Source organism: Atractosteus spatula, chromosome 19 (assembly GCF_055471065.1).
Source record: "Atractosteus spatula isolate fAtrSpa1 chromosome 19, fAtrSpa1.hap1, whole genome shotgun sequence".
Taxonomy (NCBI): domain Eukaryota; kingdom Metazoa; phylum Chordata; class Actinopteri; order Semionotiformes; family Lepisosteidae; genus Atractosteus; species Atractosteus spatula.
Window position 1 is genome coordinate 11,100,258 of NC_142724.1, and position 52,515 is coordinate 11,152,772.

The 52,515-nt window shown below is 36.7% G+C and overlaps 1 protein-coding gene across 5 annotated transcripts; it reads left to right on the forward strand.

The window, feature by feature from the left end:
* Positions 1-9,472: 9,472 nt before the first annotated feature.
* Positions 9,473-35,308, forward strand: bcas1 (brain enriched myelin associated protein 1). 5 transcript variants are annotated; one of them, XM_088937283.1, is made up of 14 exons: positions 9,473-9,704; positions 10,655-10,736; positions 11,181-11,265; positions 16,256-16,788; positions 18,252-18,443; positions 20,192-20,251; positions 21,999-22,220; positions 22,978-23,013; positions 23,699-23,920; positions 25,864-25,899; positions 27,123-27,242; positions 27,662-27,727; positions 29,996-30,250; positions 33,418-35,308. In XM_088937283.1, the coding sequence occupies exons 2-14, from the start codon at positions 10,680-10,682 to the stop codon at positions 33,493-33,495; spliced, it is 1,962 nt and encodes a 653-aa protein (XP_088793409.1). In that variant the 5' UTR covers positions 9,473-9,704; positions 10,655-10,679; the 3' UTR covers positions 33,496-35,308. The 5 variants fall into 5 exon arrangements, with proteins under 5 accessions (XP_088793409.1, XP_088793410.1, XP_088793412.1 ...); XM_088937284.1 differs by having other exon boundaries at positions 16,259-16,788; XM_088937286.1 differs by lacking the exon at positions 27,662-27,727.
* Positions 35,309-52,515: the final 17,207 nt, after the last annotated feature.

Genomic DNA, 52,515 nt, shown 5'->3' on the forward strand with positions numbered 1-52,515 from the left:
GTGGTGGAATTGTACTGTAGATGTTGTTTTTAACTCTAGACCAGTCCTGATGTCCTAAACCAGTGCCCCATTATGGTGACCTGCAACACTACTATGGAAAGCGTTGTCCTTCATATGAGATGTTAAACTGAGCTCCTGGTTACAACCATACTTCCATTAATGCTGCTTCTGTAAGCAATGATTCACAATGCAGCACCCTTTGTCCTGACTATTATTTTAATTACCCCAAAAACAATGGTGAAAAAGCAGAATGTTTGTCTGGCAGGGATGAGCATACAGGCCAGTCCTGCTGAAAACACCTAGAGCACACTCGCTGCAGTCGTGCAGCCTGCAAATATTTGTGGTAAAGGCAAAAGTCAATGAAAGATGATGCTCAAGCACCTAGCCAATAAAAGTGTGATCTGAGACGTTTGTTTACAGTTGGCCAGTGCCATTTAAACTTGTGGATGGAAATGAAGATCCAAAACATGCTTAAACAAAAAAAGTCTCCAACCCTCCAGGATTAGCCATAGCCTGGCTCCTCCTGCCATATGTAGCTCCTTCCCATCTCCCACTGATGGGCAGCAGCCTCCTCCTTCTGCCAAGCGAAGGCAGACTGTGGTTAATATGCACAGGCACTGACAGAATGTATTGGTGTGTAGCCAAGCTCTATGTATTTCGTCTGTAACTATATTTTCAAAATGAACTCCTTTCTCTATTAAATGGAATTTTAATTAAATTCTGTGGTACAAATATCAGTAATGACATTGCCAATAGCTGTAATTGGGAGCTGTTTGGGTGTCCCAGACAAATCCCAAAGGCTATGTTCATAATAGTAGGGGTGTTAACTATGGGGTCCTGGATAAATTCCACTCTGGGATGTTACCATCTGACTTATCTAAATGGTACCCCTTAATTCAATTGGTGAAACAATTTCTCACTTCTGCTATGTAGTAAGGCTTTTGCTGCATTAGAGACCAACATCACCTACAGTAGGTGAGCATAGCACTTTAATAGTAGATGAAGTGGGTCCCTTTCTATATTTAAAGTGTGTGGATTTATTTATAATAATAATAAAACTGCAATGAACTGGTGCCTCGTCTTGGGTGTATCCTTCCTTGCACCTGTTGCTTCAGCATCTGACTTTAAGCTACACAATAAAATTAGTAACATAAGAACATTTACAAAAGGAGGCTATTCTGCCCAGAACAAGATAGCCATTTTAATTGTTACCTCACATTGACTAGAAAATATAACTGATATATCATAACATATAAACAACATAAACACAACATAACACAACATAAAAACCTAAGGCTTTTTTCATAGGTCGGTTCTTAAACCTCAGTGTTTCCCATTTTGTAGATAATTAAACATCATGTGCAAGGTGTTTGTCCATAATTTTATATGAATCTTATTAAATTTTATTTACTGCTACAATACTGTTTACCAGTTCTCTTTTTGGCAATGTCTGCAAATTTGACTTGTTTACTAACCATAGCAGACTTGAGATATAATTTTATCATGGGAATTTAATAGGGAATTTTTTCAGCAACTGACACCCCTATTCATGAAAACTCTTGCTTTGAGAAAAGGTTATGATTGTTTTGTCACCTATTTCAGAAAGCTAAGCATAAATGTTTTGTCACAGTACTGTACCACCAACAGATCAAGTGACATGAACATTTTTAATTATTTGTTGGTTATTTCTTGCTTTTGTCTGAGAATAGTTACCATACCATTATCACAAGCATCGTGCTAGCATGTTTCATTTCATCAGGTGTACAGATGTTACATAATTTACTCATGTCTAGAAGCAAAGTAACAGTTACATAGTAACAAAGTAAGGTTTGTTTGCATAGTCCTCTGCTGGTTCTCTTAGAGGGGCTGCATTAAAATCAATTGCATTCATCTTACGAGAGCAGTTGTGCTCTCCAAAACTGTGCTGCAGCTTGTCACGAAAATAGTATTCCAAACGCAAAAAGGGGGTGATCAGAAAACGTGGCCTTGAGAAAAATCCGGCATCATTTCATGTATGAACGTAGTTATTTCTGACTTTGAAGAAGAATGCAAAGATGGAGCTGGCAGAACAGGCAGATAGCAAGCAGACATTTACCTTGGTATTTCCATATACTTTTGCTACGCAAACAGATTAATCAACAGCATTGCAGTGAACGACCGGATATTGGACTCCAGGTAAAGTCTTGCGTGTCCTTACACTGTGACACGAATGAAACTGAGAAAGGAGACAGGCAGAGTGGCAGCGTGGCTCTCCTCTTGTGGTATAAGGTGGAACTTCCACAAAAAATACCTTTATCTGACCAGGGAAGACGGCCTGTTTAAGCTTATAGCAAAGCTCTCATGCAGGAATCTGTCAGGCCCTTAGAAAGGTGGTTTTATTTATTTGTCGTCATTTACGTGTCAGGACGACTCAACACCACCCATTAGTATACTGTATATTTAAGGAGCATTCACAAACAATGCAAGACATACCTTTTGACTTCAACATTTTTTACAGTTTTAATGACATTGTAGGAAGCTATTTCCCTGTATGGAAATCGTCACAATTTCCTTGTTGAATAACAATTCAGTCCATTTTTGTTTAATTGTCTTTTTTAAATGTAAAACTTTGTATTTAAAAAAATCAGCAGAAACATAAATGCTCTTTATATTATGTGAGCTCTCCACTCATACATGCACAATTTTATTTTCTGACAACAGAGTACTTGAAGTACTCTGCATCTGTTATAGGGTAAAGTAGAAGGCTCCACAGCTTGAAAATGTGATTTAACTCAGACTACTGTGCAAAAGGGGGTATTTGTGACTGTTATCTCAAACAGAAGTACAGTAGGAATCTATCTTTGGTCTCACAGAGTAACACCGAAGGATTACAAATGAGAAGAGGCCATTCAGCCCATATAGCCAAATCATTTTAAAGCTAACTTTAAAGGATTTAAAGTGCACTTCTTTCCATCAAACCAAGAAGGGGTTCAGATTTGTGAATACTAATATGATTTATCAGGAAACATAGACAGCCATCTCATTCATACAGCTTTTTTAAGTTTGAGGAGGGAAAATCTGGTTGCCACCACACATACAGCATCCTCATCTATAATACACAAGAATTGTTAAACAGGAGACAGCTGTTCTAGGATACAAAGACACCATTAATCCAGGGATCAAAGTGAAGAAGAGCCATCAATGTGGTCCCCAGTCTTTGGGGCAATTCAAAAACATTACTGTGTTCAAAGAAATAAACACAATTGCAAGTACATCATCATGTTACAAGGAGAACACAGGGATTACCATGAAACAAATCACCTTCATCTTCTGTAAAGGAAGAGTCCATTATCTCTCCAGGCATGTAAAGAAGGCATTAGTGAATCTATATATTACAGTGTAAAGGAATAAGCCCCAAACTCACAATTTCTAAAACAAAAAAAAGCCCATTATTCAGTAACTTAAGTAGCTTTTATATAAGTGATTTGATCATTTCTTGCTTTAATCTCAGAGTGTTTTATGTGAAGTGATAACACATAGCTGAAGTGGTGGCAGCAGTGCCACTATACTGCGGACCAGGTGGAGAAGTGAACATTTCCAAGATGTGCTGGTAGGTTAATTGGCTTCTTGGGAAAACGGACTGTAGTGTGAGTGTGTATCTGTGTGCCCTTCCCTGTGCCTATTACTTACTGGGATAGGCTGCAGCTCCCCAGCTACCGTGAAGAATTCGTAAGAAAATGGAGGTGTGCTTGGATTATGTTGCTTTATTTTAGGATGTTTATCAAATTACACTTCAAAACATTTATTCTGTTGTCTTTAACCTTAGAGCTAGTAGATGAAACTAGGGCGCCATCTAATGAGCAGTAACATTAAAACCATTAACCATTAAAAATTCAGTGTCTTTTACTTTGACACCAGAAGTTGGGAGGCTTATACTGATCTCCAGAGGCAATATTCAATTCATTCAATATTTCTAACAGAAACTTACAAACTGTATGTAAACACTTATTAGATAAGCAATCTTTGAAATGATTTTAAAAACTATTTTTAGCTAACTGAAATTGCCTGGACCTTATATTGGAAATGTATTTAACTCACTGTTTATTGGGTGCACTTCAGGATACTGTAATACAGCTAGGGCAGCAAAATGTTTTATCACAACTTTAACCCATTACAACAAGATTGTCCAGTTTTGGACATTTGGCGATTTTTATCGTTCTGTCTAAATTATCAGCACCTCAGGAACTATCCATTTAGTCCAGTAACTAGTTGAACTGGGCAGGTAAGAGCTGAATCTGAGTGAAAAACTGCAGAATGTTATTTGTATGTGCCCACCATTCAATAGTTTGAAGGGCTTGGCATTTCAGCATCTCTCATCTATAAAGAGTTTCAGCCATTCTGCTCCTCAGAATCCTCTAAATTGCTTTAATGTGAGAAATTTGTAAATTATTACGTGACCATTCCAGAAAAGGTGCCCAAAAATTAGATATGGTTAACATTGAATTTACTCATATGACTTCTCAGTACACACAAATGCAGAATGCTAATAGGATTCTTTTGAATGTTTGTTAGCAAACAAACTTTTGAAATAAGGTCATATTAGGCTATCTGAACTCACTCCATTACTCTGAATCCTTATGGAAAGGCAACAAAATTCTTTGGATAAGCATCTTTAAACCAGGTATACAGTATATGTTTCTGTTTGTGTGCCCTCTTCATGTTGCATTAAAGCAAGTAAAAAATAACCTCCAGAACCTATGAAGGTTTTTGATGTGCTCAGCTAAGACCATAATCCTGAAAGAGTGAAATGTATTACTGCATCTTCTTCAACATCAGCATGATCTAATCCAAGTCCTTCAGGCTGGAAATTAGATTATTTACTATTCTTTGGAGCAAATCATAGCCATCTTCATTTTTTATACAGCGCTGCCCTCAGCAAGATACAGTGTTCTGGGATTTAAAATGACCATTGCATAATTTCCTAACAGTCATCTTAAATTTGCTTTCTGCATCTTAATCACAACCCCAGGACATCCAAGTTTTTTCATAAAGCCAAAACTGACATAAAATAATTTAAGACTTTTTCCTACTGGCCACTGTCCGGGTTTGTGTGCTACACATTTTAGAAAATATGTATTCCATACAGGTCATGTTTTCCCTTGTTTTTCTGAAATTTAAAATAATTTGCATCTGCTTGCTCTTTGTCTACAATTTTCATATTCTTGGAGAAATGAGCAAGTTAAATGCTTTTCACAAATTACCCTGATCCAACTCTTGCATTCTTATATAACCCTTATTATGTGTTGTTTAGTGTGTGTTTATCTGTCAGCATTTCTAAATGTTATGATTCGATAAGATCTGGCCTTAAATACAAAGTACTAGTATTAAGCCTTCTTCATGTTAAATACTCTGTATAGGACATCTTGCTGTTTAAGTATCTATTTGAAGAAACAATGTGAATTCCTCAGAATTAAACTGAATCAAATTAAAATCACATTAATTCACATTCAACTCATTCCAAGCAAAGTGTTTTAAGAAAATTATTGTTTTTTCTGCTTTTATAGCCACAAGGGGGAGCTCCAGTTATGAAAGATCATTATTTAAACGCCACGAAAACAAAACCTAGGATAGTCCTCGTAAGAGTAGCGTTATAGCTGTCTGCGCAAAACAACATCATTTTATAAATTGGTTGTAAGTTGATATAGCATGCTCAGGATCTAGGGCACAACAGAAGTACAAAAATTTTAAATTGCTATGAAAGCTGGTATAAGGTTTTTACCTTTAAAAAGCCTTAAAAATTAAGGGATTTATCATTACCTTCACACTGGAATTAGTACTGTGTGAAGTGCATTTCGAAAATAAATCTTATGCAACCCAATAGCATTCTCAAATTAAATGAGAAATTTAACTTCTGTACAAGTGTGAATGTAATCCCATTCCATTTACCATAACTGATAATTTTTAATTAAATCTAATATGCATGTGCCTATATTGTGTGGATAACCAGCTTTACATATACACAAGCAAACTCATACATATACAATGCTACATTTATTGAGTAGACACTTGCATCTACATTGGTCTATGTATACATATGGTGTAATCTGGTATTTTTACATAAGCTTTGTATTTCATTTAATAAAGTCCTCTGCAATTCAATGAGCTAGAATTCTTCTTCTGCCCACATGATTGTGTACGTTCACAATGTGATTCTGTATTGGCAGAGACTCTATGACATAAGAAATTCCATTCAGATGCACTGTTTTCCCCCTGCAGACATTCCTGTTCACAGAATATAGAGGCACATCCTGTCACTATCCTTAACTTCTGGTTCATACACCTCCAATAGTTTATTACTATTATTTATTGGTTTATTTTTTTATTTTAATGCACCTGTTACATATTTGGAGCCTCTCCACATTAGATACTCAGTTCTGCCTTCCATGATGTAAAACAAATGCGGTTTTCAATCAGATCACTACATTTGCTTATTTTAAGGGACATTTAGTTTTTAATATGTCACTAAAAGCAGTTACAGAGAATTTTAAGTGATTGTGGATATTGTTTCATTGTATATATCACTTGGGATCAAAAGAAAAGAAAATATGCAACAAAAGAAATAATAATAATATTTATTTGGCGAATTAGTCCTGTGTGAACCATCATCTCGTTTTCATGTCCCTGGTAGCAAGAATAGATGGATTTGATTCCAGTGGTGGAGGAAATGGCCTCTCATGCATAATCTGGATACCTGCAGTACATTTTGCAAGTCAGTCAAGGATCAGTACTGAGGCACTTGCTAGAGATGTTTGTTTCTCAGTACTCATTGCATCAGGCTCTGATGTTGAAAGTCTGTGGGTCGCTAGCCTGAAGTCATGTTCCTCTGATTTAAGTCATGGCAAGTTGCTGAGGGCTTAATGAATTTTGATGTTCATATAAATTCTTGCCATTATGTGGGCTGTATGTGGGTTTCTGCAGACCTGAGAAAATGGAAAGTCACCCAGGACCCTATAAACACCCTATATCTAATAGTAGCTATAGACGCACACATACATACATATAAACATGCATATCAGACATATCTTGAAAAGCCTAGAAAACAGGTCACTTCATAATGGTTCCCTTTAAAATATTTCAAATTTAAAATTGGTTTCATCACAAAATAACTGCTTTGGTAAATATTTCTTTACCCAACACAAGCAAAACAATGAGTAGGCTTTGAATGCATCTAGTGAATGTGTAAAGCACTCCGTGAATTGAACAAGGTTAAAAGTGCTCACAGCGACATGAATACCCGGGCTATTGTAGCTGGTGTGGGCAGAGGAGTCACAAGGGATGCCATGGAATTGCATTATAGGAATAATTACTGCATTGTTACTGCTATTAGCAGATGTTGAAAGAAATTATAAGACTTTACACATGTGCAGTCTTGTCAAGCACTACTTTCATAGTAATATATGAAACATGCTGTCAATTAAAAAGCTAAAAATATAATTAACCTGTTGATTTTTTGTCATCATTATTTTTATTGTAAATCACTGTGGAATTATATATTTTAAGAATTTACTAAAACATGAACTGTTTCGCGTTGTAAGGATGAACGGGAATTTTATATTTTTAAATTGGAATTAGTAAGACATCATGATACATGCACGATGTCTTAAACGGCTTTGGCCTTTGTTTGAAACTTTTTTTTTCAATTTGCAGATATTAATGAAAGTGCATGAATGCAAAAAGCTCTCTCTCTCTCAGTGCAATGTTACTGTTACCCAATACCTTATTTAGAATCAGAATATTTTCAAGTCAAAATGTTACTCTTGCTGTAATTATACCACTACAATACACTGCAAAATAGTAGGGTCTAAAAAACAAGTGATGTTGACACTTTACATGGATTCATAACTCAAACAACCTGAGAATTATGTTGAAGAGTTATTGTTTAATTATAATGGAATGTATTGGTTTAGTGGATTGTACAGTAGGAATGGTTACAAAGAATTTTAGTAGTCTTCACACCACAGACAAATGTTTTGTTGTATTTCCAAGGAGTCAAAACCATATCCTTGGGGCTGATAGGTTTATTGCTTTTAAGTAATACAGCTAAAATGATTTCTTAAAAATGAATAATGGACTCCTCTTTTAGAGTTTGGCCTTTCTCACGAAATTGAAAAGCTTATACAGTACCTGTCTGGTGTTTACCGAAGGTTGATAAGTTATTCTTTTCACTAGTATTTGCTCATGAGAAAAGAATTTGCATTGCTGTAACAGTAAGAATGAGATATATATATATAACAATAAACTATAGTCATCATGTGCTATTAAATTTGCAACACTTTTTGTATCAATATGGTAAGATATTGAAACATTCTTTAGAAACTACAAATGACAATTTGGCTTACAGCCAAGACTTCCGTAAGCCTTGCTATTTGTGTTGCTGAAGTTATTTTTTACGTTTTCAATGTTTTACAATGTTAGCAAAATTGTGAAGTCAACAGTTTCTGTCAAAGAGCACAGAAATTCTGTGTATCTTGTTTCAAGGTTCCAGCAGAAGAACAAAGTGATTATGTAAAGAATCTGAGTTAGAGGCCAGAGAGTGGTTTGAATCAGGGGTCTGTGCTACAGCGATGTGCAGGATTTGTTTCTCCAAAAAGAATGCCTTTAACTGTCAAAGATGAATTCATAAGATGAACAGGAAGACGATTATCACACAATCAAAACTACACAGGAATTGGAGCTTTGAAAATGCATCAAAGATAAAGTGATGTCCAGGAAAACCATGTGCTTTATCTATTCAAATACATTTCAGAATAAACTGATAAAAGTAGCACTTCTTAAAAATATTTTTCTGGATGCAAATAAATTGGATTATTTTGTGCAAGCTGAAAACACTCACTGAATTCTTCTTTAAATATCACTTGTCAACCTTCCTGTGCTTGATAGCATTTACCTGTCAGTTGGCTACTGAAACACATGAGCATCACCACTGTGTCAAAGGGCACATCACGATGCCATGATGGTAACAGACACAAAGCTGGGTTCTAATTCTTATCTCTTGTCACATGTAAAGTTTGCATCGGCCAAAATGCCCAAAACCACAGGGGCTGCAGAAAGTCGATCATCTGCGTATTCAACATTTTTCTTCTCAAATGTATGTCATTGATTCCCACCATTTTTTCCTCAGTCAGACATAATTCCCAAAAGTAGTTTTCAATTTCAAAGACAGACAAACAATTCTTTTCTAAATGTTTTCTCAGACTAAATTTGCACATATAAATGTCCACAGCTTCTTTCAGAAAATCAGGAGTGGATTTGCTTATGGAGGAAGATCTATGGGAAATGACATATATTTTTCCACGACAGCATGAGAACATCTTAGCTTTTCCCTCGTACAAGAAAACAAGCCACCATGTACACAAACAAGCAAACAATTGTCAATGACAGCTGTTGGACCACTGTGAAAGTGATAGTTCCTAGATCAATAACAGGGAGCTCCACCCCTGCAGTCAAACAAGGGAAGGAATGTTCTGTGTCCTGGACAGGTTACTCATATTGTGACTCACAGAGGGACTGGAGCTAATATAACAGCCAACAGCAAGTGAACATCCACATGAGGATAAAGGTGACCTGTAATCTCATCTCCTCTTCTGACAGTTGTTCCTACCAGAAAAATACAAAAGCCAGAGCCTGTGAGATGTAAGAGATACTCCCAGAGGAAGTGATACAAGGTAAAAAAAATCAGTCTCTTAACTCAAGACAACTATTTGTGTGTTTGTGTGCTTTAGTCATTTTATGTTCAAAAAATGCTTCAAGTTCAATCTTAAGCATTTATTTAGTTGGTTATTTTAGTTCCTAGGTGGTATTATTATGCATTTTTTTTCATGTTTTTTTTTCTAGTGATTGCACATGGAATTTTTGTATGGATTTCTCCATAAGCGAAAGAGAATTTCAAGTTCTGATTTTTTTTTTCACTTTGTAAAATACAAGAGTAAAGCAACACTTTCCAGGAGATGTTCATTTTTCTTTTTCTTTTTTGCATGAAAGGCAAAACATAAATATTATTGCGTTTCTTAAAGTACCTGCAATGGAATATATATCAGATCACAACAAATCAATCACTACAGGTTAATTGTTACAAAAGCAGGAGGTATTATGTTCCACTTCCTGCTTCAGAAGGAGCTTGAGGGAGCCCTGTTATAATAAGGGCGCAGCATGCTTACACACAACTGTAAATAACAAAATCTGATAAGAATTAGCATACTGTATTTTTTCTCATCAGCTGACAGACCTGCAGCATAGTAATACTTCTATTCCTTGTATTTGGCCAACAAAATTCTCTCATCAAAATTTTATATTCAAAAGTGTAGTATAAAAATCCTGTCGCAGTAAAACAAACTGCCTGCACACTACTACACATGCTCCACGAAACCAAGCACAAACTGGAGGAGACACAAACACAGCAGGAACCCTGGTTGTGCACAAGGCAGAACCTAAGGCAGCTAACCATGCAAAAATCCCTTTTTCCACCACATGATAAAGTTAAAAAAGAATTAAGGTGACAAGTGTATCTTCTTTAAGATTGTCTCCGATGTGTCTTATTGATAGAACGTATTGCTCTTAATAAGAACCTTATTAACTGGACTGGTGCTGAATTACTGTTTTCTCTGCGGCTCCACAGGTTTTTCTTGAACAAACATACAAAGATGGGTAATGAATCGTCCAGTCCTGAAACTGCAGTAGAAAATGGAACGGACTCACAGGTATTAATGGAACTTCTTCCTTTTCCACTTCCTCTTAATGTGGCGGCAACACAAGCTGTCATTTTGTTTGAAACTGCTAGTCAGAGCTGCAGTCAGCCGTAAAACCTCTCTTGATCACACAAATCAGACAGAGCAGAACAAATGCCTTGGAGAAGACATTTTTAGGAGGCACACATGGTGTGAAAAGGTAATGACAACTGCCACTGTTTTCTGATAAATGCCCAAGTAAAGGGAAATAGGCATAAAAGAAGATGGTATTCTAATCAAGCCTGGAGAAAAAAACATGTTTTTTGTTTCTCTACAGAAAAGCAAAAGTAGGCTCATCTTACATGACTCTACCCATGTTACAGGCATTTATTTTGTGATCGTTTATTTTTCATGCAGCACTGCAAATCAGAAGTAAATGAGCTGGGATCCTGAGACTTATGAATATGTTTGTCTTAGGCAGAGCCCATTCCTCAGAAGCTTCAGAATGGAGGCATCGTTGGCCAACCTTTAACAATTTCCCTCAATGGAACTGGTGATGTGGGTATGTATGCTAAAGAATAGTCGCTCCTCACTGCATTAGTTAACACGCCAGTGCAGTACTGCTTCATGGCAGTGCTGCAAATGGTGGCACAAGCATAAGATGAAATGAGAAACTGCTTGCTCACGCTCAGGATAAGACCTTGCAAGACAAGCCCAAGCATGGCAATGATTTACACACAAATATCAGAAGCATCAAAGACAAATTGCTTATTTTTGATCATTTTTAACTTTGGTAGTGTTCAAATCTAAGTATGTGTTACCTTTCTAAGTACTGCTATGGATAACAGAAGTTTTTCACTAGTTTATTATTAAATGTGTTCAATTGTATTTACTGTATTTGTCAATGGATCAATGCTGACGTATGCTCTAATGTTGACCTAAACAATTACCTGTCTCAGTAAGATACACCCTACTCACCATCACATTTCCAGGGACAGACCTTATTTTACTGAGGGCACCAAACATTTCTATCAACATGATGCAAATGAAGAGAACTTCAGATTGCTATTCAAATTAGTCAGGCATAATAATTCAAAAACAAGCTCCTATGCAGTTTACACAGCTAGATGTCTCAAAGTGTGGTTTCCATTCACAGAAATGCTTGCATACATGAATCTTAGCTTCAGAGCTATAAGGGTCAGGTGACCTCGAGTCTGGCGTCTGCTTTTTTAAAGGACCATGTTTAGCCGATACAAAAAAAAACCCTGAAGTTAAAGTGTCCTGTGCCTGGCTGTTCAATTTTGTTTTAGTGATGTTACTGCTACTGGATTTACAGAGTCATGGGAGGCAGACACATTACTATTGAGAAATATTTTTGGGTAAAACATGTTACATTATTAACTTAAATAAAAACAAATAATGAAACTGGCTACATCACATATTTCCTGTCACTGGGAATAAAAGCCTGCAGAGATGTCGAATTTTGTAACGTTCTGGTCCAGACAATATCCATGTGCTCACCCAAGCCTGTCCAGGCTTAAAAATATAGCCTTAGAAATATTTATATATATTCAAAAGTCTGTTGACAATAAAGAGCATTCCCCCAAGCTTATCTTCCAGTCATATTGTCTCTTCAAGAGAAAAGGACTGCACAAGCAACAGACCCAGACCAGGTGGTGCCTTATCAAAGTTGCATGTTCATTCATCCTTACAAGTGGTAATTAATATGTTATAACTAAATAATAAGTAATTTAGGCAGTAATTTAGGGTTCCAATTTGTAAGTACAACTTGGAGATAAGTTTCTTGAGTTTACTTTCAATAGGGAAATTCTGTCTTATCTGAATCAGAAGTGCATTGCATATTCTTTGTTTGCACACACAATTTAAACAAAGAAACTCCTTGCAATTCTGAATGAGACAGAACTTGGCACTTCTATAGAACTTCTCTATAATACAGAAACTCAAGGCAAACAGTAACAGTAATCTTCCAGAGATTATATTATCTTGTCTTCATCATTTCTAAAGGATTCCTCAATTGGAAACGTGTGGTGAGGTTATTTAGGTGGAGTGAATTTGTTTCTTTAAGCAATCTTTAATTACTGTAACCTTCGAGAGCTACTAAGAATGTTCTGTGTAAAATCTGGGTGTTAGCACTGACTTGGTAAAGCTCCTGTTTGCGTTGGCCTTATGTAAATATTTTCAATTGGATTTTAAAAAAGCAGAGATACCATTACCAGTAACTATTTGTTGATAAAAGCAGCATATACTGAACATTTGGTAATCTCTGAAAGGGCCTTTACCTACTACTTTACTATTAGCTTATAGCTACTGCAGTTTTCTCAGAACACATTTACAAGTCATCAGCTACAGCAGAAGAGCTCTGGCAGATAACCTGTTTTTGTCATACTTCAGTTTACGGATTGAAAAATGACATATTTGAAATTGATATCACAGTGGCGCAGTGGTTAGCTCTGCTGCCTCACAGTGCTGGGGTTCTGGGTTCAATATTGGACTTGGGCTGCTATCTGTGGGGAGTTTGTACTGTATGTTCCTCACCCAGAGTGTTCTTTGCATTGCTCCTGTTGCTTGCCGGGTTAGCTACAGGCTACTCTGCATTGGTAGAAACAGTTAGAATATTGACAGATGGATGGATAAATTGATAATAAGTGGACTGTTAATACCTTTGCAAAGGATGATAAATGTAATTAATTAAATTCTGCAAATATCCCTAGTTATATCACTCTATTAATACTTTATAAATACATTACATCTCCAAAACATTTGTTGATGAAACTTTTTACCTAAAAAAAATAATTTGACCTTTATTGGCAGTACCAAAGCAATGGTTCCTGAAAAGCTGAGTCTCTTTGAAACCCTGTTTTACTCTTTCTATGCCCATTGTTTCAGTCCCATGAACAAACAACTTAAATCTACCAGAGATAAGATTATTGTGATCCAACCTGCACCATATTGTATCCCAAACAGAAAAATCTGAAGCTTTGTAGACCAGTGAATAATATCAATAAGATGAGTTTTTAAATCAAATAGATAAAACTGCATTTCTTATAATGTTAAAATAATATTCCTTTATGTTATCTGAGATAGGTGTGCCATAATAAATCTCCTAATGATCACGATCACTGAATCTTATTATAGTGTCTTTGTTTTTCTTTCACCCAAGATATTCTCTGACAGGTGTGCAATAGAATTAGCTGCACCAAAGGCCCATGAGCTTTGCCAAGCCAAGCTGGAAACTCCTTTAGTAAAGATTGATTAAATATACAAGCTGAAGTTGCTTTTAAGGGAGCAGTGTTTTATTTTCAACACTACACTAGATAAAAATATTAATATCCAGTTTTCTTCAGCATTTCCAGAAGTGCTCACATTTTTTACAGATACATCAGGCCTACAGTTTGTCCCACAATAAAAGGTGATCATTTCAAAATCCTTCCCAACAAAAGCGGTGAGGATTAATTACCTGTCCTCTTGGGACAATTCCTTGAAATTCAAGAGACTCCTTCCTCATTTGTAGTTTTTTCAAACAATGTCACATTTTCACTGTGTTTTAATATTTGTTTATCAGGGCTCTGTTATGATATTTTTTAGTAGCTTGCATGTCACCAAAAATGTTGGACACAATATGCATTGTAATAATACAACATTACAAAACAATCTATTATCAATACATTTTATATTGCTACTACTGTCAATACTGCATATATAACTATGTATACAAATAAAAAAGCTTTAAGCCTTGCACTGCAAATGAAACACGTTTCAGATGTAATGCTAATTTTATTAAATGATGAAGTAGACCACTGTAGTGTGTGCACACTGAAAGCATTTAATTTTTCACTACTGTGTGCCTTTCTGTAATACCATAGACAATAGCAGCATTCACTTCTTATTCTTTGCTCAGTATTAATGATGTTAAGCCTTTAGCCTGTGTAGTTCATTGATCAATGAGCCAGGAAGCAGGCAGTGCTCTTTTTTTTAAAGTTTGCCACCCCCTAATTCTTGCTAAAGCAAAATAGAATTGTTTGTGTACACCAGCTGTCTACACTGCTAATATGGTATAATTTAGACTAATATTCTGAACAATGCAGTGAAGATTTTTACTTTTACTTTTAAAGTCATGTGTCAAATTTTGCTATAATGCCCTATGTAGTGACACAAAAGCTTTAATTAAATGTAGTAAATAGTGTATTTGAGTTATACATCCTTACAGAATAGAAAAACAGTGGGGTTAATAAGACAATATTTGCATGGTTTATTGAGACAATGGGGTTTGATGTTTCTGACTCATTAAAAGAACAAAATAATACTGCGGGCTGCAAAAACATCATTTGAAACATTAAAGAGGCACCACCCCCTAAGTAAATACGGAGAACTTTTCCACTGCACATTATAAGTGCACTGTAAATCGCTCTGTAAATAATGTCGCAGAAAGGAAAGGACAGTAAATTAGAAGTGATTTTGAGAGAGCAGTGAAGCTATATTATAGTGTTGCAGATTTAATATACCAAGTACCGTGCATTTTTTGTGCATAATGTATATTTGTATAATGCAAGTATTATACAAAAGTACTTTGAAAAACTACTTTTTTCAGTCATGATAACTAATGTTTAAGCAAAAGCAATTTGAAGTCTATCGTAAACGCAAAAAAATATTGAAAAAATATGTATACATTATAGAAACACTGTTGAACGAGAATAATTGAAATACACTTTAGTTGTGTTGAAAATACAACCAGAACATTTTAAAGGTTTTGGGTAAATATTTATCACTTACAAAATTAAAACAGAAAATATCGAACATAACCATAAGTTACACTGATAACATGTCACTGTTCATGGCATTCATGTAAAACTTCTTTACTTCTTTTCTCCACAAATCTTATAAACATCTTTCTTGTATTTTCTGTGGGAACTATATAGATATGTAATATTCAGATTTTGTCGTACAACAGGAACATATTATTTTTAAAAGAAGTACTTGAACCCAAAGAAATATGTTTTCGTTGAATGCTGGCCATTTTCACTTTAAACCACCATAGCAATTCTCAGCCACTAATATTAGCAATTAAACCATTAAGATGGCACTTAGTAGGGACTTTGGTTTATACTATGTTACTATGTTTTACTAGGTAACATATTCGTGCACACTCTTCCAGTTTCCAGATCCAAGGACACAATGGCATGCTTGTGCAAAGTTTACCCAGCATGTTGTGTTGTATGCACAGATTCATGCTCCTTTATGATTTTTCTGGGCTGTACTACACTTTCGAGCACAGATACCATAGTATACAACAATATCGTTCTATCACGTGTATTACAGAGATAGCCTTCAGATTCATCCAATATCCTGTAAGTTCAGCACACTAATATTGATTCTAAGATGATTTTAGAGTATGTATCTCTGGTTGCGTTATTGAATCATTTCTAACTCTTCTGTGAGCTTCTAGATTAATGCCGGCATTGTGCAATGTCTTAAATCTTAAATGTTTTCCATCGAATCAGATAATCCGATAATTGACCTCCTCTCTATTGTAGTAGACTGTGAAGCAGCTGTGCAGCAGAACAGTGCACTCCCCTCATCGCTGGATACAAAGGAGAGGAGCTCCAGGTCAGGAAAAGAGGGGGACAAGACCAGGAAAGATGCCAAGATAATGCTGCCAGCTGCCAAATCCAGTTTCTCACTGTCATTCTCCCAGCCGGTACCAGTCTGTGCTGAAGCCACGGGTGCTACTGATTCATCGCCCCAGCCCCCCAGTGGCACGGTGCCCGCTGCGCACCAGACCGTTTCTCTGAAGCCCACCCCACCGCAGCAGAGCGCAGCCCAGGCAGAAGATCGGAAGCCTGGCCAAGATCTGCCGCCCAGAGATCCGCCACCCAGAGAGGCAGCAGGGCAGGAGAACGTGGACAGCAAGACCGGCTTCTTCGATAAACTTTTCAAGCAGAGTGACAAAGAGAAGGCCAAAGTGAACGAAAAGCCTCAGCAGCCGCTTGCTGCCTCAGAGAGTAAAAGTGCCTCGGCACCCCAGAGCTCCCCCAAAGAAGTTCAGCTGACCAATGGCCTTAAGACTGTAAGTGCACTGCTGTTAAAATTTAATATTAATATTAATCACTCCCTAGGCTCATCGCTTTTCTCCACTGTAACTGATAATTAAAGATTATGCAACTCATAGGTGAGTCATAGGGGTTAAATAAGCCACGTAGTGAATTGCTCAGCAGATCATTATAAAGGAAGGAAGTCCTTGGTGGTAAAAAGCTGCACATGACTGCAAAAACGCAGTGCAAGACAGAGTGGTCCAGAGGTGCAGGAATATCACAATGCAGAGAAGAGATCAATTTAAATGCCTTTAAAAAGCTATTCATCTTGTCTATTGTCAGCTGGCAATACAAATGCAATGAAAAGACTTGCAGACGCAAAACCGGAATTAATTATTACTTATATCAGGGATTTTCCCAATTTGGTCTTCTTGTGGAGGCTTATGAAACAACAACAATGATAATAAACCTAAATTTTAACTGTAATCAAAAGCAAAGATTGTGTTTCCCCAGTTGTATGACTACAAGCAGTCAACAGCCCTGCCAAATTCAGAAGAAACATTTCAGCAACTGATATTTTAAAGAAATGAAACCATCTCTTTTGAATTTGTGTTGGTGGGCTGTGCCATCAGAGACCTCTTGCCTGCAGCCCAATCTGTTTATTTGAATACCATAATGTATCCAAATTGCAAAATGGAGAAAACAGAAGTGTTGGCAAATGAGTCGGACCCCTGTGCCTGTGTGTTTGCATTAAAGATTAGGGAGGATCACTCTAATAATGATGTGCTTATTGAATGGCAGGGAGACTATGCAGACTGTAAGAACGCTTGTCCAAAGAAATAAACAGCGATTTTAAAAAAGTCCATCGAAAATGTCTATTCAGTGAAAATTAAAACCTGAATATAAAAAGAAATCTTTCTCTCCCTTTGCTGCTGTTTACAGCTGACAATGAAGTATTGTTGCAAACAACTCCATTGTAATAACAAGCTCAGTGCGGAATGATACAAATTTTCATTTTTATGGTTTATTACAGACATTTTTAATAGTCGCATGCTATTGTGAATGGCCAACAAAATACATTCTGTTTCAAGCAGCAAATCCTTTTCGATAAAACACTATAAATCTATGCTCTGCTCTTAGTGTGCACAGGATTGGATTTACACATGCCTGTATTTGTGTTCTTACTATGCATTCTTAACTATGTGTTAAAAAACTCTACTGAGGCCACTTGATTTTTAAAGCTAAACTTTTGGGGAAAATGCCCTTGCATTCCTCATTGCCTAGAGCACGTGCAGCTAACCAGCTGCAACATTTCTGAATAGTAATAGAAAGCTGAGACACTGCAGATTAATAAAAGAGCAATTGTTGGGTGTTTGTGTGGGCTGTGGCCTGGGATGAAAAATGTGTGCTCTCGTTTCAATGCCATGATTTACAAAGCGAATAGATTGTAATCTTCCCTGTTGCTCCAGAGTACACTAATTCTTTGCTTGAGCAACAGGAGCCGGGAAACGTAAAGAAGACAGAGACAGCACTTCAAGATCCAGAAGGTAAATCCGTGAATACTCCCATCTCTACAAACGTGACAGTTGACAGCACCCTGAAAGACGAGACCACTGCAGTGGAGAGTACAAAGGAGGGGACAGCCACAGAAGATCAGCCACAGAAGATTATGAATTTTTTCAAAACTTTTGTAAGTCATGCTCTTTTGGTATTTCTTCTTGTTGGGTCCTCTGGCTTCATTTAGCTGATTATTTTAATAACTTTCTCCAAAATAAAGAAAAATGCTGTTCCATAGCTCCATCATTAGTACTGTACTAGTCAGAAACTGTGGTCCAAACATTAGCTGGTTCAAAGGGCATCAGAGAAGAAAAAAAACGGCTTAAGAAGTGTCTTAAGAAAAATGCTTTTTTAATCAAAACTGCCAGGTTTTCTTCTGGAGGAATACCTGTTTTGGTTTTTAGGTCCTAGAGCTTATTTTTCATCTATACAAAAGAGGTTAAATGTAAAAACAAATACTCCCATCAAACAAGGGAGCTTATTTGATTATCGTATAGTTTCATAGTTAACTACAAATGGAGTTTCCATCTTCTCTTGTAATTTGGTGTCATTAGTGCTTATAAAGTGCAACACCATATCCAATTTTCAGCGGTAGCATTATCCTGGAGTAATGACAGAAGCTGGTAAATCCACGACACTGATCTTCAGGTGATGTCAGCATGTACAGTGCTGTAAATGATTAAAGTCATTGCTTTTGTTAGCTTGCTTTGTTTTGGTTAGGGTAGCTCTAATTTGTGTCTCCTCCAAGTATTTTGAGAAAGAAAATTCTTAATGTACAATAGGAAAGCTTCTGAAGCTTAAACCATCTACACTTTATAAAAAGAATTGTGTTGGTTCCCAAAGTGAGCGGACTGCCATTGGACTCCCTTTACAGAGTTGGTCTAGCATAGTGCTAGAATAATGCAAACCTATGTGTGTAAGAAACCAGATTCAGATAGTGCAATAACCTTTTGTTACCTCTGAAGTGTCAGAGTGCATGGAGAGCCTGTGAGAGGAGTTTGAAATCAGTAGGAACAAAAGAACAAGTCTTGATGCCTTGTCAGGAGTGCTATACCAGAGACAACAGAGAATACATGTGTGGTATTCATTCAGGGGCATAGAGGCTAGCTGGATGTGTGTTGGGGGTGGGGAGGGAGATGGATGGGAGATGAACATGCTTTAAATTCCTTCAGTTCTTTATTAGCATGAGAACACATACTTATTATTTTCTTAGCTCTCTAAGGATTCTACAATCCCACATTTTTACATAAAATGTAGGAAACATGAAGGTCTTTGTACATACTTGTTAACTTCAGTGCAATAATATATAATTTTAATAGTTATAATATACAGTACATAATATATGTTTTTCTTAGTTAATTTCATTTATCTGAAATGTGAACCCTAGATGCACCCCACTTTTCAATATACTTAGCATGGCAGATTTTAACTTCACTTCTCAAAGCTCCTTTGAGAGAGTTAGCACTTTCAAATAAAAATTGATCAATTGTTGAAAATAAAAATATTTCCTTTGTTAGCTCAATAACACATGAATAGCTGAATATTTCCACTCAACAATGTGGTCAATAAAAAAATTAAAGGTACACATTTCATTGTGTAAAGCTTGTTTCAGCTAAAAAACCATTGAGGTCTCTTCTCTGAGTTTTTTAACACTTGCTGTTTCTTTTAATGTTGTTATTTGGTTGTTTGGAAAACATCAATAATTTCTTTCACATTTTACATTTCTTTACATCCCATTTTTAGGTCTGAGAAGGTGTAGAAAAGCATTGTGTGTGATGTGTGCTGTCTTGTCCCTGTCCTGTACTGCTGACCTATGTATAACACACATTGCACTATATGTATAATAGAGTTTTTGTTGGCATTTCTTTCTTCTGACACCAGGTGACACCAAGTAAAACTCCCAAAGCAGAGCCTGAGTCTCCGGATGTCTCAAAGGAGAAGGTAAACTGTACAGTTTTTAAAATCAGTTTTTATACACTGACTCATTTAGGAGAAATCCATCAGATATCAAAATCAGAATGATAGGCTTTTTGAGATTTCACACCCAGCACTTACATAAGACATGTCACATTCCTCTGCTTGTGGCAAGATTTCAGGTTCAGGTTACATTAAAGATTCAAGGCACTCATCAAAACGTTTGTAATAAACTTCATTGTTTGAGCATTTTAAAATAACCGCATGCACTAAAGCAATGAAAGGATTACCAAAGAGGCCGCTCAAATACATAGCGAAAAGTTGATTTAAATATGATGGAGACCTGAAGAAAAACCGACTGAATTTTCAGTAAGATTCTTAGTTTGCATATTGTGTTTTGATTTGGATATTTAATTCCCAAAAATATAAACCTCAGATGCCCTGGAAAAAAAAATGTGTAAGGACTGTTACACGAGAGATGAGGTGATTTGGCCCTTCTAGCTCATTTGATAAATAGCAGCTAATTAATCCAAGGATCTCATCCAGCCATTTCTTAACAGGAGCCAGGCTGACAGCATGGCTGGGTAATTTCCTCCATTCTCCCTTATCCCTTAGGGTAAAGAAATGCCTCCCATTCTTGGCTTTAAATGCATTAAGATTACAGAGAATATCAGTCAGGTTGAGTTCAGGGCTTCAAGGTTTGAAGGTTTGAAGAGTGCAGAGCTTAATATATGCACATTGCTCAACAACAGCACCTAACTTAACAACCAGCCGGACTTGACACAATGACTGGAAACCAGATTCCAGCCCACGCAAACCATGGACATAGACATATTGAATGTCATTATAGAGAAAAGGAGCCATTTACTTGTACACAAGCCTATGGGTGCATGAACAACAGTATGAAACCTGATTCTACATATGGATGGAATAGAAAACTCAACCAAAGTCATTGATCAACCTACTACTATCCAGTTTTCATCTCCTTGCTCTCAATTTCTCAAATTAAGCCTTTCAATAACTGAAGGAGAATGATTGTCCAGGAGTATGGATCACTATTACAAGCAGGCATATTAAGAGTACTGGAGAAAAAGAATGTATTCCTTTACTTTGTGCTTTAGCTCACACCTTTACTGAAAGCAATTTATGAAGGGTTGCAATTAGAAAACTACCATACCAAGGAACAAACAAATAAACAACAGGAATAAGTATCATACAGCTAACAAACCACAGAAGTATCTTTAAGTATTATAATTTTCACAAAGTTTTATTTGCAGGATGTGAGACTTTTACATTACATTACAACACCCAAAAAATTAATGAGAATCTCCACCCTTTCATTCATGTGTCTTGTCATTCACACCCTGCTAGGCTTTAGCCAAGTGATAGTCTTTCTGTGACGGCTCTGTGCCTGGGGGAGGGGCTAATAGGGGGCTCAGTGGGCATTGGAAAATTGGATAAGAAGTCATAGTCCTTTCATAGAAAACTAGAATAAAAAGAGCATAAGCACATTCCGTATTGTTTAAGAAATGCTCAGGCTGTGAATTTGCATATCCTTCTTGCACATGGTGCTGTCCTGTTTGCTTTTCCATGTGTGTCTGTCTGCAGGTCTGTATTTGACCAGAACAAAGCACACGATCATAAACACCTCACAGAAAAGCAATCCCTCCCTGTTTGCGGACTGAGCACCTGATCTCACTGTCAATGTGGTTGGGACTCCAGGTACAATAGGTAGAAATCCAACCACTCTCCTCTTCCATCTTCGTATGTGCAGAAGAAAGCCTTTGAGGTGCCAGAAGGAAAGACCAACACTGAGAAGGAGCAGAAGATGCTGAAAATGGAGAAGACCTCAGGTGTCCAGTCAACACCCCCAACAACAGCAAAAACTGAGGCGCAGGGCGATACATCCAAATCCAAAGAGCAGGATTCTTCCACTAAACAGAAAACGGAAAAAGACTCTTCGCCTAGTCCCTTCAGCATGCTCTTCAGGCAAAAGGTACTGTTAAGAGATTTTTCTTATGTTCTTGTTTGTTAGCCCACAACATAAGCCAATGGTGTGGTTAACCATTTCTACGAAGTGATCGTAAAATCACAGCCATGTGTTTTTCCAACACTGGAATAATACGTTTGAATTGAAGTCCTGGAAATTTCAGCTAGGGTTTGCTTCGACTGTATATAAGCATATCTAGTTGTTCATCTGGAAAGCCCTGAACCAAAAATAATTTTCTGGAGGCGTGTTTGCAGTGTTCACACCATCAAAAAGGCAGTGACAGCACAATGTTTCAGTGTCTGTGATGGTCCATCTGCAAACCTAAAGTAAAAACAAAGTAGCACAATCTAACTGTGACTTGATTGTTTCACAAAACTAAACATGGATTTTGAGCAGCTGCAACTGCAGTGATTTCTAGGGTCTTGTTATAGGAATAGAAGATAGGTATGCAGTACAGAGATGACAGAGTATTATAAAAAATTGCATTGTCATGGGACTTGTTTGCTGCTACTTCAAAACACAAATAAAGAAACCATGCATCCCGCACAGAATGTACTTAAGGGAGCATATGGAAGCTACTGTCAGAAAAAAAGCAAACTAAGATGAATAACAGAATATAAACATAAACTTACCACAAATAAGCTTCTATAACAATAGCCAAAGTAGCATAATTCATTGCAGTATAATAGTATTTCTTGACATAGTAGTATTATTTTTATATATTGCTTTATGTTTAATAATATTTTCTTTTTATGCTCAACAGTCTTCAGTGAAAGAAATCCCACAAACAAAACCAAATGTAAGTATTTACAACCATGAACTGAAAACACTGAAAAGTTAAGATTACTTTTTCTGACCATATAATACATTGCATGCATCAAAAATGTTATATAGACACACACTGGATATCAAGGTTTTGCCTAATTTACTAAGAGAAAAACCACAACAAATTCTCAAAGAGTTCCATCTTGACACGGCTATATAACTATTGTCTATTACTGTTTGCTAACAAGCAAAATTAATTATGCATAATATCAATATGTTATTAAGCATGATATACAAAACTGTTAGTACACTAGTGGCAAGTTTCTACATTCTAAATTATGTGTTCACATGAAAATTAGCAGCAAATGTTAAGTCAAAAGTTTTCAGAGTGCTGTAAGTGATTTGGATTGTGAGATTGTGTATTTCTAGTGACTGATTTGAGTCCCAGAGAGAGAAAAGGAATTCTAAAAGGAATAAACAAGACAGGCTGGTATTCTACATACTGTATATCACTTGATGTTTTATTGCACTTAAAGACAGCAAAAGTCAATAAGTTGCACAGAGCTTCCCTAGCCAAACTCAGAACCGGTATATCTCCTTTTTTATTTTTCAACATGACACCGAAGAGGAAAATATTTACTGTATTTTCTTCCTGGGTTGGTCATGGGTTGCCATGGTGAGGAGCACAGGATACTCTATAATGTCTGTTCCCTGATCAGGGCGTACAGGAAGTGGATGCTGCATCGCCTGTCAAAGCTGCCAAGGCAACCACACCAGCAGAAGCCCCTAAAGTGGACAGCAAAGGTGATTCGGCCACCAAAGGTCAGAAAGCTGCCCAGAAAGAAGGTCCCAAGGAGCCAACTGCAGAGCCTGTGGCTGCAGAGAAGCAGAAACCGGTCAAGGAAACATCAAGCCCCTTCAGCAAACTCTTCCGCCCAAAGGTAACCTACAGCTCCACAAAGGTTTTATCAGTAAACCTACCTGTTGTTTATAAATTGAAATAATACAGAAAATACAAAAAAACAAGCTTCTCATTTGGCCCTACCAGAAGCATTTGTGAGAAATCAAGGTTATTTTAACAAAATCATATGCACACATTGTCCGATGTTAAAATATGCACGCATCTGGACTTATCTATTTTAAGGAACTCTGCAAACTTAGCTACACAATTCTAAATCACATTCCACTACCAACATTGTACATCCATAAATGTCCTTTCATAGCAACCAACATACTTGCTGGCATATATTCACACAATGAAAATAACGATTTTCTACATACAATTGTTGTGCATTACCACACTAAAATAATTATCCCCACTTTTACATCCTGTGTAAGGAAGGGATGAGTTAAAGCAAGATTAAAAAGTAAAAGCACCTGCAGCTCTCCAGATCCAGAAAGGATCCAGACAGGAGAATGCAACCTCACGGTCCAACTGCTCCAATTCCAGCAATTATTTCTTCATCTATTGTCTAACCACTTTATACAGTACAGGGGCATGGGAGGGCTGGAGACACACAGACACAGACACGCACACACTCACATCACGATCAGTTTTCCCAGAAGCCAATTAACCTACCTAAGTATGTCTTTGGACTGTGGAAGGAAACCAGAGCGCCTGGAGGAAACCCATGCAAACATGGGGAGAACATACAAGCTTCATGCAGATATACTATACATTTTATTTAAAATTATTGGAATCTGACTCATACGTGTTTAGAAGAGAACTAAGAAATGAATGCCACAAGGAGACTGGATATAAAGAAAAAATGCTGTTGATCAGGTGCAACAAACCGAAAGGGTTTTGCATTCAATGTACTGCAATTACTTCTCCAGTTCCAGCAATAATCTCATAAAGGTGGAGAAATACGAGTACGCACAGATTCTTCACCCAATATTTCTGAATGACCTTTGTGAATACATCCCACCATATACAAATAGTAAACTGTACGTTTCACAACAGGATGCAAATCTTTTTTTTTCTCCTTTGTCAAGTTTGAAAAATTATCTCAGCCAAAACTTAATCAACAGAACCTGCTTTGTATCTGTCTTAAAAATAAGACTATATATGCTGAAATTGTAGAATGCCATAGTTTAACCATATTGGGAATATTGTATGCACATTACTCAGAGGTCATGGAAGACTCTTAGAAATCCAAAAAAGAGTATCTGGAGGAGCTGAAGAATTGAAGGAAGGATGAAGAATCATTGCAGTCTTATTAAAAGTTGAAACGTTGATCATCCAAACACTATCAGCAAGCCACTTATCCTGGTGAGGGTCATAGCAAGCTGGCCCAGAAATACAAGCACAAGACATGACTTAGAGCACGCAAGCTGTCTTCTGTTGGATGTGGTGCCAGTCTACGAGGCCTCAGAAAAAGGAACAATTAGGAACAGTAATTAAACCAAGCCAGTTTTGGGGAGGTGAGAAGAACCCAGAGCACGTGTGGAAACCCTACACAAACACCAGGAGAACATGCACGCCCCATGGGCACAGCTGCCTTAGACTGGAATCAAACCCATGATCCTGGAGCTGGGAACCAGTAGCGTTAACTGCCAGATGTTATCAAAGTTTTAAAGGGAATAAATAAAGCTGACCCAAGCAGATATTTCAAATTAAGATAAGCAAACTGCCTATGTGGGCTTTTTAATATCCATTGCGCACCGATACTAGAAAACGTTGTTTTTTTTCCACAGCACGTTTTTTACACAGCAAACTATCAGTGCGTGGAATGATTTTGTTCCAGTAACACGTCTTGTAATTTCTAATTTAATCACTATTACATTCTGTGGCATTGTATAATTAAGACATTCACTGCAACACCCCAGAGAGTTGAGTATTGTTTCAAGGTTAAAATACCTCTTCAATTTACCATCCCTACAGACGATAGAAGAAGAATCACCAGCAGGAGATCAGAAGGTAACCGAGGAAGAATAACTCCTCCAGCATGCCATGTGTTTTCTTTGTCTTTCTGAATTTGCTATTTTTCTTACTTTTGGCCATGTGTGGGAAGAGGTTCTCTCGAATCGCTAATCTTTTCCAAAGCATTTTGCATGAGATGTGATTACAGTATCATGTGCAAATGTGCTAGAATGCCTCATTGTTTCTATAGTTTGGATTCCTTGTGCATTTTAAGTCATATTAGTCAAATTTTATTACATTCGTGTGCTAATTCATTCTAAAAGTTAAGAAATAAAACAGCTCATATCTAAACTTGGTCAAATGCATTGTTCAGTTGCTGTTACTGGTAAATTCACAGAAGATTGATGAATCTGAACAAGTACTGTAGTAATTTGCACCAAACAGTTTATATTCCATAAAGTAAGAAGCAGATTCAGAATTTTACATGTCAAACTGATTTTTACCCCATATCCCTTCCAAAATACACCAAACTAGGTTTTCAGTTTGGGATTAATTTGGATTTCACACAAATTAGTGATATTAAAAATTAAAAAATAAAAGTTAAGATAAAAGTGAATAAATAGTTATTGCATTTGTATTGTACATTTCATCCCAAAAAATCCAAAATTGCTTTACACCTAATTGTTTAAGTTAATGAACCATTTCCGCAGGAACAATGAACTCTGAGGCACTTTAATTTGCACACAGGCCCACCAGATTCAAACAAGCAGCCGTGTAAACATTAACACAACTCCATTAACACAGGAGGCACAAAAGAAGACAAGCAGAGAAACCCTGATGTGTGTCAGATATCTGACCTTGTCCAGTCTACAAGGTCTCAAGCGGGATATCACGTAGACGATTTAGAATTTTGCATGGACATCACTGAGCTGTGGGAATGTTGGACACATCTTATCAAGGGGCAACCTTTAATTCACCTCTACAAATTTGCCAAACTATTCACTATGCAGAAACAAAAAAACAGCTTCACAGCTGGAATGGTTTTTATTTCAGCTTTAGACTTTGGATGACTTTTGCTACCTCCCAAAGAACTCCAGCTAATTTCAAATCAATACTCGGACACGTATCCCTTTTACTGTTTTAATTCACGGATTTGATTTTTATCCTTAAATCTTTAGATTTATGTGCAGAAAATGGGAAGGGAACTCTACTGCAAAATAAAAAGGACCGAAAGAATCCATGAACTGTTTTTTTTTAAATAATTATTATTTCATTTTCAGAAGGTTGAAGTTGATATTTCCAAAACCCCAGAAACTCCCACCCAGCCCGAGTTGTCCGCAAACGAAGAAGCTGAGAAAAAGCCTTCAAAATCTAATTTCATCTCGTTTTTTAAACAAAAGGTAAGGATACAAAGGGACTATAATTTAACCTCTTTGTTAACCAATTATAAGTACAAAAGTGTTTTTTTTTTTAGCAAAATGGAGAAACGGACTTGGAAGTAACAAAATAAGGCAGATACCTTCGTAATTGTTGGTTTACCTCCGCTGTACACGTTCTCACCACTAGGTGTCTCCGAAGAACTATGAGGCGACCCCACTGCCAGCTCTTGTACTGTTAATTCTTCGGGACCAAACAACTTACATCAATGCAATACGAAGGACCATTCGCATAAAACACAAAAATAAATCAAGTATTTGTTTAGAAACTAGCTGCAACTATTTTTTAATCAAGTACTCGAATAAAAGCATTAAAGCACATGCTCTCCTTTGGCTCGTTCATATTGCGCCTTTTATCTCACAATTCACTTTTGTGATTTTAGTCCCCCAAAGAGGAGGAAAGTGAAACAGATTCTGCGGAAGTTAATGACAAAGTTTCTGATCCAACAGTAAGTGAACAGTTTTGCCTGGAGGTCCCTGGTGGTGGTCTTTGTTATTATCTTATTCTTCTTACTTTTTGTTTTCTTTTTTCGTTCAAGCTAATGGGCTTATTGCATGTTTTTGTAGTTTACAAGTGAAAACTGTACCAGTCAAACCGAGTACAAAACGTTCATGCTGAATAGGCGGTAGCCTGAGGGATAGATTCCGCATGTTTTCTTCTGTCTGAGCTAAGTCAAATAATGAGTTCAGAGTGGCTTAATAAACTTCAAATATTTGTTGATCCTGTGAAGTGATTCTATTGGCTCCTGAACGCTCTTACACATGACAGGCGCTGGTCTGAACCCTCACGGTCTCATTCTCATGTGAATTTTCCACGCTGTATCGCCGTTGTCAGTTTTTAACTATAGGGGCTTCTTCTGAAAACCACATTGAATGAGCTGCACCCGCATAATGTGAGCTTCCCGTTGACCCCTTCTCGTGATTTGATCCGTGCATTTGTGCACAAGGAATGGACTTGTCTTAAAACCTAAAAACAAATTATAATAATAAAAAGCACACAAAAGATGAGATTCTGAATGTAATATTTGTTTCTAATAATATTCAGTCAGCTTAGAAAGCTACATGTATTTATAAACAGACATACTTTTTTTGCAGAAACTGCACTGCAGATTAACTTATAATAGCAAGTCTTATAAAATAAAAGTAAATGACTAAGTGTTCCCTTTTAACCTTAACTGTGACTTTAAAAAATCCAGTTACATTTAGGAAACTTCTGTGATGCCTTAAAACACCAAGCAGATATTTAAAACTCACTCCACACCATGCTGTAATTATTTTCTAATAATGTTATTATATCCAAGAGTTCATATTAAAAAAAAATCTTCTTTGATTCTGCTTCATGGGACCCAAAGGAGTTTATTTTGTGTCTGTCACCTTTCTAGCAGCTAAAAGTAATAATTCTGCATCTTTAGTTGAGCATGCTGTTGGTGGTATACAGTATTTGAGAGTATGCACTAGTTAAAACAACAAACTTCACATTTTACCAAAATAACTTAAGTGGGATAATAATAATAATATGAACTTTGAAATATTTTTCCAAACACCTACCAAAGCAATATATGGCACAGATTCACTCAGGATGAGTATTATTCATTCTTGAAATCCAGCATTTAATGGGATTTCTCACAGTTTAGGTCAGGTAGCCACCTGTAGCCATGGCTGCATTATGAAACTGTTTGCCTGCTTTTAAGTAACAGCTTGCCTGATGACACAACTGCACTGAAACAAAGGCTGCTATTATGAACAACCAGAATTTTTCAAGGAAAGATCTCACACTTCCTGGAAAAGATGACAAGGCATGCTCACGTGCATCTTTTAATACGTGTGCAGATAACAATCACTCTCATTGAATGTTCACATGTGAAAGTGTGTCCCAAAGAAGACTGAAGTGCCTTGATTCACAAGAATGTGAAAGACCCTCCTGAGGCAATAAGAAGCTACATTCTATGCAAGATAGATTTGCAAGACATGAACAAGATATGCAGAGTATGATGAGCGTAGCTTGTGTGGCTGAGGGAATTAGTATCTTTGCAAGTATTACGAGGATTGAGAGTGGGTTGCAGGGGTGTAGATGGCAGGAGGAGGATGAGAGATATGCGCTACAGTAGGCCCACAGTGCAAGACTCATGTCCGTAACCCTCCGTCACGATTTCTGTTCCATAAACAGAGCTTGATATTTCTTTAGAAAGGTCATACAAATTCACAAACTTTTTCTCTACACTCTTTTTTATTCTCATTTCAGCTGAACTCCACTGTCCTTTTCTGTTCGTTTGCTTCTAAGACCAGCCCAGGGATTTATGGCAAATCCAAAATGTGCAGCGTCTTCCAGATCATTTGCGGAGACCTTTCTCTTAAAGAATAGGGATCCTTCACTAGCTGTTCTATCCTTTGGTTTCTTTTTTTCTTGGATGGCTGTCCTGCCACATGTGGGAAAAAAAAATCTGTAACCCAGGGCTACTTAAATTGCACCCATTCCAATCTGCACAAAAAGACTATTACACTATTCAGGTCGGGTCTATTCAATTATTTGATTGTTATTATTATGCTGATTATAATGCAGTGGATTGGAGTGGAAGATCCATACAGTATGTTGAGTAGCCCTGGTGTAATAAATCTACTGTTAGTTTTCTATATACTGTAAACAAGTCCTCTAATCATCATGAATTTTCCCCCATTCATTTCCTTTTTTTTCATATTTCTCCTTTCCTGGTTCCAAGAAGGAAAAGTCCTCGACTGCTCCTGTAGAAATTCAGGCAAAAAGTCAGGAAACCAAGGAGGAGGCCAAGCCCGTCCCCGAAGCGGAAAAGAAGAAGAGCAGGAAGCCAGAGACCACCCCAAAATCCAAGACTCTGGAAGTCCCGCAGGAAAAGAGGTCTGTCTCTGAGGGCTCGCAGAATGGAGACGACTCAGCGCGGGAGCCCACCAAGAAGGTGGAGAAGAGGAACTCCATTGGCATGTTCTTCAAAGGCCTGGTATGTCAGCAGCACTCGGCTTCGAGTCAGGCAGGTTAGGCTGGGAGCCGCTGGGATATTACAAGAAGATATGAAACTATAGTAGGCCGTTCAGCCCATCGAGTACGTTTTACTAGTTAGTAGTTAATTGATCTGAGGATGCCATCCAGATATTTCTTGAAAGAATCCACGGTATCTCCTTCAACAGTACGACAGGGTAGCCTGTTCCATGCTTCCACAACCCTTTGGGTAAACAAATACCTGTTCTCAGTATTGAAGGCACTCCCACATATTTTCCAATTGTGCCCACTGGTTCATGTTTCACAAACTGCTCATTCTGAAACCTATTATGGTTATAATATCCATATATACTGTATATATATATATGAAATGTGTTAAATTGATTATATTCACTATGTACAGAGTACCTTATAAAGTATTCACCCCCCTTCAATGAATGACTGATGAGGTATACACATTTTTAAAATCAATATACTCTTTTTTTTAAAAGCTTGAATGCTCAAACTGAACACTGTTACAGGTGAAGGATGGTATGTGTCAGCGCAAATTACAAAGAAAAATCAGAAACTAAAATATGCTGATTACCAAGTATCCCCCTCCTATCCTTTGGTAAACATACAGTAAGTTAGATCAGGGGCAAAACATTATGTTGCCAACTCACATATCTAATAGAATTACCTCTGTGTGTGTGGAGAAATAGTGATTTCCATGATTTCAGAACAAATAAACCTGTTTCTGTAAGGTCCCTCAGTGAGGCACAACCAAAGATAAAGTAAAAATAACTTTAGAAGTTAGGTTTTTCGGCTGCCCTGGGGATGAATAAAGTATTTTGAACTGAATTGAAGATTCAGCCATGAAGACTAAGGATCTTTCAAAACAACTCAGAAAAAAAAGATGTAAAAACACACAGATCAGGAGAAGGGTATAAAAACTTTGGAGGCTCTACAGTGTTCAATTCAGAATTTAGCACAGAGCTGTTGTGCAGTCCCAGTCTACTGCTGTCTCTGTGAATCAAGAATTTGCAAGTTATAATCTGCCTTCATGTTCCTGTGGGTGGAGCTCTTAATGGGCTGTTTTTTTTATGTTCAGCTTGATTTTGGTGTCGAACGTGTGCCTTGGGTGCTAAGTAGTGTTGCTAGGTGGAACAGAAATACACGCCTATCATAGTCTCCAGGCATGGAGGAATCCTTGTTAGATATATATAAAAATACATTTAGCATTACAAATGTTCAAGTAATAGAAAAGGGAGTATCCCAGAGAGAGTACAGATTGAAGAAATTACACCTCATTTGAGAACAAAGCAAAATGGGACTTCACATTCTGAATGATGACCCTGGTGACGACACCCAGTGTCTGGTATGCACCTTTGAAAATATGTATGTAGAAAGACTCTTTAAAGAAAAGCAAAACAGCACCCTCTGATCAGAACCTGATGAACTCCACCCTGCAATCAAGCTGCATTTTCAACACTCTGTCAGTCTAAGTAATTTAATAACTTCAATCTACACTCAGATCCTCACCAAAAGAAAAGAAGAGGTGAAAAAAAACTATAAACACCGAACTCTAAACTCTGAATCCCTAGGGAAGATTTATCTTTTTTCAAACGCGTAGTTGTATCTTTGCATACAAACAGCAAACATTAGAATATATTTATTGCATTTTTTCTCCAATACTAGGAAGACGTTTACTGTATGTATTAGGAGATGACATATTAAAAAGTCACTGGGTAAATATTTTTAGCTTTTAGCTGAGAACTGTGGTAGGGGCAATTGTTTAGAATGTAAAGAAACCTTCAGTTTTACATTCTGAAGTTTCAGAACCAGTTCTTTTGTAGCTAAACGATATACTTTTTTGTAGTGGAATAGAGGTCTCCAAACGCATATCCTTGTTTTGCTAACCGGTTGTTGTATTGTGCTATTTGTTATTGTTTTACCACTAGGTGGCGGTACTAGCATTCCACTTGAAAAGTAGAACAACGATGCTATTAATGAAGGGCGTGTTTGTGGTGTTATTTGTAATAATTGCTTACGGGGCCTGCGTAGTAAGAAAAAATAAGCACAGTGCAGTACTCATTATGTCACATAATAAATTATTATTTAAAATATTTTAAAAATGTGACGTGCACAAACTGTTGCGCATTAAACGTTTCTTCATTCTTAAAACAAGATTTGAACAAAGTATTTAATTCCTTACATACCAAATAGGATACATCAATTCGTTGGTTCATAGCCCTATGGCTCTTACTTGTGGGTATTAGAGAATTAAGATTTAATTAGAATTAATGTGTCAAAATAAATCCACAAATCTCTTTCAAAAATTAGTTTTCATGCTTGAGAAAAATTAAATACTATATTTTTGTGGCTTTGTATTATCTTCAGGTACAGTAATGTTAGACTAATCTTATACCTGACATTATTTTCTACCTTGGAGTAATACTGGACATCACCTTTCCACAGGTGATGCCAGATAATAAGCAGGAATGGACACTATTATGATATAATTATTGGGATTCCAAACGCTGTCTCTCTTCAACATAAGAGCATAACATACTAGTTACTAATTAATTGATCTGAGGATCTGAGGTCAGCTGTTTCTTGGAATCAACTTCCAACAGCATGGTTGTACAGCTTGTTCCAGATGCTTGCTATTCTTTGTGTAAAGAAGTGTCTCCTATCTTAAATCCTAAATATACTACCTTTCAATTTCCAGTTGTGTCCCCAGGTCCTTTTCAGGTTATTAATCCTGAAGTTGTCCACTGGAGTAACTCTTTCAATTTTTCAGGATTTTGTTTCTATTAGCCATAATCATGGTGGCACAGCGGTTAGCATTGCTGCTTTGTAATGCTGGGGCCCCGGGTTCAATTCCAGACCTGGGGTGCTGTCTGTGTGGAGTCTGTATGTTCCACCAGGTGCTCCCACAGTCCAAAGATATGCTGGTAGTTTAATTGAGTTCTGAGAAAATTGGCCCTGGTGTGTTGCCCTGTGATGGACTGGCTTCCCATCCTGGGTGTACCCTGCCAGGATAGGCTCCCTAAAGTGGATAAAGTGTTTCAAAAATTAACAGAAGGATGGATATACTGTTTCACATGGAAACAAGACTATAGCTATATAATAGTGGTCATCATTTCTCATTCTCATTTGCTTTCCTTGTCTTTGGCTCACAAACAGGGACCGAAAAGGCTGTCAGATGCAGGTGTCCAGACTGATCCTGTGACCATCTTGAACCCCTCTGAGAAGAGCAAATAAGATCTTCATCACAACACTCAAATACTTTTCATTGCAAGAGGAAAGCAAACTGCTAATACATAAACTCTTACAGTATGTTATACACATTTAGGTTGTCTGCTGATTGAAGGTGGTGGAGGGGTGTCTCTACACAGTACTGCTAAGGTTAAAGCAAGTGATGAATAATTGGGCCAGGAAGTTTGTTTTTGTGCTGGAGAGGCAGTAGGGGGAGACCTGCCATGGAAAGGCCTCAGGGGGTGATTTCATTAACTCAGCGATGTCAGTCAGAGAGGTTTTATTATTAGAGATTATCACATTGTTGTTGTTGGGTTTTTTTTGGATTGAGTTACTTTTTAATTCTTCTAACACTTCAATTGAAGGTGATTTTCATTATGGGGTCAGAGGCGTCAATGTCTTATACAAATGGCCACTTACTGTACATTGATCAATAACAGCAGTTTTTACAGCGGGGTGAAAAACTGGGTTCAGTCTTCAGCTTCTTGTATCTATTCACCAGTTTTTAAAAGAAACCACCTGGCATAAGAAGAAGGATAACTTCCTTCTTTTGTACGTTTTTGTCTTTCCTTTAAAAACAAGAAACAGATAACTGTAAACTGAGGGTGAGGAAACTGAGCAAATTGTCTCTGAATCTCAAAGTATCTCTTTTTTTGTTGAGTCTGTACTATTTTTTTTCATAATGTTCAGCAACCATGTGATTGTATGCTAAACCATACTATTAATTTTCCACAATGTCACTGTCAATTGTTCAAACAACATTTGAATTGATTTGTGATAATGCCTTACCTAAAAGCTATTTTATTTACCAGGCCATGCTTATTTATGCGCTAAAATAATCACTCAAGCTCACTTTTAAATTATTAGCATAAGATGAGTGTGTTGTTTTTCTTCTTTGACAGGTAGAAAAAGTGTATGTTGCTCTGGAGGAATACAATTTAGACACAGCCTTGCCAAAGTTGTTGAGCCTCTACGTCTCATACAAGAGTGGGAGGCCCACTGTGCTTTTTTGCTAACAAAAATGCCTACTGTTCTTTGAAACCAGAAACCAGAAATGCACAGCAGCAGTAATGAGAGGCTGTACAGATGAGTAAATCAATGAGAATCTTGAAATCAGAATTGTGTCCTGACATCAAAAGAAACAAGAGGCTTGTTTTTAAGTGAGAGAGGAGTGACATGCAATCTTACTCAGTCCAGATGTGTTAGAGCTGTAAGGTACATAGGCTGTGATGTATAAATAAAATCCAAATATATATGGTAATGAATCCTACCAAGTGTTCTGTTTTTTTCTTTTTTTAAAGTCAACAGATTAAAATATAAAGAAATGCATATACCACCACCAAAAACAGTTCAGGTTTAAACAAAGGAAGAAAACATGCCTACATGTACAAGCAAAATATTACAAGCAATCATGCTTTCAGGGATAATTTAAAGATGCTTACTACATACTAAGCAATTTAATTTGTAATTCAATTCAATTGGAAGGAAATGCATCAGTGAAAGAATACAGGCAGTGTCACCGCCAAGTAACAGAGAGGTTAATTCGACACTGAAAATCAAAAAGAAAGAAAAAGAGTTTTGATGGTTGGGGTTTTCTTCAGTGTGTCAACTGTTTAAATGAAAAAAAAATATTTCTGATGTCCTCATAACGTTTTGTTTCTAAGGTCATGCTTGTAAGACACGATTTTTTTAAATTTACAGTTGGACATTAAATGTTCTTTTAATTGAATGTTGAACTAACAAGTTCAAAATAAGGTAAAATGTGTTAAATCTGGAATGATGACACTTAATAAAATTACTAATGTTTTATTTTTTTTTATTTGTGTATTTACCTATCCATTTGTGCCGTCTAGGAACGTCCAACGAGGCCTCTGTCATCCTCCCAAAAAGTCCATATATTCAATATTACAGTAGGGGGAGCCTCCCGGTGTCTTTCATTGGCCCATTCCCATAGTACAAAAGATGGGAAAAATAAGACCTGTATTGTACTTATTGAACTAAACCTTATTTTACTTGGCTTGTAATAGTTTAAAAAACAGTTGCTACCATATGAATTTTATTTGTTTTGCGATAGGGGGGTTTATATTATTATTATTATTATTATTATTATTATTATTATTATTATTATTACTGTATTAATATATTATCCAGCACACTTTCAATGGGGTTAAAAAGTTGGTTTTCGGCTACCAGACGAGTAAAACATGAATTGCCATTTTTGAGAAATGTACGTGTTGTAATGTTACGTCTATTGATGTACCCCAGCTAAAACACTTACAGACGACCCGTACTTTTATAATGTTCCAATTAGATACTGTTATAGAAACCTGCACGTTGTGTTTGTACAAAAAAAAAAGAATATTCTGTTTTTAAAAAAACTATGATCACCTGATATGATCATGCTTTTAAAAAGCCAGAATACGGGAACAATGTTATAAGAAGCTCTAACTGAAATATGCTGAGCGTCGACTGAAAATATGAACTAAATGAATTCAAGTTATGCATAAAAGCGTGGAGCATATGGCCTTAAGAACTTCAAAGCAATGGATAAAAAGTAGTGCAAACATTAGAGGTTTTTATATTTAGAAACTATTTGAAGATCTGAAAAACCACTTGAACGCCTCCCTTTTTTAAGACAGAATTGACATATAATCTAGCAGCTGGTATTATTTTTGGAAGAAAAAAAAAACAGATGCCGTCTACCAAGAATATGGCCGAGTTCGAATCCGAGGTGCAAGCTTTGAAAAACACGAAGCCCGACGATTGTACAGTAGGCTGGTCAGACAGCCCGGAAACGCTACGTGCTTGCGCTGGCGTCTTCCAAGCCCTGCCCGGGCAAGAGCACTACTGTTACATATGAATGAAACACAATCCCCCACTTACCGTATTACTGTCTCCAAGAGAGCAAAACAAAAATGTTAAAAAAGTGCATGGCCTGTTACTTTTAGTTTCTTTCAATATGAATTGTATTTATTTTCAATCCCAAAGGATCGTCTCCCTTACACTACGTGCATAACTATTTCCAGCTCCTGACCACTTTCTTACAGGAAATTATCATAATAAATTGTACTTTCTCTCAAAGAGACTAAAGAATATATAGTATTAGAGGCTGTTTAAATTGAAGTGTCTCTAAATTACATTTTTTTTCCTTACGATTTTTTCTTCAGATTAAAAAAAAACAAAATGTGTATCTGGTCTTTAATGGTTTAGTAATCAAGGTTAGTTATTAAAAATCTCAGACAAATTTTAAAAAATACTACTAAACTGTATTTTAAATTTAGGTTTAATCCTCCAAAGAAGCTAACACATGGTCATTTTATTATGTGCTCTGTATTTACAAGCATTTTAAAATACAAACTTAAAATGACTTATATGCTTTGCTGTATCAAGAAGCTTTAATTTCACTTTAAGAAGCTTTACCCTGGCCTTTACCAATCATGGCCTCCGAATAATCCCCATGTATGAATTGGCACCATCATCACTCTGTTCTCCTCCCCACTGGGAGCTGGTGTGTGGGGAGAGTACTGGTGCACATCATCCAGGTGGGTCTGCATATTGGTGGAGGTGGAGGGGATACCTATTACCTGTTAAAACCTTTTAGTGGAGTGTCCAGAAAAATTATTATTATTATTATTATTATTATTATTATTAAGACAAGCAGAAGGAGGAGACTGGTGGAGGACATGAATCTGAGACTGCAAAAACACAGAGCTTTGCAGAGATCTCTTCCTTGCTGCTCATTAGATCTTGCTGGTACCTGTAACTGGCTGATGGGTGGAGATGGGTGGTGATTGAAGAGGATGCTTCATATGGATTTGGTTTGAAAGTGCTATTGAAATTGCAATTGGTTAGGTAGCTGTCATTTCCTTTCAGAAGCCCATTGCCTTGCTTGCTATCAGGTAAAATACGTGTTAAAATAGCTGCAGCTTCTGACCACATCACAGAAACACACTGTGGCAGGGATCTTAAACTGTGCTTCTCAGGAACCTGAAGCCCATTGCTGAAACTTTGTGCACTGTACCCTGCACTACACTGATATTTCTATATCCTCAGAATCAGGCTTGAACAATCTGTTCGAAACCCAAGTGTTGATACAATACTATACCGAGTACAAACAAGGCAATAACCTAAGCATGATTAATCACACCGAATAACGAGGAATGTGTATAGAGCAAGTTGCGAAAAATAAGAAAAAGGCGAAGTAACTGAAAAAAGGAGGGGTGATGTAATCTGCTCTTTGAACAGGTCTTTTGTGGTCTGTGCCACCTCCAGTGTAGAAAGTCGCTAGTGTGTGAATAGCAGAAGAGGAGAAGAGGATGTCTGTTTTAGTATTCGGAAGACTTCCCCGTGTTATCTTGTTCAGAAGTTAAAAGTAGATTAAGAGTGATTGTAATTTAGGTTTCTGAATTAGCTTGGTCTCATTTGTCAATATACTTGTCAGAGGCAACAATATTTTTCTTCTGAGATCATTTTCAGTCGGTCTTCAGTTCCGAATTCTAGTTATATGTTTGTGGGGCTGTTCTGTAACTGAATTATGGATTTTATTAGGAACAGCATAAGAACATACTCTTCATACAAGAATTTCAAGGACAGAAGACCTGTGGAATTCTATTATTCCAATTTTAAATGTTTTCATATGCAGATGGCTCTGTTTAAATTGTATAAATAGGGAGTTGCGTCAGCATGCATAGGCTGCAAAGGAACAAGTAAAGGTTAATTCCATGCTGAAAAGAAAAGAAACACAACGTTTCGGCTGTGGAGTCTTCTTCAGGTGTCAAAACTGAGCTTAAATCACTATCTAAATTAGCACTATTTTAATTGTATACGATATTCAGAGACATCCAAAAACATTGAAATATTTACCTCTTTGATGGTGGAAGGGAATGAGTTAGTATTTTTTAACCAATGTTAAGGTTATTAAATTTAGGTCTTAAATTTTACAGTTTAGTAATGGTACTGGAAATGGCATAACACTAGTCACAGTTTGAATTTGGATGAGCACATAAAATAATTCAGTGTGGACGGTATTTCACGGCAATCTTCAGGTCTGCAAATATCAGGTAGACGATAATGATCCTTTCTGACTGAGAAATGGAAGACAACTAGAGACACTCTGGTGACAGCTTTCTGACTGTGGGCCTAGCAACCACAGTTGTCCACTGAGGTAGAAAACCCTCTGCAAGTATACCTAGCCTTTGGGGTAATCTGTCAGCTAAATTAAAGTGCTCTACTGATTTAAGACCAGTTATAATTTCACAAAAAGTCACACACAGTTCAAGTGCATTTTTTTTTTGCAAACACAAAACTGATATAGTTACAAATAACCATTGATGATCATTATGTTCTGTCACAGACAAATGAGTGGTTGTCAAGAGCAAATAACATTAATAGATGGTTTAATGATTAGAGGGATTTTAAGTACATTCACTAGTGGAATAACAATAAGGGGGAAAGGCTGAACCTTTGAAGCAAAATGTCAATTGCCAGTTGATTTTGCAGAATATTTTTACATTTATTAGCTCAAAATTGAAAGCCGAGACCGAGTATGAAAAATCATCACGGGAAAATTGGATTAAAGCAGTTTTGAAACATTGTTTTCCATGGCAGGAAAGTGCCTTTAATCTTTTAAAACTCATAATATTAATTTATATGATTCATATCAGTTAGCATCATGAAGTCAGTCACTGGAAGAATGTATTTCGGATAGTGCTGCCTGAGCTCATCTGCCATTAGTAATGAGACAGGGCTCTAGCCTGCATAAGTCATTTCAACGCTTTGTTATCTACAGCAAGGCACGCTTGCATTATTCCAGTAATAGGTGTGATCATTTAGAATCATGCCTTTAAGTAATTGCCAAGAAAAAATATATATGAAAGCTCTGGAACAAAATGAACATTTTTTAGACAATGTCTCAACGAGCATGCATGTACTCTTGTGTCTATTGTGATCTCACCTTCTTGTGACAACGATATAATTAAATAGTTCTTGCTAAAACATTTATTAGTAGCTGTTGTATCCCAGAAGCAATGTAGGCTTTTCAGCATGGAATAAACCTTTACTTGTTCCATAAATAATGCTAATACACTCATATTGGCACAAAGTTCCTTAGTCTTTTTTTGCATATGTTGAATATTAAAAGCTTATACAGAAAGCTACCTTGGAGCTAACTAGTTTTTACAATACAAACCTGGCTGATTAATGAGCTTGTTAAAAGAGCATTGCTGTCAATCCCAGAATAACAAAAGAACTATTTTCTAACAGAAGAAGATGCTTTTATATACATGTACTATCTAAACAAAATAAAATTAAAAATGTAAAAATTGCTGTTAGATGTACTTGCTATTTAAATGATAGATTTGCCAGGGGCAGGTATACAATTTTAAAGAAAATGTCCACCAGTGAGTGAAGAGGTGAAATTTCTATGCAAGTGAATTAAAATTCTTAGAGCATATCTTAAGGTATTCATATTGTGTGTTCCATAGGGACTCAGCAGCTCAAATCTAAGACATTATTACCTTAGGTGATCGGCATTTGGTGATGATATCATGCATGAAGCCCATTAAATGCATTTCTGATTAATCATTTTTATGGGCAGCAAAAAAACTATAGATTGGACCTTATTGTTGATGGGTTAATCCTGACAATGGGGATGAAATGTAAAATATTAAAAACATATAATTTGCCCATGTAAAAGGTAATGTATTCTCTTCTCTGTTATGGAAAGTGATAGCCCTCAGGAATATTGCAGTGTTGAATCCCAACGGTTGTGGTTTGCAAGTTTGACTTGTGTCACAGAGAGACAAAGGTTTTGAAATGGCAGTGACTCTCTTTGTTAGAATAAGACAACCATTTTGGAAAAAGTTCCCATTTTCTGTAACAATTTGATGACATCCTGATGCAAATATGCCTGTTTTATGTCTGATTGACATGTAGCAGTTAAAATAATACCTTATCTTGTGCCCACATCAATACTTCATTGTGTGTTTAACCACACAGAAACATAGCAGGCATAGAACAATATGGTGGTTAGAAAGACTTCTATTGGGCATTCGGTCTATTAGCTTGAGGCCACACAGTCTGCAGAGTGACCCATGAAGTATTTTGTTAAAACTGTATTTCCAGTAAAAGCAAGAGCTCAGACTCTTTTTCTTAAATGTTTTGTTTCTGTTCATGAGGATACTTAATAAAATTGCTTGGTATGGTTTCAGTCATCTTTTATCTACCACAGTCTATTGTGCATAGTCTTTTTTTTTTTAAATATAAAGTTGACCAAATATGAGCATCACATAAACCTTGCAGAGAATACATAAATGGAAACAAAGCATTCTGGCTTCTGTGCCTGTTCTCGACACTCCTAAGCTGAGATCTGTTTTGCATGAGTAGTTGCAGCTGCTGACTTCAGCCCTCCTGCACAGCTTTAATGGTTCCCCTCAGATACTTCGAGAGAACAGGTGTTCAGTTAGGCAGGCTTTGCACAGCGATGTCCCACATAGTGTGTTGCTGTGAACGCTGAAGTCCCTCACTGGTCGGTCAGGGTATTACAAAAGCCAGAGCCTCTCAAAGATTTGGACTCAAAATGGGCCAGCCTCAGAATTTCTCAAAAACTTTCCTCTCCACTTTTGCACACACACACACAAAAAGTTATTACTTGACACGATTTGCGCTTTGCTGCACAGGCTTCTGTGAAACTGAAAGTTAGATTACAGTTAGTTTCAGGTTTGCATTGAAAAAAAAAACATCTCAGGAACATGAAAAAGCCACAAACAGCTCCAGTGTCAACATATTGCCCTGAAGATAATAATGACACTGAGATGAAAAACCGATTTAATAATGCACTAGTTTTGATTATGGTTGTTCAAAGGAAGTAGCAAACTGGTAGGGTCTGGTTTCTAATGTTGAATTGAAGACCTCTAGAGACTTTTTCATATATTTTCACCTCTAACCTAACCAGGAGTTGTACATGACATGAAAACAAAGTGGTCAGACAGAAGTTGTGTGCTGGGGCTGATGCTGAGGCCCTCTGTGAGACCCACTGAACGGCTGCATGCAAATATGCTCCCATTGAAGGTGCCAAACACACAGATACAGGATAATGGGCTGTCTGCTGCGAGGCTGGTTTCTTCCTCTGCCTCTGCCTCTGTCAGCCAATCTGAGCTGTGCAGGCTCAGGTCTTTTGTTACGAGACAAGAATTTCCTCTGGGAGGTTTTCATGAAGTGAGCCTAATCCAGGGCTCACAGTATATTGACAGTTGGTGAGGAAACAGACACTTTTCTTGCTCCACTTCCCCAGTGATGCAGATGTTTTCTATTGGTTGTGTGACTAAACGCAAAAAAAAAAAGGTCAGCCCCAGAATTCCAGTGGCGATACAGCTGTGTTATGCAAATCACTACTATGTGTATATTTATCCAGTCATATATTTTTGCCACGATAACAACGGAAATTTAAGTACATTATTCCTATTGTTAAAATAAATGATAAAGGCTTTGTGCATTTTTAATACTTCTTATTGTTTAAATATTCTCATGTATAAAGCGAATCCATTTTTTAATCACTGGTGCATTCATGAAAAGCTGTAAATGGGCAATTATATGTTTCTAGGGTGAATGCTGCCTTGTGCCCTTTGTCTGCGGGGTTACACTCTGGCTGACTGTAACCCTGTTCTGTTGCTGTGGCATAGTTGTTGGAAGTGTTGTTATCGTGGATGCAAAAACCTTTGACTGCTTTAGTTAATGATAATTAAGAATATTAATATAACAAGTTGAGCTCGTTCTTTCAGACTACACCTGAGATTATGACGTTTGTTTGTTTTTCTACTTGATCACACGAGGCATGCTGTTTTTCTGTTGTACTGCCCAGTCTGTGCCTTGAATTCTCTCGTTATGACTTTATATTAAGCTGCATTGTGCCATTAACTTTTTTTTTTTTACCTGTCTGCCTGTTGCACTCTGTGACTTACTTACCGTTTATTATGAAATTGTACCAGATTGCGATGATTTTTTTTGTGCAAGTCCCCCTCGGATCAAGGCATCTACTGAACGAGTTCAAAACAATCATTTAAAAAAATGTCTCGAAATAATAAAGATCCTGAAACAGGTTTCTGCCTAACAGCCATGTTGTGCTGCAGTTTAATAAAGTGAAGGGTGTGGATCTGTGGATGTACTAGATGAATACAAAGAACTTTCCTCTGAAGATTATTGAACACAGGCTGGCTGTCGGCATGTTGTCAGAACAATTGTCTGTCAGAGCCAACCTTCCCTCCTGAGTACAATGTCTGAAGGCAAAAGGATCGAATTCCACAAGGCTGAGGCAGCATGAATGTTCACCAAGAGCTTAATAGCAGAGTAAAGGGTGCTTACAGTCTCCTGGTAACCATTTTCAGGGCCGTAATTATAATGTTACAAGGCAGTTTAATCATAATATCCCTGTAGGGTAATTAGTTTTGAGACTCATTAGAGAAAGAGAAAAACATCTTAATACAATCAAATGGAGTGACTGGAATTAACACTCATTTTCCCACTTAAGACGTCTAAAACCTCCTTGACTATGGCTTGGATGAAGATGGCTTGTCCTGCGCCCATAGCCACACTGTTTGAAGGCTTTTTCCCTGTGCTTCATATCTGGAGCACGTTTCAGCACGCATCAGTGGTCTCTGGAGTAGGCCAGCTGGTAATATTGGCTCTGAGACTAGGCCGCATTGAGCAGGCGAACACTACTGCCATTGTCTTGAGAGGTGGGTGATTGAACTTCTGATAATTGGCATGTAACCTCCTCTATTAATAGAGCAGGGTGATATGTGAATTCAGACAGGGATTCCAACATATGCTGTGAATTGACTCAAGGCTTGTTGGTTTTCTTGTGTTTTGTTTTTTACCCCAGACCAAAACGTGACTTCAAGTATCTCCTGTTTTACTTAATTTCCATTTTTTTCTTTTTTTATCTCCAAATCAGAGGCCACTTTCACAGCATAGACTGGACTGCATGCCTTTCTGTTTTACTTCCAAAACCTTTTCAGACTTTGCTGATCCTTAAGTCCTTTGACCACAAAACTCCCTATTAATGTGTGCATACAGTATACCTTTTCATTTTCGTCTCAGCAGTGAATAAGCCTTTTATGGGGAAAATGTGTAATTTCCTTTTTAAGATAGCAGATCTGCTGTAGTTAATGAAAACTGGAATGTATTATGTATTGTAAACTGGTTTTCCTATAGTTTTAAGTGAAAAGAGGTTAGCAACAGGATTTCTTTCTGTTTAAAAGGGGGGGTTTCAAAGTAAAAATACCTAAATATTTTTGGAGAGCTAGAGTTAGGAAGTAAAAATGAGTCTTTTATAATTTTAAGCAGTTTCTGTATTTTTTTGCATTATCTATTTTCAAACCTCACTTCCTTTCTTTTCCATTTTTGTGTTCATTTTCTACTGAATTATAGAACTAATGCATGTCTATATTCTTTTGTAATGTTTTAGGGTACAATATTTCACTGAGGAAAGAAACGTACATGAGATCAATATATTTAAGTAATTTTAAATATTTTTAAAATTAAGTCATCTTTTTTATCAATGGCTGAAAGTACTGTGATACTGAAGTAGTCATTTTTAGTGTTTCATGAAAGCTTGTTGTAGCTCAAATATGTGTCTGCCTGTCTAGTAAATGTATTGCTGGGACACAAGCTGTTCATTGTCTCATTCTTGGTGTAAGGATCTAAATCTAAATGCTGAGTCTGAGATTTTTCAAATCAGTCCAGATTGAGCTCCACATTACCCATTGCTTGGCATGGAACTGCATTGCCAATAGACATTTTTTTTTTTTGCAACAGCTACCAAATCAGACCCCTTTCACAATGTTATGTCAAAATAAAATACAAATTTAAAATGAAAAATAAACTTCATATCCCATTAATGACAACTGAACTAACAATAAGAGGAACATGGTTATAAACCATAGGAGGCCAACAGGAAATTTTGCTTGGTTGTTTAAGGTGATGTACTAATTGATCCAAGAACTTCATTCACAACACAGAGAGGTGGTTTGTTCACTTTAGACATCTAATAGCTTGCTTTACGTTTGTTGTACTAATTATACTTTTACCAAAATCATTCCCTTTACAGTATATATTGGCTTATGTGCACCATTTGTTGGTGTAAGCTTACCTTTGATAATAGTATCATAACTCTTTACTGAACAATACCAACAGAAACAAAAAATCTTTACACAGATAAGGGCATAATTTCAGTTCTGTATTTAAGAACATAAAAATAGCTAGTTTTCTGTTCCTTTAACTAAAGCTGTTTTGTCTTTTTCTTTTCTCATAATTACCAGACTGAGTCACTGATGCTTATTTGCACACCCATGAATTTAGCAGGTAGAAAACGTTGTCAGTTTCAGAACAGGATAGGTGCAAAAAGCCTTTAAACTTTCTTACACAAAGCAGTAACATTTCTGCCTTTGATTTGTTCTGCACCAATGTTATTTATTTAACATGCCAGTGTAGCTACAGTCAGTGCCAGTAACCAGGGACAGTAAATTATTTGTGTCTCCTGCATTTCACATTGGTATTGTTGGCAGAAAGGGAGCTAGTTTTTTTGTGTGTCTCCCTGTTAGCAGAAAAAGTATCAGAAAACAGTGGAAAAACAGACATAGTGTGGGTCTGTGGTGTTTTACCTCCACACTGAAATACAAAACGTAATTTGCATCATACGTTCCAATAAAGATGTTTGCTTCAGATTAAATTGTTCCAGTTGCATCGTGGTAGAACTGATCTCTTCATCAAATTTGGTCATGAGATGACAATAAAAAGGAAACTCGTTGTCGCCACCCTTCTCATAGTTAAGTTGCCTCTTTGATCTTACAATTAGGTTGTTCATTTAAGATACAGGAGGAGCAGAGTCAAACAAGAAGCCCAAGGGAAATGTCAAAAGCAGGGGTAATTAAGTGTTAATACCTACTGCAAGAATAAAAAGGCAAAAAACAGAGCCATGAGATTCTGCAGAAACTGTATGCACAAAGGTATTATGAGGAAACTATATGAACAGAGATGTTCAGCCACAGGAGCAAAACATAAGAGAATCAAGAGTCTCAGAATGTATATGGGTCAGGGTTATAAAAAACATTTAAAACATTTCTACAGACCATCAGGCATCGGTTATAATGCAGTAATGTAAGGGGAAAGGAGGAAGTGGTTAACATGGGAGATTTAAACTTTTCCTATACAGTTTGGGGAAAACCATCAGGGAAGTCGATATCAGTAATAGCACACGTCACAAACAACTGCTTTCTTAATGAGTTTCTGACAACTCCAACAAGATGAGTGACTGAATAACTCTTTGTCTTTTCAAACTGATAATGTAAGAAAATGGAGATGACAGATCTATTAGGGACTGTATTCATAACATGGTTTAATGAATAAATTAAGAAAATAATACACTGTGAAAGTAAGGACTTGATGATGATTAAAAAATTACATCATACTATTAAAGAAATACTAGTACAATAAATTGCAAGCTCAGTCAAAAAGGTATATTAGAAAGGTCAAGAAAAGAATACTGTAAAATAAAATCAATAATGGAAGTTGTATTTTTACAGATATACAGTATAATGGAAAATGAACTGTAAAGGATGAAATGAGGTGCCCCAGTGATAATAATATGAAACTTTTAGTTGGAGAAGGGATTGTTGTTGATATATCAATTGAATATTTCACTCAGATGTTCACTAAGGAAGAAACCTGAAGAAAAGAAAACCTGAAGTCTCTTGAGACAGAGGTAAACTCCACTCACTGGAAATTGCTACAGTAATATTGCATCAATCCACAAAAATTACAGATCAAGATGTCTTACTTCTATTGCATGTAAAGTTTTAGAAACAGTAATTAATACTAAACTCGAACATTAATCTGTGTATCAATAGGATTCTAGAGGATAGTCAACATGGATTTAGAAATGTAGGTCTAGCTTGTAATGGATACAAACAGAGCATATAATATGGTAATGCTTTGTCTAATCATTCTAATTATAATACAAACAGAGCATGAGATATATTAAAATGATTTTTTTTCACAATACTTTGTGTAAAATCCTTCATAAAAGATTAATTCCTAAATTGCAGGCAGTAGATTAGGAGATTAGCATCCATGAGATTAGGAACTTGTTAGTAAGTAGAAAATAAGAGTACAGATAAGGGGTGATTGATTAAATTAGGGTGAAGAAATTAGTGGAGTAGCACAATCATCTGCATTAGCACTGCTATTCTTTCTAATTGATATCAATGATCTATTTTCTGGTATCATTCATAAACTAGTCACGTTTGTAGATGATACCAACATTTGAGGATTATCACACACTCTAGAAACTGCAAAGTTAATAAATCTCAGGACTGGGCAGACACCTTGCAGACGACATTTTATGCAGAGGTTGGAGAGGGTATCTGTGTCAGTGAGCTGCAAAGGAACAAGTAGAGTTTAATTGCACACTGAAAAGTAATAAGGAAAATAGTGTTTTGGCTGTGGAAAAATATTGTGGGTATTAGAAATTATAGTACACGCCTTCTTAGAATCTCAGTGTTCTTTGTCAAAGATAGAAGCTATTGTAGGTCTGTCTCATAAGAGTGTATGCTAATACATTGTTTTCATCTTCTAAACAATGCAGGGATGGAATACAAACACAGAAACAGAATGTTAATATACATATATAGTCAAAAATAAAATGTATTCAATTGATATTCAAAGTGGGCAGTACAATGGCACAGTGGTTTGTATTGCAGTATTGAGGCCCTCTGTTCAATTCCAGACCTGGAGTGCTGTCTGCGTGGAGTTTGTATGTTCTCCCCATGCTTGTGTAGGTTTCTTATGGGTGGGTTGGTTTCCTCACACTGTCCAAGAACTGTCCGGCACCGCGCTGTAACCGGCTTGTACAACCTGTCTGTCAGCCGTTCGTTACACTATTATTGTTTCTGTTACTAATAATAATTGTATTATTAATAATAGTCAGAATGGAATCTTGAGAGATTGATTCCAAACAGAGCTGTAGAAATAAACAAAAAACAGCATTTTAGATGAAGGAGGGAAAGAGGTTTGAATACGAGGCCAAGAATTGAGTAAGAAGAACAAAAGAAAGGGAATGGATTCACAAAGAAAGAGACTGAAGTGGAAATTAATAATATCCTTCTCATAAACAAAAAAAACGTTTTTTTTTGCTATGAAAAACTTTGGCATGAATGAATGTATGAATGGTATGTAAATTGTTCTGAATGATTTGCATGCAGTTCTTGAAGAATGTGTATGTCTGTGCACGCATCTAACTTTTTGAAGATTCTTCAATGTGTCTGGCAAGTCTATACAAGTCTATTTTCATGTGGCGGGTGCTGAAAATATTACCTCATTACCTGTGAGAACATCATCTTTATCCAGATTCAGTTGTGTTTTCTATGATTAATGGTTTTGCCTGGAAGCCTCTTTTTCAATCCTAGCCCGTTCCACACTACGTATTAAAATGAGTTATGAAGGTTGCAAAACAGGTTTAAGAAACAATATCTATATTTTAGAACTTTTATTTAATTTAAAGAAATTTGTCCGAGTGATAACCCACTTTAGAAGACAAAGAAGCTGTGGGGAGGATTTGGATTTTTATGAAGAGTCTCTTTGATTTTAACAGCTTTAATTTGTTCAAGATTTTACCGCTGAAGTAACGGCTTATCGCCGCTAGGCGTCTCTGGATATCATCCGAGGAAACGCGTCCTGTTTGAAAGGGAGGTGTCGAGTTATTTTCTCGAGTCGTTCGAAACTCTTGAAACACCCTTTGAGATTTACAAGGTATTTTACAGTACATCATGGAAAGGGAGTTTCTGAGTCATCAAAAAATCTTCTCGGAAATGACAAAGGACGAGTTTACGTCTTTCCACAATACATAATCAAAACTGTAAGGAATTGCAAAATATGTATATATGCTAATATGGATTTTCAAGTCACTGTTGTTAGAAAGTACCAAATGTTTTCATATTCCAAAACTTCCACGGTATTCCCAAAATAATTTATTTTATTCTGAAATAAAAAAAACTCTTAAGAAAGTGACCGGACTACTTTAAATTTGAATTTGTAAAATGTGTTGTCTGATATATTTAGGTGAGTTGTTACACAGCTGAATTGTATTAGTGCATTTAATTAACTCGACTTAAAAGACTAAAACGGAGATTCTCTTACAATTACTACCGCCATTATTAATGTAGCATAGTAACCTGTTGTAAAAAAAGTTTTCTTTATGCATATTACTTAATATGGTTTCTGGGTCAGTGAAATTAACATCTAAAGTAAATAAAATATGTATTCAATAAAACTAAATTGTGGAAATGATCAAAATGTTTTAATTGTAACTTGAAAAACCCGTGATTCACAAATAACCTTCTGATGACAAGTCGAGGGAAATTCCCCTAGCTAGAAAAAAAACAGACAACTGTATCAGCATTTCCAATTAAAAATATTCAGCGTCATTATTACTACTAATAGTTTAAGAGTAATATCAATTATGTTTGTAACACCTAGTCACTGTTTTGCCCACGACAAATAAAAGTGAAAATGGATGCGTAATTTTTAAATTAATTTACACTTAATTTAGATACCTTCAGAAAATAATTCAGCCATTACATTTCTGAGATTAGTATGTACGATTGGCCTGAACACGTTTTCAGTGTTCATTCCCTTGTAAAAGCACATATAATTACAGAAGAGGGTTATAAACAACCTGCATGATTTGCAAACGATTTGCATTATACGTTTTGCCCTCATTACCCTACTTTACCTTACTTTCCAAGTGAAACTTTTACAATTATACAATTGTGACAAAATTGTGACCTCGCTCACGGTAGACAATTGTAAAGCTTTGATTGTTTTTATTTTTCACTTTCCTAGATGACTAAGTAATAAAAATGTTTATTTCAGCCGTCCATTTTACAGTAGTTTGCCTCGCTTTCGTTTGTCTTACCTACGGATTTGCTGAGGTTCTACGGTTCTAGGGGGGCGTATTGTACAGCACTCCAAAGTACAGCACATTGCAGTGGGTGGAAATGCAGAGGGTGTCTGGTGAAAGTGTAAATTTGCAGACGTACCGCTGTAAATCTGTGTAAAATTGCTTTATGTATGTTTTATGTAAGATTTATAGAAATATAACTGTCACTTTCGAGGCGGTAGTTCTGAATTCTAAGAGAAGGAAGTCCAGTGACCCAACGCAATTCAGTGCTGTCAGACTATCTCAAGGTTGTGAAATAGTCTAAGCAAATATCAGCCATCACCTATAAAGAAACAGCTCTGCCTGCACAAACTGGTTAGATCAAAAGGAGCTCACAGACTGTGTCTCATCTTAAGATTTTCCATATTGAAAAATCACTCGTTCATGAACTCGAAACAATTAATCACAGGTTGGAGGTGTCTCCTGTTAAAAAAGAAGAGTAGATTTTTTTAAAAAAAATTCAAGATTGCAAAACCTTTTCTCCGACTGCTGAATTAGTAAAGTCAATATAAAGAGCAGCAGACAAACCAGTTTTGGTTTTCCTATTTTTACGATACAATCAAACTTTGCTCTGCTGTCCTCCATTTTAAATTAGTACTACAATTAAGAGAGAGAGAGAGATCTTTTTAGTTGTTAAATTAAATATCGATTTTTTTATTTTAAGTCATCAAAATATCCCTTTTATCTTAAATTACAGTAGTCCGTAAAATACCTGACAACACTCGCTAAGAAGAGCTTTTTCGGTAAACATGCAAGAGGTATCATTTGACATGTATATATAATTACGTTTATATAACTAAAAAATAATACTTTGTGCATAAGAACAAAAATGGGCGAACAGGCGTTAAGGTATTAAGGCACCGGTTTCTGGTGCGAACAGGAAGTGTGCACCCATATACAGTAAAACAATACAGTATTTGAAGCTGATCGTCCAGTCACTTGTCACGTCAGACACATCCAACAGCACCGTTTACATTTCAAAAGGCACAGTTCAGGGTTTAACAGAGAACTCAGCAATGGATTTGCAAGACAATAGAGCTGCTCTCCCCTTAACCTGACAACATGCCAATCCTATTATTTATTTTCTCTTCTTTTTGCAGGACATCAGCATAAATGTCACCCCCCACCAACAACTAAAAAGTCATAGTAAATTACGTTGCTGCCACAATACTGCATTTCCCTATATCCCTAATAAGTAAGAGGCAGTCTGATTCTCAAAGGCAAGCCTTGAACTATTAGATCACAGGAGATACTCAGCATTTCTCCCTACCATTCATCATATTAATCATCTATCCCTCTTGATTTCTCGTAGAAGTTTCTGTTTGCCCTTTTTAAAAAAAGGGTTCTGTTATTTATTCCCACCTTCTGACATTCCCATTGGGGATGAACTGCCAAGGAGTCTGTCCATACAGGACCCTAGAAGGCAGGAGGTCATTAAGTGGCAATGCACTAAGCAGAAGCTCACTTTGCAAAACAGAAATTTCAGGATTTCATTTCACTTCCCATCGCTTTTGTTTCTGGGCAGCCGACAATACACGATGTGAGCAGCCCTTTCAGTGGAAGAAGGAAGAGAACGCAGGAGACGACAGCAGTGCACCTCATGGTCCGCTACCTGTGGCTCTGTAAGTATTAGGGGAAAAAATCCAGATGCATTCAAAAGTCTCTAATTCAGTTGATAAGGATTGCTTGTGGTACAAGTTTTCTATATCCTCCTCGTGAGTCCCTGTGTTTCTATTGGGCTGAAATAGCACTCCATCTGCCTTCCAGTTCTCTGAGGGAGGGGGAGTGCGGGGGGGGTCACTCAGGCTGAAAATCAACAGTGGCCACCAAGCACTCTTAGAATTCCAGTTTTAGTGAGGTTCTACAGGGGGGAGGGCAAACAAAACAACTCTTCAACTGGTTTAGGTTTAGTCTGTTCAAGCCAACATTGGAAAGATTGCCTTTAACAAGCACTGGGAACGTCCCATCATTACAAGCACATCTATTCTATTTCATCTCGTTATCTTATTCACTCACACTTTTGAACACGTTTTTGATGAAAAAGGAAGAGAACTCATTCATGACTCATAAGGAAATAAAATACAGAAAATGGTAAACAAGTAGTATAGGCAGAAATAATGGTTTGTTTAAAGTTTGTTTTTTAAACAGATTTGTTTAAAATGTTTTTGATCTCTTATTCAGAATGGAACATATGGAATAGATTTACCAATAACTGTATTTATCTGCTGTGATTTTTCAATATGTCTGCTTATTTGGTTATTATTTTGTTAGTTCGTGTAGCATGGCTACGTTTTTCAGTTCTTTTAAAACAGAGAGCTCCTGTTTTTGTAACAGTTCAACATTAAGCGTAAAATGAATAAGAATGTAGTCAGCTGCTCCTGACAGATGAAGACAGAACTGAAGCAGATCACCCTGTCCTCGCCTGCCTAAGAATGTGCCCCAGTTCATGCCAGATTGTAATATCATCCATGATTATGTACTCTAGTCTATATCTCTGCAAAGATAATCAGCACTAAAACAGCCCTTGTAATATCTCCAGCAATTATTTTGAGTCTTCCCCAAATATATGTTGCTAAGTCGTTTTTAAACCTTTCGGGATGGGTTTTATTAGAATCGTTGATTATCTGCTTAAGTTAAGCAAATAACCAATAATAATTCTAATGAAATATAAAACTTGCATAAAACATACAAATAAGCTTTTCATTGTACTCAGGTACATAGCACAATGAACTGGAACTTAACTTATTTGCTTAGTACAGTAGGTGCCCTTTCCAGTTTTGCAATTAAGTGTAAGTACAAATGAAATAATTTAATTTTGAAAGGGGTGTTGCATCAGCATGCAAGCTGCAAAGGACCAAATAGAGATTGAATCCACTCTGAAAAGTAAAAAGTAGTTAAAGAATAACACAAAATATTGTGTTTTTGTGTTCATGGTGCTTCATTGTGTCCTCCAAGCACACAAATAGGTTCCACAAACTAGTTACTTTTCAGTGTGGAATTAAGCTCTAATTGTTCCTGAAAAGCTATGATAGGTT

Excerpts from the sequence above, each read along its gene's own strand:
- bcas1 (XM_088937283.1), top strand. The coding sequence starts at position 10,680 with ATGGGTAATGAATCGTCCAGTCCTGAAACTGCAGTAGAAAATGGAACG. Across the intron at positions 10,737-11,180 it reads AAAATGGAACGGACTCACAG|GCAGAGCCCATTCCTCAGAA; the intron begins GTATTAATGGAA and ends TGTTTGTCTTAG. Across the intron at positions 23,921-25,863 it reads GCAAACTCTTCCGCCCAAAG|ACGATAGAAGAAGAATCACC; the intron begins GTAACCTACAGC and ends CCATCCCTACAG.